The sequence below is a fragment of the Nicotiana sylvestris genome, chromosome 9 (assembly GCF_000393655.2).
Source record: "Nicotiana sylvestris chromosome 9, ASM39365v2, whole genome shotgun sequence".
Classification (NCBI taxonomy): domain Eukaryota; kingdom Viridiplantae; phylum Streptophyta; class Magnoliopsida; order Solanales; family Solanaceae; genus Nicotiana; species Nicotiana sylvestris.
Genome location: NC_091065.1, coordinates 38,731,926 through 38,804,014, shown reverse-complemented (window position 1 = coordinate 38,804,014; position 72,089 = coordinate 38,731,926). Strand labels below are relative to the sequence as shown.

General features: G+C 38.6%; 2 protein-coding genes and 1 pseudogene across 3 annotated transcripts; 1 reads left to right on the top strand and 2 right to left on the bottom strand.

The window, feature by feature from the left end:
- Positions 1-52,589: 52,589 nt before the first annotated feature.
- Positions 52,590-63,551, bottom strand: LOC104240577 (uncharacterized). 2 transcript variants are annotated; one of them, XM_009795441.2, is made up of 2 exons: positions 63,457-63,551; positions 52,590-53,716 (listed from the first exon to the last, which is right to left on the bottom strand). In XM_009795441.2, the coding sequence occupies exon 2, from the start codon at positions 53,703-53,705 to the stop codon at positions 52,959-52,961; it is 747 nt and encodes a 248-aa protein (XP_009793743.1). In that variant the 5' UTR covers positions 53,706-53,716; positions 63,457-63,551; the 3' UTR covers positions 52,590-52,958. The 2 variants fall into 2 exon arrangements, with proteins under 2 accessions (XP_009793743.1, XP_009793742.1); XM_009795440.2 differs by having other exon boundaries at positions 52,745-53,719.
- LOC138877470 (uncharacterized) lies at positions 55,156-57,056 on the top strand (annotated as a pseudogene).
- Positions 61,587-62,412, bottom strand: LOC104240576 (peptidyl-tRNA hydrolase, mitochondrial-like). The gene has a single exon (XM_070156687.1). The coding sequence runs from the start codon at positions 62,335-62,337 to the stop codon at positions 61,675-61,677; it is 663 nt and encodes a 220-aa protein (XP_070012788.1). The 5' UTR covers positions 62,338-62,412; the 3' UTR covers positions 61,587-61,674.
- Positions 63,552-72,089: the final 8,538 nt, after the last annotated feature.

The following is a 72,089-nucleotide window of genomic DNA, read 5'->3' as shown; positions in this document are numbered from 1 at the left end:
TCTAAACCATTTACATGCTGAAATTAACCAATAGTATTTAACTAAACAACATTCCTACAAGTTCCAAAATGGTCTATTCGCTTGATGAACTAACGTGCTTTTTGAGACATGGTAATCATCCAACAATAACGAATTAACTAGACGAAGTTACTACATCATTTATTTATTTTTAGGCAATATATAGATAGTTCGTCCGTTAAGCTATCGTCAGATGTTTCACTATATATATTAAACAGCTACATGATTCTGATTAGAGTAAGCTAAATAATTTATATATACAAATAAAATTCAGAATATAATTAAAATAAATTTAGAAACTTCAACTCTTCATTTTCGTATTCATGCTACATGTTTCAGTTTACAATAATCAACGTGTCAGTTGTGTACCTGATATTGGAAGCAAAAGAAAAGTGAAATCAACAGAAATTCAGTAGCATACAACAACAGCGACACCCAGCAACCAGCAATGAGAAACCAGTGAAGGATTTTAAAACTCAAGATAAAAATCCAGAAATACCAACAACAATCAACGGACAGAAGCCAAGGGAATCTTTTCAGATTTGAAAGACTAATTAATGTTCAACCCTTAATTTCTGAATCCGTATATCAGAATATTTAAATTGTATATCAGGTGTATACTATTCTTCTCTTGAATTTCCAGAATGTTTTTATTTTTATTTTTGGAGTCTTAGTATTTTCGGAATTTTTCTCAGGTGTCCCCCATGCTTAACATAAAAAATTACATTATTCCCCCACTAATTTATGTCTTGTCCCCCATTATATTAAACAATTGTTCAAATGTTTAATTCGAAAAATACCCCTCCGACCTTACTAAAATTACCAATTTACCCCTGAACGTACTGCAAATTACCAAACTACCCCCATCAGCTATAACCAATTCACCTAATCAATTTCAACCAAAATACAACAAATATGACCAATTTCTAAACAATTTTCAACAACAAATTCAAACTTAATGATGAACAACAAAGAAACAACTAAAATTATTTTGATTGAACAATATTTTTTAACAACAAACAAACCTACTTTCAGATTCAACAACAACAACAACAAACAAGTATATTCAGATTTCTAAATTCAATAATCATTTGAACTTAAAATTAAATCTAACAACATTACAACCAACAATTTCTATATTAAAACTAAACAAGATCATGAAACAAACTGAAGAAATAATCAAAAATGATAATCAACAAACAAGAAGATCAAACTTATACTAATTTCGGATTCAAGAACAATCAAACAAAGTATGGACATAAATGAAAAGATTCAACAACAATAACAAGCAAGTTTTATTCAAATTCGAATTAAACTCGAATTAAGCTTAAACAAAACAAATAAACATATTCAAATCACTAAACTTCAAATAATCAATTGATCTTTTTAAATTAAATCCAACAAAATTATAACAAAGATACATTGAATCAAAAAACTAAAAACCAAAACATAACTTCACATTAAATCACTGAATTAAAAACGAACTTCAAACAAAATGAACACGAATTAAATCTATATTAAACAACAAATAACGGATTCAAGCGATTTAAACTAACACTCTTCTATATATAATGTAAATCCTCTTAAATTAATAAAACAAACTGAAAAATAATTAATTGAATCTTCAACTTAAATCTAGCAACAATATAACTAAGCTAATCAATTTCTACCTAAAAATAAACAAGCAAAATGAATGAAAACAAACTGAAAAAAACAAAAAAAAACGATAAGCATGAAATTAATATCGAACATATCTAATTTTAGATCCAAAAATATCAAACAAAAATACGGAAGAAATAGAACTTAGAACAACTAACCGTAAATGACCAACGACGAACTCGAACGAATTTAAACGAAACCAACGAAACTTTGACATAAACGCACTTGAAGACGACGAAGCAACAAACAGCAGTCGAGGTAAAAGATGAAGAAGACGCAGCAGCAACGAGGAGAAGACGACGCAGTAGCAGGTTTTTTTTTTTTGTTGAGCAGCGGCAGCCATGATGACTCCTCCTGAGCTCGACATGAGGGCTTCCATGGATGGTGGTTTTGAGCTGGGGCTCGATGGTCGTTGGTGAAGCAGCAGCATGGCGAAGAAGATGCAGAAGGGCAGCCATGAGAGGGTGGTTGTTTGGAGCACAAATGAAGAAGAAGAAGATGAAGACGGGGCAGACATGGGAGCTCGACGAGCTCGTTAATGGCGGATAGGGGAGGAAGCTGTTGGACGAAGAAGAAAAAGCAGCAGAGGTAGTCGACGAATAGCTCTGCTGGCTGCGTCAATGGTGGACCACGGAGGAGGGGTCGTTTGGACGTGACGAAGAAGAAAAAGGCGAAAGGGTCGCCATTGACGGGCTCGAGCTGGACGAAGCAGCAACAGCCATGGACGAGCTTCGAGCTCGACATGGAGAAGAGAGCTTAGTGGTGGTGTGTGTGTGTGAGTGTGGCGGGGAAGGGAAATGGGTAGCAGCCATGGCTGCTAGGCTTGGAGATTTTGAGAAGATGAAGAGAAGGAAGGGGGGGGGGCGGATGGGGTAGTGATTTTTAGGGTTTTTTGGTTTTTTTGTTTTGTTTTGTGTAAGATAGGGGGGTGTTGGGTATTTGGGTTATGGACCGGGTCGACCCAGTTTGAAATGGACCGGGTCATGGGGAAGGTTAGATATTTTTTGGGCCTGTGGCTTGAATTTGAAAAAGAGTCCAATTCTGACTTTTTTTTTTACATTTTTGTTCTCTTTTCTTCTTTTATTTTTCTAAAACTAAATTCTAAAAATCCTTAAATTATTATTAAGTTATAAAAGCGCAAATTAATCCCAATAACAATTAACGCACAATTAAGCTATAATTAAGCATAAAATTGTACATTTGGACATTAAATGCTAAAAATGCAAAAGATGCCTATTTTTGTAATTTTCAATTTTTGTAAAACAAACTTAATTACTAAAAATTGTAGAATTAAATCATACATGCAAATGCGACGTATTTTATATTTTTTATTAATTTAACAAATAAACATGTGCAGACAAAAATACAAATAATTATACAAAAATACCACAAAAATTCAAAAATTGCACACCAAGAAAAAAAATCATTTTATTTTGAATTTTTTGGGAGTAATTCTTTCATAGGGCAAAAATCACGTGCTTACAGGGACATTTTTGAGCCAAAACATAGACGGCATGGATATTTTTGGCACCAAAAATAATTTGAGTTATTTCGAATAGTTCAAGGATATTTTTAGACCTTTTCCGTTTTTTTTTTCATGATATACTCCTATTAGATAAGAAGGATATTGTTTAATCCAAAAAAAATAGTTTTTGGACTCAAAGCAATTAAAAATAATACAAATTTTTAACAATCAGTTTATTTTACTTTCCCAAATATAAATGATATGGAAAAAGAATAAGGAATAAAGTAAAAGAGTAAAGGGAAAAAAAATCTTATTGATAATTGCAGCTTTTCTCCCGAAGGAAAGTAATAGAGAACAGTAAGAGACTTTCGTAATAGACAATATAAATTAGTAGAATTTTCAATGGGATACAAGATATGGGAAGAGGGTATATATAGTATTATCTCTTGTAACTGTGCCTTATTAAGCTCCTGCCCGTTACTGCCGTTTATTAAATTAATTGCCCGTTTACGTGATTGATTTATAACGGTTGAGACAACAATAGCAAATTACGTGTAATCAAAGATTTGACTGATCCTTTCTTTATTCGTAGCTATTAATGGCCTTAATCATCAATCATGTGGCTATTCTCTTATGTTCAACCTCGAGGTTAATAGGTACGGTATCTGTACAAGCGATCTGAGGGTGTTGCTCATATCTTCGTTACACAGTAATTCTTCTTTGTCATTTTAACTCCCATGACACATGTCATTGCGGTATTAGTCCACATGGTGGATTTATTTTTCACTAATACAGATAATCTCCTCACTTTTTGGATATTCTCAATTGAATATTCGGAAAATGGAGAGTTTGTGCTCCTTTTACAAGTGGAAAAGGCAGTAGCATGTCTTCGCTACATGTCAAGTTTAATTTGTGCTCCTTTTACTTTTCAGCATCTTCTTCATCTATATTCTCTCAAGCTCTTTTGTGCTAGTATTTTTACCCTTGCGGCAAGGGATTGTTGGAGTAGAAATTTACACGTTAGAGGTAAGCAACACTTCTAAACTTGGTTCTGAGGGTATGGATCACTGAAATTACGTGCCATGTGATTGGTGTTGAGGTTACGCGCATGGTAGGTGGCGAGCGTGCACCGTAGAAATTATGATTCAGTCGATTCCGTGAAATTGTATAGTTATCTTCCTGAATATTATTTCCATAATCTGTGTTAGAGCATTTATGTCACGACCCAAAAATCCCTCCAAAGAAGTCGTGATGACACATAGTCTCTAAACTAGGTAAGCCTAACATTTACTGTAATAATATAGGTATTTACTAACTTTAAATTAAATTACTCTGAATAAAATACAATTCCCAAAACCGGTAGTACAAGTCATAAGCCTTTTCTAGGAGTAGTCATACAACATAAATACATCACTGTTCCGAAACAAGGGAACATATGGAAATAAGATCAATTGAAGGTGACTCCGAGGACTGCGAACGCTGCAGCAGGTTTACCTTGAGTCTCCACCACAACGAACAGCTACTATCGATCAAATACCTGGATCTGTACACAAAAATGTACAGAAGTGTAGTATCAGCACAACCGACCCCATGTGTTGGTAAGTGCCTAGCTTAACCTCGGCGAAGTAGTGACGAGGCTAGGACCAGACTACCAAATAAACCTGTGTAATATAGCGTACAAAAATAATAGGAAGCAGATAACAATGGTGGCAACAATGATCAACCAATGATATAAATAGCAGGCAACAAGAACAACATAAATGTTTCTCAACAAATAATAAATACAAGTGCAATCAATTAATCAAGTCTTTCAAATATAACTATTTCGCCTATAAACTCTTCAAGTAATAATCTCTAAGATAATATGCTTTTCAATAAATATATTGCGAATATATTTTCTTCAATAAATATCTTTCCAATAAGCATCTTTCGAATATAATTCTTTCGAGTAAAGGTCACCTTGTGACGCCTCATTCACTTAACATAAAGTAGAGTACAACTTCCAACCCAATTAGGAAATCAACAAGAAAAGATGAAGTTTTCTTTGAAATCATTTGATAAAGAAAATACCATTTTCAATTAAATTACAATATCGAATGAGTCATCATTACCTTTAATACGAGAAATCAATAAATCAAAACATAGTAGAAATTCCTTTTTAAGTAAAGTACGACCTCAAACGATTTATGGAAACTTTAGTTGAGAAATTAATTGAGTTAAAAAAACTGTACAATTGTTGAAATTTGAAGTATTGAACATATAAAGAAAATAAGGTGAAATACTGTAAACACTATGGATTCCAACACATAGGATCACAACAGTAAAGGGATCTAAACAGTTAATACACTTGAATTGTTAATAACAGGTAACACAACAAATAGAAAGTTCACGGCATCACCCTTCGTGCTTTAACACTCTCTCAACAAAATAATACACGGCATCACCCTTCGTGCTTTAACACTCTCTCACCAAAATAATACACGACATCACCCTCCGTGCTTTACACTCTTCCTCACCCAAGCAACAAACACAAGGCAAATAGGGCAAGGGAATCTATAACATCGAAATAAAATCAAGTAACAACAAAAAATCAGTAAATAAACGTAAAGGACAACATAACTCAATTAGAATCAAGAAAAATCAAGGACAAGTGCACGACATCACCTTTCGTGCTTTTACTCTCGTCCTCACCATAAGGATCAATATAAACTGCATGACATCACCCTTCGTGCTTTTACTCTCATCCTCACTGTTAAATCAATGTAATTTGGCACGGAATTGTACTTCGTGCGGCACGGCATCACCCTTCGTGCTTTATCACTCTTTCCTCACCATATGAATAATATAAATGTGCACAGCATCACCCTTCGTGCTTTATCACTCTTCCTCACCCAAGCAACAATCACAAAGCAATTTGGGCAAGGGAAAATAAAAAATATCACAATAAAACCCCGGCAAGGGAAACAATATCATAAATAATAACGTCCCGACAAAGGAGAGAATATCAAAGCAACAATATCCCGACAAGGGAGATAATATCATCAACCTCTTCTCTTTTTCGCATTTACTTCACAACTCGATTCACAACTTGAACCAATGCTCTATAATGTTCAACAATTCTATTCTTAACTTGAGCAAATGCTCTATCATGTTCAACAATTCAATTCTTAACTTGAGCCAATGCTCTACCATGTTCAACAATTAACCATAATACTTCCACAAGTTATATTCCTCAATAGAAATTATCATATAGTGCATAAACAATACGAAACAGAATCATATTAATCATAGTATAAGACTCACGGGCATGCTTGACACCAACGTATAGATACTCGTCACCATGCCTATACGTCGTACTCAACAATTAACACACAGAAAATAGGACACAACTCCTAATCCTTCAAGCTAAGGTTAGACCAAACACTTACATCGCTTTGCAACCAATTAGAAATTCCAACAAGCCTTTGCCTCGCGAATTCGTGCCCGAATTCTCAAATCTAGTCATAAACAATTCGATTTAGTCAATAAAAATTATAGGAATTAATTCCATATGAAATTCTACATTTTTCCATTAAAAATCCGAAATTGCACTAAAATTCGCCCGTGGGGCCCACGTCTCGGAACCCGACAAAAATTACGGAATATGAAACCTCATCCAACCACGAGTCTAACCATACCAAACTTACTAAATTTCGATAATATTTCGACCCTCAAATCCTCAAATTTATCCGAGAGAGTTTTCAAACTCTTCCAACTAAATTCACAGATTTAATACCAAAACTAGTAATAGATTCGGGTAATTTAACCAAAATTAAGTTAAGAACACTTACCCCGTTGTTTTCTCTAAAAATCTCCCGAAAATCGCCTCTTCCCGAGCTCCAATTCGTTAAAAATGGCCCATTTTCATAACTTAATGTTCTGTCCAGAAAATCGTCGGTACTGTTCACGCGTTTTTACTGTTCACGCGATACAGTTCACGTGGTATTTTTTACGGGGTACTGTTCACGGGCACTGTTCATGGGTACTATACATGAGGCACTATTCACGGGGCACTGTTCATATTGCTGAAAAAAATGCAGCAGCTGCCCAAAGAGATTTCAGCAATTTTTTCTGCCCGTTAACCTTTCGAAATCCCCCCGAGGCCCTCGGGACCTCAACAAAATACATCAACCAGTCCTAAAACATCATACGAACTTAGTCAAAACCTCAAATCATATCAAATAATGCTAAAACCATGAATCACTCCCCAATTCAAGCCTAATGAAACTAAGAACATTCAACTTCTATATTCGATGCAAAAACCTATCAAATCAAGTCCGATTGACTTCAAATTTTGCACACAAGTCATAAATGACATAATGAAGCTCCAAAAATTTTCAGAACTGGATTCCGATCCCGATATCAAAAAGTCAACTCTCGGTCAAATTTTTCCAAAAATCTACTATTTTCCAACTTTCGCAAAAATGCGCTGAATTGTCCTACGGACTTCCAAATCCAAATCCGAACATCCTCATAAGTCCAAAATCACCATATGAAACTATTGGAATCATCAAAATTCCCTTCCGGGGTCTTTTTCTCAATAGTCAAATCTCCGGTTAAACTTAAGAAATCTTTAGCCTTAGATTCCTAGATTCCATTAAATGGCGATAATTTGATCTAGGGACCTCCAAATTCGCTCTCGAGCATATGAACAAGTCCCAATTCACGATACAGAACTACCGAAATGGTCAAAATTTTTATCCAGGTTCGTTTGCTCAAAATGTTGACCGAAGTTAACTCAATTGAGTTTTTTTAAAGCTCTAGTTCGCCATTTAATCCATTTTGTTCTACATAAGAACCTTCCGCAAAATTATACGGAATACGCACGCAAGTCGAGAAATTATTGATAGCGCTTTTCAAGGTCTTAAAATACCGAGATAATTATTTAAATTAAAGATGACATTTTGGGTCATCACAATTTAAGAGGTGATTTATATTAGAAATCATGTTTCGGCTATGTGATGGTGCTATTGTGACCCATAGTGGTTGTTCTTTACTGTTAAGTTATTTGCTTAATTACAGTTATGTGCTCAGTCACATTCATCATTGCATATCATATCTCAATTTCTGTTATCATACATTGTTACATCACATATCATTGATTTGGGTTGCTTAGCATGAGTGAGCCCGAGAGACTGGAGAAATTGATGATTGAGTTAGGCTGAGGTCCTGTTTGTGAGTGTTATTGATGGGATCGGGCTGTACGCTGCAACAGATATTATTTATTCACGATGGGATTGGGTTGTGCGCCGTGGGATAATTTATTAGTGTTTGGGCTAGATCTGTCACTCCGGAGACTAAACACCCACAGTGTGCGCAATTGCTATTGATTCATAATGTGATCGGGCTACACGCCGCAATGGGTACTGTACAGTGATGAGTGATTGAGCGTAATGAGTGGAAATTTAGACAATCAGGTTGAGTACTTTGACATTGTGAGTACGCGAGACTTTCATTGTGTTGCATCACATACGACATACATATTGGCATGTAGATATATAGATGTTATATTCCTCATATCATTCATACTTGGCATATTTTACCTATATCAAGTTTAACTGTTAAACCTGGAAGCATGTCTACTTTCCTGTACTGTTACCTACAGATTTTGAGTTCTCCGAGATATTATTGTCATATTTTCTCTAAATTTACGTACTGTTAATTCTGTATATGGACTGTATTATTCGAGCTCGTCACTACTTTCAGCCCAAAGGTTAGACTTGTTACTTATTGAGTTGGTTGTATTCAAGCTATACATTGCACTTCATGTGTAGATTCAGGTATTTTCGAGCACGGTGGTTGCTGATCTTGGAGTTTCAGCCGGTCGGAGATTATGATGGTAGCTACCTTGGCGTCCGCAGACCTTGACTCTCCTCCACTATCTCTCAATTTTACTTATTCTGTTCTACTTTCTTAGATAATGTATGAGACTATGTTATTGTAAAGATGCTCATATACTCAGTGACACCCAGATTTGAGAAATTTTGTATTGAGTTGCGGCGTTTTCATCCAGTTTTATGAGATTTTTACTTACTTAAACCTGTTTCAGTATATTTTGAATTTAAAAATGCTGGTATGTGTGAGTTGTCGGCTTGCCTAGTATTAGATAGGCGCCATCATGACATGTTGGATTTTGGGTCGTGACATATTTAATTAAGAGCGGTGATAACATTGTGGTAGTTGGGTAAAGAGGAAGGTGGTGGTAGAGGAAGAAGTGATATTGCCATATAACATCTATCTTAGGTGAAAAGTCAAGCCATGCGGAATACAGTTGGACATGGTAGAGGCTCTAATAGAGAAAAGATATTTTTTTTACCAATTTTATAATGTCGAGGTTGTTTTGGACGAACAGTATAAAATAGATGGTATATAAATTTTCCCCCGCATAATATAGGGGTATTTTTGACCTTTTGCATATTTGTTTTTAAAGATTTCGTATTCATGTATTTTTCTTATGCATGAAACTTGTTAGCGGACTGTTGGACACTTGGATAGTGTTCTTATGCATGAAACTTGTTAGCGGACTGTTGGATACTTGGATAGTGTGGGATTTGATGTACATGTTGAGTCTTTATATGCATTGATACTTAGACTCGTATTGGAGCATTCATATGATAATACTAGATGATTGCAGCTTTTCTCCAGAAGGAAAGAATAATTCTTCCAGTAATAGAGAACAGTAAAAGACTTTCGTAAGAGACAATATAAATTAGTAGAATTTTCGACGGAATACAAGATATAGGAAGGGGTTTAAATAGTACTATCTCTTGTAACCATTTGCCTTATTTAGCTCCTGCCTGTCATTGCTATTTATTGCATTAATTGCCTGTTACGTGATTGATTTATTGTACCCCAGTTCGCCCTCCGTGAACTGTCGTGATGGCACCTAGTCTCTATGACTAGGTAAGCCTAACAAATGCGGAACATAAACGAAACTTGTGGAAGAAATAATCAAAAGCCAAAATAAACGAATGAAAACAATAGTTAAAATGCCTCTCGGCATATACAACACAACATTCTCAGAACCAAGTGCACTATCCCAAAACCCAAAAACTCACGGAACCACAAGCCTTTGAATATCCAACAATGTCTAACTCCAGAATATCTAACAAGAAAAGAAATACAGAAGGGAAAATGTTTAAAAGCTAGAATGGAAAGGGACTCCTCGATCTGCAGACGCGACAGATGTACCTCGAAGTCTCCCTAGCAGTCGCCTTGCCTCACGGGTGGTAGGACTGAGTCAACGTACCTGGATCTGCACATGAAAAAAACATGCGCAGAAAGGTCATGAGTACACCACAGCGGTACTCAGTAAGTTCCAACCCTAACCTCGGTCGGGTAGTGACGAGGAAGGTCAGGGCCCTACTGATTTTAAATAAGATATAAGAATTGACAATGTGGAATAAAATAGTATAAATAAGTGCAACAGTAAGAAATAACATAGAATTGAAAGAACAAAAACAACTAGAACAAAGACAAAATAAATCATGGGAAAGAAATACAACTCAACACAGAGATAACAACCGGGGCATCTTCTAGGATACCATCCTATAGTCCCAATTACAAATCTAGTGGATCTCCCGAGATACCGTCCCGTAGTCTATCATTTATATCCGAAGGATCTCCCGGGATCCCGTCCCATAGTCCAACTATTAGTGCGCGGGGATCTACCGGAATCCCGATTCGTAGTCCCAAATATAAATACCCAGTACTGGGAAAATCTACCAGGTGCAGTCCCGTAGTTCCATATAACTGTGTAGGGGGATCTACCGAAATCCCACATTCGTAGTCCCAAATAACAGACAAGGGGGAGGAGGAGGGGGCGAGCTACTGGAATCCCATATCCATAGTCCCAATGTAAATACACAGCAGCAACAGGAAAATATTCAGAATTGGCAAATTTCATATTAAGGCAAACAAGTAATTCTAGCCTAACATGATGCACAGAATTCAGGTAAGACAGTTTGAGCAAATAAAGTAATTAAATTACTTAGAAATGCTTTCCTAAGCTAACAACATGCTTAATAGTGCAAGTAATAAAAATAGGAAAGGAAACATACTAATAATTACTTAATGAAAACAAAATTTCCAACAACTAGCACAAGTACGCACTCGTCACCTCACGTACAAGGTATTTCAATTACCAAATATACCAAATCCTAAGGGGAAAGTCCCCCACACAAGGTTAGGCAAGCCACTTACCTCGAACCGGCTCAATAATCAACCTGAGACTGTCACACTTCCTTTTTCGCCCGCGCCGCCGCGAAGGGACGCGGTAGGGAGTTTTTTCTACTTAAAGGACGATCGAAACGGGATTTATTTATTTATTCAGAGTCGCCACTTGGAAGATTTAGGGTGTCCCAAGTCACCAATTTGATCCCGAATCGAGGAAAATATTCGACTTTCCAAATGAAGTCTGCGAACCAGAAATTCTAAGTAAGGCATTCTGTTGACCCGAGGGAAGGTGTTAGGCACCCCCGAATCCCGTGGTTCTAACACGGTCGCTTAAACTGTTGTAATGGCTAAAATATCTGTTTTAATACATGTTCAAAAATTATAGTGCAATTTCAACTTTTAACCGCTTTATTGTTATTATTATTTTATAGAGAATTGCAACATCGTGAAAATATATCTCGAACCACGTCACATCAATGTACCCGTGGTTATCGACATATTTCGACTCTATTGAGATTTTGATTTGGGTCACATAAATGTGCACCCGAGTTTTAAGAAAATTAAATTATTAAAGGCGCGCCTAAAGCGACTAGCGTATCTCTTACTTTGGGTAGGGCCGTGAAAATTTGCTAAATGGCCCATTCCGAAGTCTAAACAATTTTTATAGTAAGTATTTACTGAGGGCCCCGCAATTTGTGATTTACTATGGCGAGGCACACCTTCATTTTATTTTAAAGGATCGTCCTATAGTAACTATGTTTTTCTATTTCCGTTCGTCTCTAAAATAAAATAAGAAAAAGTACCTAATTTATTTACATGCTTGCGAGTTATTAGTTAAGATCCGTATGCGATTTGTTAATTCTGAAAATGATGAAATAAGGGCGATTCGTTTGCCATTTATTGGGCCCAAGTCCAACGTATGTGAGGTAAAACTGGAACGGGGCCATTCTTAATCCAATAGGGCTAGTTAATGGTTTCTACGCATTCATAGCTTGTAAAAAATGGTATCATCTTCTTAACAAGTTTCTTCAAATTTAAAGTGGCGTTCTACTGGAATGTAAGAACTTGGAAATCTAATTAATTTTTTTTCTAAACCATTTACATGCATTAAATTAACTACTTGTATCTAATTAAACAATGTTCCTATCAGTTTCCGAAACAGGCCATTTGTTCAGTGAGATAACTATTGAAATAATCTAAATGGCCTAACATGCTTTTGATATATGCTATTTAACAAATAATACTAAAGTAACAGAACAAGAGTTACTATATCATCAATCCTTTTAACTAAACATACATGGGCAGTTTTCTTACTAAACTATTGCAAAAAGGCATGTCCAGTTATACATAAATAAACACTTACATGATTCTAATGAAAAAGGTATTCTAATACGACAAATAAATAAACAACTATAATGAATTTAAAATTTCAGCTCTTCACTTCTTTGTATTCATGCTTCAAGTTTTAACCTACAAGAACCAGTGTATCAATTTGTGTACCTGGTATTTGAAAAGCAAAGAGAAGAAGAGGAGGATCAGTGCAGAAAGCAGCAGTAGCATACACATCAACACAGCAGTACAGCAACAACCAGTAAATCCAGGAAATACTAAAACTGAAAACCAGCAGTACCAAAATGAAACACAGACAGATGCAAGGACACAGTCTTCTGATTTGTTAAACACTCAAGAAAATCAGCCTGAAACTCTTAATGTAAAAGTTCCGCCTTAACACTCTAACTCTTAGTGTAAAAGTTCTTATTTTTACTTTCTGAATTTTTTCCTCTCTTTTCCAGTATTTTTCCAGTATTTTTCCAGATCTTTTTTTTCTTTCCAGTCTGCTCCCCTCTTCTGTCCAGACCTTCCCCTCTCTTTACACAAGTATTCTTTTTTTTCCTAGGTGCTGCCCGACCCCTCTCTTCTTTGAAAAATCAGAATTTTTCCACTATCTGCCACTAAGACTGCCTTTTCCACTTAAACAACCCCCCATTACCTTTTGTTCCCCATTAATGTATTAGTTAATACCCCATTAATAAAGCACTAACATTAACATATAAACTTAACTGTTTCAATCTCAAATTGCCCCTGAAAACCCTTAATATTACTGCCCTCCTAACACAAACACTACTGCATTACAGCTTCTTAAATCTGAAATCTGTTTTCACCTTTAACAAAGATTTGAAAATTAAAACTGACTTTCAACTGTAACCAAACTTATTTCTGATTACTGAAGGATTAAGGTTAGAAATTAATTGGAACAAATGAACTTGGAATTAAATCAATCTAGACTTAATCACAACATAGAACTTATCAAAATCCTTAAAACTGAAACTAAACAATAAAAATCAGAATCAACATGAATGCACTATCATTGTCAGCCTATTGACAATTCTCAGAAACTGAGTATCCGTAGATCAACACACACACAACAACTGTCTGACGAACTTACTGGTCTATAAACAAGGACGAATTAATAGACGAAACTAATTAACTGACTGCTTGCCACAACTGATACTAAATAATCAGACCCAGAAAATAAGGCAATTCACAGGCAATTTCAGGGGTATTGACAGAAACATAGATTAACTGGACACTAATTAATCGACGCAATTCATTAATCGATTACACATAACAATTATATCGAACCTAAACAAATGATAACAATCAATCAAAAATAAATAAATAGGCTGTTTCAATCAGCATTAACAGGAATATGGATTTATAATAAAACAATTAATCGACGAACTTAATCGAATCGATTACACATATTGTAACTCATAGCAATCAAACAGAAGCAATGCTAGAATTTGACCAAATAAATGGGTCTAGTGGAGATGAGACAGAATTTAGTAAAAGAAAAATAGGAGAATTATATAGATTACTACAACAGGTAAGATGTGCATAGAATACAATAGAAAGGCATGAAAAATACCTCTAAATCTTCACCCCAAAATATGTCCTAATCTTGAACCAGTTTTGACCTTTTTTGAGGTCGAACGGACCTTAATCGAATGTTCTGACTGAGAACACTCGACTAAGGTCAGTCGAGACCTCAAGTTTTTCCCCCAATCTCGACGAACTCCAACTTCTTGGCATCTATGGTTCTTCTTTGTTCGATTTGGGATTCGAGCAATTCTCATGAGATTCGAACGGGATTAATGGTGGTTTAAGCATGAGGGAGGTCAGGTGGGTGGTTGGTGTGATTTTGGGACTTATTAGGTGATTTAGGGTTTTGGCTCGAATCTTCGATTGAAGATTCGAGAACACTGGGGATGATTCGAAGTTAAGTGACCAGGGATTCGTGTTCAGGGTGGTGTGGAGGTTCAGTGGTGTGAATTTCACGGCCATCGGAGCCGGCGCCGCCGGGTTTACGGCGAGGGAATGGGGTGGCGGCTATTAGGGTTCCTCGTCTCTGAAAGAGAGAGGTTTGATGAGAAAATGAGAGGAGGGGGTAATGGCTATGGGGGGGCGGGTAGTGATTTTAGGTTTATATAGTGGAGTGGCTGAGGAATCCTGGTCGTTGGATGATGGGATCCAACGGCTTTGATTAATTCATTTAATTAAAATGGGGTCATTTGGCTTCAGGTTGGGTTGGACCGATGTGGGCAAAACGGGTCGGGGCTTTTTACGGGTTAGGGTTGGTCGTTAGGGACCGTTGGATTGATTTGGGTGGACGGCTGTGATTTTTGATGATGAAACGATGCAATTTCGACATCACACTACGTCGTTTCGCCCGTCTTCAAGGCTGGCTGGTCTGGATCGGGTGAAGGTGAGACTTGGGCCTGATTTTGGCCCAAATTGAAATGGCCCAGTCAGGTTTTGCCTTATATTTTCAACCCTTTTCATTTTCTTCTTTGAATTAATAATTTAACAAAATTCTAAAATAAAAATGTAAAACCAAAATTAAACTACAAAAATGTTAACTCTTATCAACAATTATCACACAAGTAAAAATATTAAAAAATAAAATCACACGATGGCACACTTTAAAGGCATATTTTTATTTTTTTTAAAACCAAATTATGGTTTAATTAATTCCTAATTGCACAATCAAATCCTAAATATGAATGCAACATATATTTTTCTATTTTTATTTTAATTAATTAAAATAAGATAAACATTCACAGAAAAACACAAATAATTATCCAAAAATGCCACATAAATCCTAAAAATTGCACACCAAGAGAATTTTGTTTTATTTTTGATTTCTTTTGGAGTAATTTTCGTGAAGCAAAAATCACGTGCTCACAGCTGCCCCTCTTTGTCCGAAAACACGAAGAGTTTTCGTGCAAAGATAAAGTGAGCGGATACGAGCGATTTTTGCCCGTTGGAATACTCCGTGTGAAGCATTTTTTGAAAAAGATTTAACCGAACCTTTGCTTCAAAGGTTTCCTACATATCCCTGGCTAAAAAGGGAATCAGGCTAATGTAGTTCGGGAAGTTTTGGCAGTTGGGACTACCATGGAGCTATAACTTGGTTATTACTGTTGTTGCGTGTTGTTGCTACTGCTTACTGATCTCCTTATTACACCGTGCTAAAAGAAAATAAGAAGCTAGACTAAACTAAGAATTACAAAATCTTATCTGTCTTTCCCTTTCTCTGGTTGCCTTGCTTTCTTGTCGGCTTGTGTTCCCTCTGGTGCCTTTCTTTCGAAAACTGCTGGGGATGACACTGGTCTTTTGCCTTTTTTTGCATAAGTTTTATTATGCCGTTCTGTCTGCTGGGGACACTGCTTCTTACATTAAAGCTTGTTATGCTGGGGATCTTTGTTGTACTCCCCCTCATTACTGACTTCTGTTTGATCTTGAAATATACTCCTCTGTTCTGCAGGCGGGCTCCTGACTTCAACAACTTCCTCAGAATTTTAACACCTCCATTCTCCAAGCGGGCTCCTGACTTCTTCAACTTCTCAGATTTTAACACCTCCATTCTCCAGGCGGGCTCCTGACTTCTCTAACTTTAAAAATAATTCAGCCTCCATTCTCCAGGCGGGCTCCTGACTTCTCCAACTTTCTCAAAATAATTCAGCCTCCATTCTCCAGGCGGGCTCCTGACTTCTTCAACTTAAATATAACGACCTCCGTTCTACAGGCGGGCTCCTGACTTCAACAACTTCCTCAAAATTTTAACACCTCCATTCTCCAGGCGGGCTCCTGACTTCTTCAACTTCTCAGATTTTAACACCTCCATTCTCCAGGCGGGCTCCTGACTTCTTTAACTTCTCAGATTTTAACACCTCCATTCTCCAGGCGGGCTCCTGACTTCTTCAACTTCTCAGATTTTAACACCTCCATTCTCCAGGCGGGCTCCTGACTTCTCCAACTTTGAAAATAATTCAGCCTCCATTCTCCAGGCGGGCTCCTGACTTCTTCAACTTCCTTAAAATAATTCAGCCTCCATTCTCCAGGCGGGCTCCTGACTTCAATAACTTCTTAAATTCTAACACCTCCATTCTCCAGGCGAGCTCCTGACTTCTTTAACTTCTCAGATTTTAACACCTCTATTCTCTAGGCGGGCTCCTGACTTCTTCAACTTCTCAGATTTTAACACCTCCATTCTCCAGGCGGGCTCCTGACTTCTCCAACTTTGAAAATAATTCAGCCTCCATTCTCCAGGCGGGCTCCTGACTTCTTCAACTTCCTCAAAATAATTCAGCCTCCATTCTCCAGGCGGGCTCCTGAATTCTTCAACTGCTTCCTTCAAAATTGGTGTTTTATTCCTCTGAAAATTGCTGGGGATAACACCGATATTTTATTTCATCAATGTGTTATTTTCCTTCTTCAAAGACTATTTCCTTTAAAGCTGGTGCTTTCACTTCCCTGAAACCTGTCGGGAATAACACTGCTGGAGAATTATCTTTCTCCTTTTAACAATAGTGGGGATGATACTGATTATCTTGCTTCTTCCAAGATTGCTTTTCTCTTAAAATTTGTATCTCCCTTCTCGTATACTGCTAGGGATTTTTCTTCCTTCAAAACTTGTGTTATCTTCTCTCTTTCCCAAATGACTATCTGATTTTAAGAAAATTTTCGTAATGAGAGAAAATTTTCTGCCCCAGTTTGATAATCTTCTTTGTGACTCTATCTTCCTGCGGTCAATAATATTTCCTTTCCCTGATTCAAATCAAAGAAAAATTTGTTAGTTTAAAACGGGGCGAGTGGTCATGCCACTTCTGCTGAGGATGGTTTTTCCCTTTTCTTTTCCTTGCATTGTTGTAAAACTTGCTGGGGAGAATATTGATTGCTGGGGCTGATATTCCTGCTGAGGATGGTTGTCGTTTCTCTTCCTTCCCCGCTCCGTGTTGTCCGACCATTGTGGAGCTTGGTCGAGAATCTGTCGGAGTTATTCCTGTATCTCGCAAATCTGCTGGGTATCATCTTGGAATTTGATCCATAACTTCCCTTTGAAATTTGGGCCTCTTAGGATCTAAACCCATTCATCATTTGGTCTTGCGACAAACTTCTTTTTGCTTTGTCGCCTTATCTTTGGATTGTCCTATTCGCTTTTTGCTTTGCACCATTTTGGCAACTGGTAGTAAGCTCTGAAAATCCTCTTCAACAATAAAATGCTGGGGAAGTAAAGTCTTTTAAACCAGGAAATGAAAAAGTGATAATTTTAAAAGATAGAAAAAGAAGAAGGTATTCTGAACAAATGCCTGGAAAAAGGAAAGAAAAGAACTTATCTGAATGATATAACCAATCCCAACGATCATGTCGTGCATTCCGAATTGATCAACCCAGTCTATTTGTATCAATCAATCTATCGGATGGCCTCATCTCCCTGGGGATAAATAAATACTCAACTTTTGCCAAATGTGGACCTTTTCCGCCAATCTCGCCTTGTCGCCTCATAGTGCCCTTCGAGGGGTTTTCACTAATAAGACACTCTCTCATTTCTCTCAACTCTCGTCGCCTCATGGTGCCTGTGAAGGTTTTCACCGATAAGACTCTCTCATTTTATTTATTTTTCAGCTGGGGATTGGAGCGTTGTCGATATGACTCTCTTTGTTGGGGATTCTTTCGGCTATCAATTCATTTCCAGTTTATGATCCTCTTCTCTGCTGGGGATCAGAGTGTTGTTCCCGACTTCCACGTGCATGAACTTGGCACTTCTCGGATACTGATCGGGAGGTCTTTTTTGGACATCAATATGGTTTTTTGTGTATGGCTAAAAGGAAAAGGGGTATCAAAAGTTTAAAATAATTTGGAGGGGTGAAACAGTACAACTCTTGGAATCAAACTTTCTTTTCACAACTTCTGCCCTAGTTCTTCTTACTTGGGGATTTTTATTTTTTGGTTACACTATGACCGAGCCGTGAGGCGCCTACGTGTCCTTCTTTGAGGAATCAGGTCAAACGTAGTTCACACTTCCTTTGTTTTTCTTGTGATTTTTCTTTTGTCTTTATTATTGTTTTTCTCTCTTTTTATCTTTATTTTTAATTACTGGCTCCAAAAGAGGGATATGAAAGAATAAATAAGGCTCAAAAGGGTAAGCAAAGGTTAAAGTGTTTTGATAGAAGAAAGAATTGCCTCCGTCATTTCATTCTCTAATAAATGCCAACCACAAACAAATGACAATTACAATCAAAAGAGATCATACATAATATCTCTTAACTGCGTCGGAATTGATAGCCATGTCGACGCATTTCCCTTCGATATTTGTTAAACATAAAGCGCCATTGGACAACACTCTGGTTACAATGAATGGTCCTTGCTAATTCGGGGCGAACTTGCCCTTTGCTTCTGCTTGGTGTGGCAGGATTCGTTTCAACACTTGTTGCCCCACTTCAAATTTTTTGGGGCGCACCCTCTTGTTGTAGGCTCTTGCAATTCTCCTTTGATATAACTGGCCATGACACACAACTGCCTCTTTTCATCAATCAAGTTCAATTGCTCCAAACGGGTTTTGACCGAAGGGATGGAATTTCAATTTCCGCCGGTATTACTGCTTCAGTTCCATATACCAACAAATAAGGGGTTGCACCTACTGAAGTCCGGACGGTAATGCGATAACCCAACAATGCAAATGGTAATTTTTCATGCCATTGCCTGGATCCTTCTACAATCTTCCTCAGTATCTTTTTGATGTTCTTGTTGGCTGCTTCAATAGCTCCATTCGCCTTGGGACGATATGGTGTGGAGTTACGGTGTGTAATCTTAAACTGTTCACATACTTCTCTCATCAACTTTCTGTTAAGATTAGCACCATTGTCCGTGATTATCACTTTCGGGATCCCAATCTACAGATGATATGGGAATGGACAAAATCCACCACTTCCTTCTTGGTTACTGACTTGAAAGTTTTGGCTTCAACCCACTTGGTGAAATAATCAATGCTTACCAGAATGAACCTGTGACCGTTCGAAGCTGCCGGCTCAATAGGCCCAATGACATCCATGCCACAAATGGCCATGGTGCTGACATTGTGTGCAATTTCGTTGGCGGAGAATGAATCAAATCTCCGTGTATTTGACATTGATGGCATTTCCGCACGAAATTGATACAATCATGCTCCATAGTGAGCCAATAATACCATGCTCGAAGAATCTTCTTCGCCAATACATATCCGCTCATATGTGACCCACAAACTCCAGCATGTACCTCTGTCATAACTATCGTGGATTTACTGGCATCTATACATCTCAGCAATCCCAAATCTGGGGTTCTTTTGTACAACACTCCTCCACTGAGGAAGAAACCACTTGACAATCGCCGAATGGCTCTTTTTTGATCTCCGGTGGCCTGCTCCGGGTATATCCCCATCCTGAGGTACTCTTTGACGTCATAAAACCATGGCTCGCCATCCACTTCTTCCCCTATCATGTTGCAATAGGCATGCTGATCACGAACCTGGATGTGCAACGGGTCAACATGAATTTTGTCTGGGTGGTGCAACATTGATGCTAAAGTGGCCAATGCATCGGCAACCTCATTGTGAACTCTTGGGATGTGTCTGAACTCCACTGATCGAAATCGCTTGCTCAGATCGTGCAAACATTGTCGATATGGTATGAGCTTCAAATCCCGTGTTTCCCATTCACCCTGAATCTGATGCACCAAGAGGTCTGAATCTCCCAAGACCAAGACGTCCTGGACATCCATGTCTGCAGCTAATCGCAAACCCAAAATGCATGCCTCATATTCAGCCATGTTGTTAGTACAATAGAAACGTAGTTGAGTTGTAACAGGATAATGATGTCCTGTTTCAGAAATAAGCACTGCTCTTATTCCAATTCCCTTCGCATTTGCGGCTCCATCAAAGAAAAGCTTCCAACCTGGTTCCTCAGGTAAGTTCAACTCATCTATATTCATTACTTCCTCGTCAGGAAAATACGTCCTCAACAGCTCGTATTCTTCATCGACAGGATTCTCAGCCAAGTGATCTGCCAACGCTTGGGCCTTCATGGTTATCCTCGTTACATAGACGATGTCAAACTCCGTGAGTAATATTTGCCATTTTGCTAACCTTCCTGTGGGCATAGGCTTCTGGAAAATATACTTTAACGGATCCAAGCGGGAAATGAGATAAGTAGTATATGAGGATAAATAATGCTTCAATTTCTGGGCCACCCAAGTTATGGCGCAACATGTCTTCTCGAGTTGAGTGTACTTAACCTCATATACTGTAAACTTCTTGCTGAGATAATAGATGACTTGCTCTTTTCTTCCTGTAATGTCGTGTTTCCCCAACACGCAGCCAAATGAATTCTCTAAGACCGTTAGATAAAGAATTAATGGTCTCCCCGGCTCAGGGGGAACCAATACAGGTGGATTTGATAAATATTCTTTGATCTGGTCGAATGCCTCCAGGCATTCCGTCGTCCATCCTACTGCAGCATCCTTCTTCAACAGCCGAAAAATGGGTTCACAGGTTGCTGTGAGTTGAGCAATAAATCTGCTGATGTAATTCAACCTTCCCAACAGACTCATTACTTCTGTCTTATTTTTCGGCGGTGGCAAATCTTGGATAGATTTGATCTTTGACGGATCCAGTTCAATACCTCGCCGACTGACGATGAATCCCAAAAGCTTCCCAGATGGAATACCAAATGCACATTTGGCCGGGTTGAGCTTAATATCATACCTTCGAAATCTTTGAAAGAACTTCCTTAGGTCTGCTACGTGGTTTTCCTAATACTTGGACTTTATGATCACATCGTCTACGTACACCTCAATTTCTTTGTGGATCATGTCATGAAACACAGTGGTCATTGCTCTCATGTACGTCACCCCAGCATTCTTCAAACCAAATGGCATTACCCGGTAGCAATAAGTTCCCCACGGCGTAATGAAGACTGTCTTTTCCGCATCTTCCTCATCCATCAGAATCTGATGATACCCAGCATAGCAATCTACAAAAGATTCGATCTCACGTCCGGCTCAATTGTCGATCAAGATATGGATGTTGGGTAAAGGAAAGTTGTCCTTTGGGCTTGCCCTGTTCAGATTGCGGTAATCGACACACACCCTGATCTTTCCATCTTTCTTTGGTACCGGCACCACATTAGCCAACCAATCAGGATATCGAGTGACATGAATAACCTTTGCTTGCAGCTGCTTAGTTACTTCTTCTTTAATCTTCACACTCATATCCGTTTTGAACTTCCTCAATTTTTGCTTGACGGGAGGGCATGTCGGGTCAGTGGGCAATTTATGAACCACTAAATCTGTGCTTAACCCCGGCATGTCATCATACGACCATGCAAAAACATCTTTGAACTCAATAAGTGTTTTGATCAATTCCTCCCTGATATTTGGTGCAATGTGGATGCTTATTTTAGTTTCTCTGATATCGCCGTCATCCCCTAAATTGATGGCTTCTGTGTCATTTAAGTTGGGTTTGCATTTTTCTTCAAACTGGCTTAACTCCCTGTTTATCTCCTCGAATGCTTCATCCTCATCGTATTCCGATTCATTATCATAATCGACCTCTTTTAGGGTTAGCTCGGAGTCAGATTGACTTTTTAGACTAGGTTGAAGATCTGTTGTACATGCCATGTCATTAGAACCAGTATGAAAAGAACTGTTCAGAAAAAGAAATGAAGGAAACAAAATTAAAAATACGAAATAAAATAAGAAATAAAGAAGAAACTTTTCGTTTTATTGAATTATGGGATAACAAGGTTTCACACTTTATTGAACACAATAAAAAGAAATCTGGATTACAACCCTGGAATAATCCAGAAAACAGAAAAGGAAAATCAGAGCCAACTACCAGGACTCCCTCCAAGTAGGAAGAAGAGTAGCTATCCAATTATTGACCTTGACCTTAGGACCCACAAACTGTATGTCTGCCTTACTGGAACCCTCTCCAGCTTCTATCATATTGATATCGGCAAACACTCTTTCAAAGCTTTCATTCAAATCTCCATCTGGCCCCATCAGAGGTCCGAGAACTTCCGGGACCAGCAACTTTCTGCACCCTGCTTTGACAAATGACCTGGACAGGCATGGGACTGGCTTAGGAAGGACCCAGACTCTTTTCTTCAATTTGCGGTCCCGCTTCACATCCGCTGCGGTAGGCTTGAATCCCAACCCAAAAGTTTACAGGTTCTTAGGCAAAAAAACTGGCTGGATCATTCCTTGGAGATCAACCCCCAGTCCTTTCCCTGGTATAAACCCGTTGTTCAACATCTCTGAAGCTATCATGAAGGTTGCTGCTGTGATTCTGGGAAGTGGAAGGCCCTCACCCTCAGGAATTTTGTCTACTGAGACTGTGTCAGAAACCTGATAAACCCATGGGCCTTTATCATCGTCGGTCTCTATGAAGGGCACAATAGCATCACTGACGGCATGTGTGTCGTCATCCCTGTGTACCACAATCTCTTGTCTATCCCATTCAAACTTGACCATTTGATGTAGTGTAGAAGGCACTGCTTTAGCTGCATGGATCCAGGGTCGTCCCAACAAAAGATTGTACGACACCGCCATATCTATTACTTGAAATTCCATGGTGAACTCGACCGGACCAATGGTTAATTCCAATACGATATCACCTACTGTGTTAGTGCCGCCCCCATCAAAACCTCGGACACAGACAATGTTCTTGTGGATCCTATCATCAGCAACCTTTAGTTTGTTCAGAGTGGCCAAAGGACAGCTATTGGCACTTGACCCATTATCAATTAGTGCTCGAGTGACCACCGATTCTTCGCATTTTACCGTCAGGTAGAGTGCTCTGTTGTGTTCAGTACCCTCTACTGGTAACTCATCGTTAGAGAATGTCACTCGGTTTACTTCGAAGATCTTGTGCACTATTTTCTCCAAATGGTTCACTGAGAGCTTGTCCGGGACATGAGCTTCGTTCAGAATCTTCATTAAGTCTTGACAATGATCACTTGAATGGATCAACAAAGATAGCAACAAAATCTGGGTCGGGGTCCTCCTCAACTGTTCTATAATTGAGTAGTCTTGCGCCTTCATCTTCTTTAAAAATTCCTCTGCTTCTTCCTCCGTTACCGGCTTCTTTATTGTTTCAGGATTGACCCTTCTCAACTCTGCGGGAGCAAAACACCTTCCCGATCGAGTTAGCCCCTGTGCCTCGCATACGTCTTCCACAACCTCCTTCCCCTTATGCGTCACTGTCACTTGACTGTAGCTCCATGGCACAGCTTTCTCACTTGTTATCGGCAACTGTACGACTGGCTTGATAACACTGGTTCCACGTGGACCCCTTTTACTACCAACATTGGTTTTCTTGCTACTCCCTGCAACACTGCTCTGACTGACTCTGGCTTCTTCGTAGTAACAGACAATCCTTTCCCTGCTACTACAAATGGCTTGTCATATACCTTTCCCGACTGTACCACTGCCTTTCCACTGGTCGACTCTTCATTAGAACTGGCGCGAATCATCATTACCATTTGTGAGGGTGTTTTTGGTTTCCCTCCTTCGTGCACTAGTTCGATCATGTGGGCTTCATGGTGCACTGGTAACGGATTTTCATTGATGTTGGGTGCCTCTGGTGCCTGAACCTCGATCCTATTTGTGTCAATAAGATCTTGTATGGCAGTCTTCAACTTCCAACATTTCTCAGTATCATGCCCGGGAGCACCCGAACAATATTCGCAGCTTACTGAATGGTCCAGATTTCTGGGAAGGGGATTTGGCAATTTGGTTTCAACAGGACTTAGTAGGCCTATATGCCTCAACTTGTGAAATAGAGTAGTATAGGTCTCTCCCAACGGAGTGAATATTCTTGGCTTCTGCATCCTTTCGTTCCTGAAAGCCTGATTTCCGTGGAAGCTTGGCCCTGAAGGATTCCTGTAGGCCCTCTATGGTGGATATGTGTTTTGTAGAGGTGGATATGTGTTTTGTGGAGGTAGATATGTATGTTGGGGAGCCGGCGCACGCCATTGCGGACGAGCCGGAGGCTGGGTGTAAGTTTGGGCGTGATGGACGGAGAAGTGGGGCTCTTGTGGTGGATAATAGGGTTTTGGATAATGGGGTCTGGTTTGATAGCGAGGGGCTGGACCTCTTGATCTGGACCAAGTACCTGCTTCGACTGTTGCAACCTCCTCTCTCTTCTTTTTCCCGAGCGCACCTCTCGTGCCGCTTTGGATAGCCTGAGTTGTGGCCTTGATCGCCGAATAACTCATTATTTTGTTGGACCTGAGTCCCTCTTCAACCATGCCACCCATTTTTACTACTTCATTAAAAGATTTACCAACCGACGTCACCAAGTGACCAAAATAGGTTGGCTCCAACGTTTGTAAGAAGTAGTCCACCATTTCACGTTCCCTCATTGGCGGATCGACTCTTGCTGCTTGTTCTCTCCAGCGGAATCCGAATTCCCTGAAGCTTTCTCCGGGCTTTTTCTCAAGTTTTAATAGTGTGAGACGGTCGGGGACGATCTCAAGGTTATACTGGAAATGACCTGCAAATGCTTGTGCCAGATCATCCTAGGTATACCACCTGTTAGGATCCTGCCTCGTGTACCATTCTAATGTGGATCCGCTTAAACTTTGACCGAAATAGGCAATCAACAACTCATCCTTTCCACCTGCCCCTCTCATCTTACTGTAGAAACCTCGTAGATGTGCCATGGGATCACCATATCCCTCATATAAGTCGAACTTTGGCATCTTAAAACCTGCCGGCAATTGAACATCGGGGAAGGGACACAGATCTTTGTAGGCCACACTAACTTGGCTGCCCAATCCATACATATTCCTGAAGGATTGCTCCAGGCTTTTCACTTTACGGAGTACTTCATCCTGCTCCAGATTTTTAGCATGCCTTTCAGTTTCTGTAGGGAACTGAAGGTGAGGGGTGTATGTGTATGGCTCGGGAGGTTTGAAGGTGAGTTCAGGAGGATAGTATTGATTGTCTTGAGCCTGAAACACTGGTTCATCAGGGGATTTTTGCAACGTGGCGGGTAGAGGTGCCACGAAAATAGGAACTGTTGGTAGAGGAGGGTTTTGTTTAGGTGGTGAAGCTTGGGGATTATAGAAAGTTTCTCCCTAATAGTATTGAGCAATGGGGAAGCTCGCTGATGGACCAGTGGAAGGGTGTTCCGGAGTCTGAGCTGGTGAAAGGGTAGGAGCAGGGGGAAGTATTGGTGGTGTTTGTCCCTAGCCCAGGCTAAGTGCATCCCAACAATCTCTTGTCTCAACCTGTCCATTTCCTCCTTCATCATTTGCATCTCTGTCTTTTCCTCCTCAACACTTTTGTCCGATCCAGACATACTTTCCGGAATGGGCCCTTTTGATCTTGTGTGGTAACGGTAATCTGCCAGAACGTTCTAACGAGATAACTATTTTGAAATCTCTTTCTCTGGTATTGAACAACAAACTTGTTAGCGTTAGAGTTTAACACATAATGCAATTTCACATCAGGGAATGCAATGTTCCTAGGCAGTTTAACCATTTCTAACATGTTTTTGCTTCGATTGCATGCGTCATTCCGGCTTATGTCCTTTATTTATTCACTTTGCCCTTTCTTTTTATCTTTGTGGTGGTAGTCGAATCTTATGTAGATTGCCTACGTATCATGTCCCTGCATGAATCAGACCGGGCGTAGTTCTGCCATAAGTAAAATAAAGACCCAATTTTACCTTTTATTACCCAAATATACTATTACAAGCTATTATTTGAAAGAAAAGCAAACGAAATACAGACTCCATACTATTACCAATGTTTGAAGAGAACATAAGGGTAGACAACAAACTCTGAAAAACAAACAAGTGCAGGATTGAACTAGGGATACATTAAAGCCTTGAATTTTGGTGCCCGCGAGGCATCATTCGGCCTTTCCGCGGGCTTTGGTGTTAGGCCTCTTTGCAAGCTTTTTAATTCCTCCATGATCTGGTGGACATAATCCATGACTGAGGCAAAAAGGATATCATGGGGCATTTATTCACATGTTAGGCATTTCGTGGTGATGTAGCGCTCAATCTCATTGATCCTACCCCTGATTCTATCCCTTTCTATGCACAGTTGTTCTATTCGTTGATTCTTTTATCCCAATATTCGAGTATTGTCAATGAGCTGATCTTGGAACCTCTCCATTTGTTCTTCCATTCGGGCTAATGACTCATAGCAGCATTCCCTATCTGTTCTAGCATCCCGGGCTTGTTTAAGGAGCCGATCACTGAGAGTGGAATTTATTTCTCTCAATGTTGTAACACTCATTTCGTAATCCTTTTTCACTTGCCATAGGTGCTTTCTCCGTGCTGCTGTAACTTTTGCCCACCTGGTCCGTAATCTTGCTATGCTAGCCTTGGATCTTTCCAAGTCTTTCTGGACTTCAGCGACCTGATTCCTTAACCCTGCTATCAACCTTTTTTCAGCCCGACTTCTCAGTTGGTTGTCGGCATCCATTTTCATCTTCCGGATTTGAGCTTTGAGGGTCTTACTTTCTCTGGCTAATCTATTCTTTTCTCTCTTGTCGGCAGCAACCTGCACTCTGTTCTCAAATTTCAGATCCTGAATCTGTTGTTTCAGTTTGCCTATTTCGGCAAAATATTCCCGCTCTTTGGCCAACCAGTCCCAATGCTCTTGTGAGGACTTGGCAAATTCTTGAAGGTGAGATATTTTAGTCGGCCTTCCAGATGACATTTCCCCTTTGTACCAAGCCCGATATCCAGGTGAAACTTCCCCTCTTGCCTGATTCAGCACACAAGTATTTGCCTCTAAGTATTGACATTGGCTCCAAATCTGGCGGACTCTTGCTTCAGGAAACTGACCATCGGAACTGATCTCAATCACCTGGGTACTTAGATCCTCATCTTTGGGCACTATCTGACATCTCCCAAGTTGCCTCAAAACCCGATACGGTGCATAAGGTTGAATGCTCTTAAGTCCCATCAAGAGAAAATGGGGCCTAGCTGCTGGCATGTATATGACTTCGTCGACCGGTAACCATCCCAGTGTCCACTGTATTTGACTGGCGTTGAGGGTCTGAAAATATGAGGTCCATGCCGAGACTCCTTCAGGTAGGTGGGCCTCATTAATTCTGGTGTAGAACTCCTCTATGTAGGTCTTTTCAGAAGATCCATGGCTCAGGAACTGGGCTCGGTGACATAGGTGTTCGGTCATCCACATTTGCAACAACAAGTTACAACCTTCGAAAAAGTTTCCTCCGGCTTTGCAGGCCGTGAGAGCTCGGAACATATCAGATACAATCATGGGCGCCAGCGTGCTATCTTTTTGAGTGAGCAAAGTACTGACGACCCCAGCTATCTTTATGTCGATATTCCCGTCTTTTCTTGGGAACACTAAGAGCCCTAAGAAGGTTATCATGAAAGCAACCCGTCTATGTTCATCCCACTTTCGACGGTTAATTTTGCTGCAAAACTTGTTTTCTGGCTTGTCGAATCCTCCTATGTGACCATATCTTTGGTATATGAAATTCATAGTGCAAAAAGCTTTTGCCAAGTCAGGGTTATGGATTGTTCTGACTATCTTTAATGAGTCCAAAAAACCGGTGCACCGCTACGGCTCTTGGAGCAACCAGGTATTTATGCCTCAATGGAAACTCAGTACTGCCGATGTACCCTGCTATCTCCTCTAAAGTTGGGGTGAGTTAAAAGTCCGAAAAGTGGAAGACATTGTGCGCAGGGTCCCAGTGAGGAACCAATGCTCTTATAATATCTCCTCGAGGCTTGATATCCAACAAACTCGTGAGACCTTTCAGATGTTCCTTGATTTCGTCATGCCCTTCTTTGCCTAAATCATTCCACCATAGTCACAACTTGAGGGGAATTTTATTCATGATTGAAAAGGGTTCATTTTGAGTCGTGCTCATTCTGCACATTTATTAATAAGATTAAACAAGCGAAAATTTATTTAAAAAAAACAATTTGATCCTTTTTTTCAAAAAAAAAAACAGATCTTCCGGACACGACCTTTCAGCACTTCAGAGACGAAGATTTTAAGGTTGTGCGATTTAACCAACAAATAATAAAAAATAAAGAATGACAGAAGTGGCCGTTTATACAAAGTCAGCCTTCCGGCATTCCTTTTGGGAATATTCGGCTATTTTTGATAAAAACGGCATCACCTGACTCTATGATAGAAAAATTAAAATTTTGACATTTTTTTTTTACAAAATGGGAGGTTGGACCCGACGAGGGTTGCCTAGGTATCTCACGCCCTGTGAGAATCAAACCGGCGTAGTTCGCCCAACATAAACTAAACTTGTAAACAAGACTCCTTTTTTTTCAAACACATTAAACTAAAAAAAAAATATTTTCATTTTTTTTTCAAAATTTCGGCAGGGTTTTGATACTACTTGGACATTGGTTTTATTTTTCTAAAAAGTAGTTATCTCCCTACACTGCTATTTTTCTCTCTTTTTTTCACAAAATTTTTTTTTTTTCAAAAATTCTTGATTTCAGAAGCCGGTCAGCATGCAGATCTGAAGCAAATAAATGCGCACAACACACAGGATGCAGCAGGATGGTCTTTTTCCATTTCAGGTTGCTAGTCCTAGACAGACCCAACTCCTGTGTTGAGTCCCCTAAGTCAAATGCAACATGATGAAAATAAGCGTTCCTACTAGGGATCCGGCATGAAGTCACATTATTCTATGTTCAAAACCTGGGTCTTTGTTCTAGACAGTGCACCCGAGCGGACAACTCGAGTTGAGGAAGGAGCTCCTTTCCGGGAACCAAAAGGCTAGCCGGCTTAGAAACTTTCCGAGCCTCTTTTATTTAGGGTACGACACTAACAGATTAGGGAGTCTTAACCAGTAAGCACATCCCCGGAGGTAAGAAGAGAAGGTTTTGGCACAGTTTATATGTACAGTTCAAATAATATCAAAGCAGTAAAAAGCATCATTTTGCATATTAAGCTCAAACATGTAAAAATCAGATAAAGCCAAATATAACAATTTATCTAAGCTCGAATTTTGAACCCTGAACCAGAGATTCTGGGTACTTTCCCAGCAGAGTCGCCAGAGCTGTCACACCTCCTTTTTCGCCCGCGCCGCCGCGAAGGGATGCGGTAAGGAGTTTTTTTCACTTAAAGGACGATCGAAACAGGATTTATTTATTTATTCAGAGTCGCCACTTGGAAGATTTAGGGTGTCCCAAGTCACCAATTTGATCCCGAATCGAGGAAAATATTCTACTTTCCAAATGAAGTTTGCGAACCAGAAATTCTAAGTAAGGCATTCTGTTGACCCGAGGGATGGTGTTAGGCACCCCCGAATCCCGTGGTTCTAACACGGTTGCTTAAACTGTTATAATGGCTAAAATATCTGATTTTAATACATGTTCAAAAATTATAGTGCAATTTCAACTTTTAACCGCTTTATTGTTATTATTATTTTATAGAGAATTGCAACATCGTGAAAATATATCTCGAACCACGTCACATCAATGTACCCGTGGTTATCGACATATTTCGACTCTGTTGAGATTTTGATTTGGGTCACATAAATGTACACCCGAGTTTTAAGAAAATTAAATTATTAAAGGCGCGCCTAAAGCGACTAGCGTATCTCTTACTTTGGGTAGGGCCGTGGAGTTTGCTAAATGGTCCATTCCGAAGTCTAAGAAATTTTTATAGTAAGTATTTACTGAGGGCCCCGCAATTTGTGATTTACTATGGCGAGGCACACCTCCATTTTATTTTAAAGGATCGTCCTATAGTGACTATGTTTTTCTATTTCCGTTCGTCTCTAAAATAAAATAAGAAAAAGTACCTAATTTATTTACATGCTTGCGAGTTATTAGTTAAGATCCGTATGCGATTTGTTAATTCTGAAAATGATGCAATAAGGGCGATTCGTTTGCCATTTATTGGGCCCAAGTCCAACGTATGTGAGGTAAAACTGGACCCGGGCCATCCTTAATCCAATAGGGCTAGTTAATGGTTTCTACACATTCATAGCTTGTAAAAAATGGTATCATCTTATTAACAAGTTTCTTCAAATTTAAAGTGGCGTTCTACTGGAATGTAAGAACTTGGAAATCTAATTAATTTTTTTTCTAAACCATTTACATGCATTAAATTAACTACTTGTATCTAATTAAACAATGTTCCTATCAGTTTCCGAAACAGGCCATTTGTTCAGTGAGATAGCTATTGAAATAATCTAAATGGCCTAACATGCTTTTGATATATGCTATTTAACAAATAATACTAAAGTAACAGAACAAGAGTTACTATATCATCAATCCTTTTAACTAAACATACATGGGCAGTTTTCTTACTAAACTATTGCAAAAAGGCATGTCCAGTTATACATAAATAAACACTTACATGATTCTAATGAAAAAGGTATTCTAATACGACAAATAAATAAACAACTATAATGAATTTAAAATTTCAGCTCTTCACTTCTTTGTATTCATGCTTCAAGTTTTAACCTACAAGAACCAGTGTATCAATTTGTGTACCTGGTATTTGAAAAGCGAAGAGAAGAAGAGGAGGATCAGTGCAGAAAGCAGCAGTAGCATACACAGCAACACAGCAGTACAGCAACAACCAGTAAATCCAGGAAATACTAAAACTGAAAACCAGCAGTACCAAAATGAAACACAGACAGATGCAAGGACACAGTCTTCTGATTTGTAAAACACTCACGAAAAGCAGCCTGAAACTCTTAATGTAAAAGTTCAGCCTTAACACTCTAACTCTTAGTGTAAAAGTTCTGATTTTTACTTTCTGAATTTTTTCCTCTCTTTTCCAGTATTTTTCCAGATCTTTTTTTTCTTTCCAGTCTGCTCCCCTCTTCTGTCCAGACCTTCCCCTCTCTTTATACAAGTATCCTTTTTTTCCTAGGTGTTGCCCGACCCCTCTCTTCTTTGAAAAATCAGAATTTTTCCACTATCTGCCACTAAGACTGCCTTTTCCACTTAAACAGCCCCCCATTACCTTTTGTTCCCCATTAATGTATTAGTTAATACCCCCATTAACAAAGCACTAACATTAACATATAAACTTAACTGTTTCAATCCCAAATTGCCCTTGAAAACCCTTAATATTACTGCCCTCCTAACACAAACACTACTGCATTACAGCTTCTTAAATCTGAAATCTGTTTACACCTTTAACAAAGATTTGAAAATTAAAACTGACTTTCAACTGTAACCAAACTTATTTCTGATTACTGAAGGATTAAGGTTAGAAATTAATTGGAACAAATGAACTTGGAATTAAATCAATCTAGACTTACTCACAACATAGAACTTATCAAAATCCTTAAAACTAAAACTGAACAATAAAAATCAGAATCAACATGAATGCACTATCATTGTCAGCCTATTGACAATTCTCTGAAACTGAGTATCCGCAGATCAACACACACAACAACTGTCTGACGAACTTACTGGTCTATAAACAAGGACGAAATAATAGATGAAACTAATTAACTGACTGCTTGCCACAACTGATACTAAATAATCAGAGCCAGACAATTAGGCAATTCACAGGCAATTTCAGGGGTATTGACAGAAACATAGATTAACTGGACACTAATTAATCGACGCAATTCATTAATCGATTACACATAACAATTATATCGAACCTAAACAAATGATAACAATCAATCAAAAATAAATAAACAGGCAGTTTCAATCAGCATTAACAGGAATATGGATTTATAATAAAACAACTAATCGACGAACTTAATCGAATCGATTACACACATTGTAACTCATAGCAATCAAACAGAAGCAATGCTAGAATTTGACCAAATAAACGGGTCTAGTGGAGATGAGACAGAATTTAATAAAAGAAAAATAGGAGAATTATATAGATTACTACAACAGGTAAGATGTGCATAGAATACAATAGAAAGGCAGGAAAAATACCTCTAAATCTTCACCCTAAAATATGTCCTAATCTTGAACCGGTTTTGACCTTTTTTGAGGTCGAACGGACCTTAATCGAATGTTCTGACCGAGAACACTCGACTAAGGTCAGTCAAGACCTCAAGTTTTTCCCCCAATCTCGACGAACTCCGACTTCTTGGCATCTAGGGTTCTTCTTTGTTCGATTTGGGATTCGAGCAGTTCTCATGAGATTCGAACGGGATTAATGGTGGTTTAAGCATGAGGGAGGTCAGGTGGGTGGTTGGTGTGATTTTGGGACTTATTAGGTGATTTAGGGTTTTGGCTCGAATCTTCGATTGAAGATTCGAGAACACTGGGGATGATTCGAAGTTAAGTGATCAGGGATTCGTGTTCAGGGTGGTGTGGAGGTTCAGTGGTGTGAATTTCACGGCCATCGGAGCCGGCGCTGCCGGGTTTACGGCGAGGGAACGGGGTGGCGGCTATTAGGGTTCCTCGTCTCTGAAAGAGACGAGGTTTGATGAGAAAATGAGAGGAGGGGGTAATGGCTATGGGGGGCGGGTAGTGATTTTAGGTTTATATAGTGGAGTGGCTGAGGAATCCTGGCCGTTGGATGATGGGATCCAACGGCTTTGATTAATTCATTTAATTAAAATGGGGTCGTTTGGCTTCAGGTTGGGTTGGACCGGTGTGGGCAAAACGGGTCGGGGTTATTTACGGGTTAGGGTTGGTCGTTAGGGACCGTTGGATTGATTTGGGTGGACGGCTGTGATTTTTGATGACGAAACGACGCAGTTTCGACATCACACTACGTCGTTTCGCCCGTCTTCATGGCTGGCTGGTCTGGATCGGGTGAAGGTGAGACTTGGGCCTGATTTTGGCCCAAATTGAAATGGCCCAGTCAGGTTTTGCCTTATATTTTCTACCCTTTTCATTTTCTTCTTTTAATTAATAATTTAACAAAATTCTAAAATAAAAATGTAAAACCAAAATTAAACTACAAAAATGTTAACTCTTATCAACAATTATCACACAAGTAAAAATATTAAAAAATAAAATCACACGATGGCACACTTTAAAGGCATATTTTTATTTTTATTTTAAAACCAAATTATGGTTTAATTAATTCCTAATTGCACAATCAAATCCTAAATATGAATGCAACATATATTTTTCTATTTTTATTTTAATTAATTAAAATAAGATAAACATTCACAGAAAAACACAAATAATTATACAAAAATACCCCGTAAATCCTAAAAATTGCACACCAAGAGAATTTTGTTTTATTTTTGATTTCTTTTGGAGTAATTTTCGTGAAGCAAAAATCACGTGCTCACAGAGACCACGTTCTTGCCATGAGTACTCGACTCCAAATGGTCCAAATCTATTCAATTCAATTGCATAATGTAAATAATACTTCAAGTAACTGATTCTACAAAGAAATTCTAAGCTAATACGCAAAATTAGGTAAAATAACCAAAACACTCCTCGCGCCCACGCTTCGGAATTGGGTAAAATTTATATTTTCAGAAACCTCGTACTCTCACGAGTCTATTTATAATAAGAACACTGAAATCGGAGTTCAATTGTCCCCTCAAATACCCATGTTAAGGTCTCTTAATCTCAAGCTCTAATTACCCATTTTTCCCAAATTGTTCACCACCAATTAGGTCTTTAATCACATATAAACAAGTTATGAAGTTAAAAATGTTACCTCCAAGTGATTTCCCTTGAATCACTCTTCAATCCTCTTCAAAGAGATCCAAAATCGCTTAAAATGGTGGAAGATAACCCCAAAATCGCGGACCAAATGACTATTTAAACATTCTGCCCAGGCATCCAATCCTTCTTCGCGAACGCGGTCAAAGCCTCGCGTTCGCGAAGCACAAATTTACTTTGACTAAAATTCCTTCATCGCAATCGTGACACACAGCTCGCGAACGCGAAGGCTTAGCTCTCATACTCAACGCGAATGCGACGTCCCCTCCGCGAACGCGAAAGACAATTTGACCTTAACCCAACCGCCCAACTTTCCTCTTGGCGAATGCGACATCACCTCGTGAATGCGATGCACAAGACCCCAGCCCCTTCGCGAACATAGAGACTCCCTCGCGAATGCGAAGGCTAAATCCTCAGCCTCACCTGCTAACCCTTAGCGAACGCGAGGGCCTACTCGTGAACGCGAAGGTCATTTTTCTGCAACACCCAACAGCAGTTTTCTGCAGTTTCTCACAACTTGAAATGGTCCGATTGACCACTCGAAACACACCCGAGGTGCCCGGGACCTCAACCAAACATACCAACATATCCTCAAACATCATCCAAACTTGTTCAAATCTTCGGAACGCTCAAAACAACATCAAAACACCAATTTAGCATCGAATTCAAGCCTAAGAACATCAAAAACTCTCAATATATGCTTTCAATCAAAAAGTCTATCAAACCTCGTCTGAATGACCTGAAGTTTTGCATACCCATAACATTAAACACTACGGAGATACTCCAACTTCCGGAATTCCATTCTGACTCTCGGATCAAAATCTCACTATCGAATCAGAAACTTCAAAAAAATTCAACTTCCGGCATTTCAAGCCTAAATTAGCTACGGACCTCCAAAATACAATCTGAACACGCCCCTAAGCCCGAAATCACCCAACGGAGCTAACAGAAGATTCAGATTCTATTCCGAGGTCTTCTTCACATTATTCTGACTACGGTCGTCTTTTCAACACTTAAACTCTCGTTTAGGGACTAAGTGTCCCAAAACTCTCCGAAACTCAAAACCAAACATCCTGGCAAATCAAAATATCAGAAATAAACTCGGGGAAAGCAATTAATAAGGGATTTCAGGCTTTAATTCTTAAGACGACCGGCCGGGTCATCACATCCTCCTACATTTAAACATTCGTTCATCCTCGAACGAGCATAGAGACATACCTGAAGTAGTGAAAAGATGAGGGTAACGACTGCCCCAACACTGAACTTTTACTGATGCAATGTTCTTTGACCTCAGCTTTCTAACCTGCCTGTCCAATATTGCCCCTGGCTCCTCAACATAGGATAGATCCTTGTCCAACTGGACTGAACTGAAATCCAACATGTGCGACGGATCATCGTGATACCTCTGGAGCATCGAAACATGAAATATCGGATGAACTCCTGCCAAGCTGGGAGGTAAGACAAGCTCATAAGCAACCTCCCCAACACACCTTAATATCTCAAAAGGGCCAATAAACCTCGGACTCAACTTCCCTTTCTTCCCAAGTCTCATAACGCCCTTCATAGGCGAAACTCGAAGCAGAAACCGCTCTCCAACCATATAAGAAACATCACAAACCTTTCAATCTGCGCAACTCTTCTGTCTTACGGAGTCTATCCTAAATCACCTTGACCTTCTCCAAAGCATCCTGAACTAAGTCTGTGCCCAATAATCTAGCCTCACCCAGCTCAACCAGCCCACCGAGAATCTACACCGCCTACCATATAAAGCCTCATACGGTGCCATCTGAATGCTGGACTGATAGCTGTTGTTGTAAGCAAACTCCGCCAATGGAAAGAACTGATCCCAAGACCCTCCAAACTCAATCACACATGCACAGAGCATATCCTCAAGAATTTGAATAGTGCGCTCGGACTGTCCGTCCATTTAAGGGTGAAATGTTGTACTCAACTCCACCCGAGTACCCAACTCATGCTGAACGGCCCTCCAGAACCGTGAAGTGAACTAAGTACCTCTATCTGAAATGATGGACACTGGAATACCATGCAGACAAACAATCTCCCTGATATAAATCTCTGCCAACCGCTCCAAAGAATAAGTAGTACACACAGGAATGAAATGAGCGGACTTGGTCAGCCGATCCATAATCACCCAAATAGCATCGAACTTCCTCAAAGTTCGTGGGAGCCCAACTACAAAGTCCATGGTGATCCGCTTCCACTTCCACTCCGGAATCTCTATCTGCTGAAGCAACCCACCCGGTCTCTAGTACTCATACTTCACCTGCTGATAGTTGAGGTACCGAGCTACAAATCCAACTATATCTTTCTTCATCCGCCTCCACCAGTAGTGCTTCCTCAAATCCTGATACATCTTTGCGGTACCCGGATGGATGGAATACTGCGAACTATGAGCCTCCTCTAAAATCAACTCTCGAAGCCCATCAATATTGGGTACACAAATCCGACCCTGCATCCTCAATACGCCATCATCACCAATAGTCACATCTCTGGCATCACCGTGCTGAACCTTATCCTTGAGGATAGGCAAATGAGGATCATCATACTGCCGCTCCCTGATATGATCAAATAAGGAAGACCGAGAAACCACGCAAGCTAGAACCCGACTAGGCTCCGAAAGAACCAATCTCACAAACTGGCTGGCTAAGGACTGAACATCCATCGCCATAGGCCACTCCGATGCTAGTAAATAAGCCAAGCTCCCAAACTCTCTGCTCGGCGATTCAAAGCATCGTCTACCACATTGTACTTGCCCAGGTGATACAAAATAGTGATGTCATAGTCCTTCAGCAACTCTAACCACCTCCTCAGGCACAAATTTAGATCCTTTTGCTTGAATAGGTACTACAAGCTCCGATGGTCAGTATAAATCTCACAGGGAACCCCGTATAAATAATGGCGCCAAATCTTTAGGGCATGAATAATGGCAGCTAACTCAAGGTCGTGAACAGGGTAGTTCTTCTCATGTATCTTCAACTATCTGGACGCGTAGGCAATCACCCTACCGTCCTGAATTAACACCGCTCCGAGACCAATCTTTGAGGCATCACAATAGACCGTATAAGACCTCAAACCTGTAGGCAATATCAAAACTAGGGTTGTAGTCAAACCTGTCTTGAGCTTTTGAAAGCTCACCTCACACTCCTTCGTCCACTGAAACGGAGCACCCGTCTGGGTTAAAATGGTCATAGGGGCTGCAATCGATGAAAACCCCTCCACAAAACAACGGTAGTAACTCCCTAGGCTAAGGAAACTGCGGATCTCGGTAGCTGAGGATGGTCTGGTCCAACCCTACACGGCCTCTATCTTCTTTGGATCCACCTGAATACCCTCACTCGATACCACTTAGCCTAAGAATGCCACTGAATCCAACCAAAACTCACATTTCGAGAACTTAGCATATAACTTCTTCTCTCTCAAAGTTTGAAGCACAATCCTCAGGTGTTGCTCATGATCTTCCCAACTCCGGGAATACACCAAAATATCATCAATAAAGACAATGACGAACGAGTCAAGATACGGCTGAATCACACTGTGCATCAAATGCATAAAGGTTGTTGGGGCATTGGTCAGCCCAAATGACATAACAAGGAACTCGTAATGACCATACCAAGTCCTGAAAGCAGTTTTCAGGATATCTGGCTCCCGAATCTTCAACTGATGGTAACCTGAGTGTAAATCGATCTTAGAAAACACCAGTATGCCCTGAAGCTGGTCAAACAGATCATCAATATGAGGCAAAGGATAATGGTTATTCATTATAACCTTGTTCAACTGGCGATAATCAATACACATACGCATAGAACCATTCTTTTTCTTCACAAATAAAACAGGAGCACCCCAAGGTGATACACTAGGCCGAATAAAACCCTTATCAAGAAATTCTTGTAACTGATCCTTCAACTCCTTCAACTCAAGAGGAGCCATACGATACGGAGGAATATAAATGGGCTGAGTGCCCGGCAATAGATCAATGCCAAAATCAATGTCTCTATCAGGAGGCATGCCTGAAAGATCAGCTGGAAACATATCAGGAAAATCTCGTACTACTGAGACTGAATCAATTGAAGGGGTATCAATACTGACATCTATCACATAAGCTAAATACGTGTCACACCCCTTCTCAACCATACACTGAGCTTTAAGAAAAGAAATAACTCTACTGGGAGTGTGACCTAAAGTACCCCTCCACTAAACACGCGGTATACCTAGCATAGCCAGCGTCACAGTTTTGGCATGACAATCAAGAATATCATAATGGGGCGATAACCAGTCCATGGCCAAGATAATATCAAAGTCAACCATGCTGAGCAACAATAAATCGGCTCTGGTCTCAAAACTACTAAGAGCAACCAAACACGACCGATGAACGCGGTCCACAACAAGAGAATCTCCCACAGGAGTAGAAACATAAATAGGGGAACTCAAAGAATCCCAAGGTACACCCAAATACATAGCAAAATAAGAAGACACATAAGAGTAAGTGGAGCCTGGATTGAATAGAACCAATGCATATCTGTGACAAACCAGTATAATACCTGTGATGATAGAATTGGAGGCAACAACCTCAGTACGGGCAGGAAGGGCATAGTATCTGTCCTGGCCTCCCCCTCTAAGGCGACCTCTACCTCCCCTACCTCCACCTCTACCTGGCTGAGCAGGTGGGGTAGCAACTGGAGCTGTAACTATAGCTTGGGAATCTCTGCGGGGCACGCTGTGGCTGAGAAGTCTGTGGAGGTGCACCCCTCCCAAGTCTGGGGAAATCCCTCACCATATGGTGTGTGTCACCACACTCAAAACAAGCTCTGGGAGGACATGGTAGTGAGAATTGTGCGGTACGGGTATTCCAAGGCCCCTGAACACCTAAAATACTATGTGAATCTGAGATGCAAACTGAGCTGGCTGACCCACAAAACCTCTACCATGCCGTACTCTTCCTCCAAAATAAGGACCAATGGATCTCTCCAGTCTACGAGGTCTCCTTACTTCCCAATACTCTCTCTGTTGACCTCGTCTGTCCTCTTTCTCCTGGACCTACCTGTCCTCTACTCGGCGAGGTCCTCACCACCCGCTGAACTGGTACCACAAGTTGTGCCGCCATGACACCTGGAACCTAAACAATAAGAACTCGCTGCTCTGGAGAGCGGGCGGCGGGAGTCTGTGCTCCTCCCCTGCCCTGAGATGTAGTTGCAACAAGGGGAAGCAACCCTGTCTGAGCCAAAGTGGTGTACATGCTCATAAACTGTGCCAGAGCCTCCTGAAGTGCTGGAATAGTAGTAGCAGTAGGCGTATCAGGTGCCTGGACTCCGCTTGGAACTGCTGGCGGCACTTCGGTGGCAGCTCACATAAGTGCTCTGGCTGCACCACGTGCGCGTCCTCGGCCTCTACTCCGGCCCCGACTTCTAGCAACTCTCGCAAGGGCACGGATGCCTGATAATCTCTGGTAGTGCGTGTCCTCACCATCAGTGAGAGAATAGAAGATAGAAGTTTAGAATTGTGATATCAAAAAGCTCGCACGACAAGGAATTCAAATGAAGTGGAAATTTTTCTAACAGTTACATAGCCTCTCATAGATAAGTACAGACGTCTCTGTACCGACCAGCGAGACTCTAACAAACCGTCTTGTGATCCATGACTCCTATGAACCTAGAGCTCTGATACCAACTTGTCACGACCTCAGTTCGCCCTCCGTGAACTGTCGTGACAGCACCTAGTCTCTACGACTAGGTAAGCCTAACAAATGCGGAACATAAACGAAATTTTCGAAAGAAATAATCAAAAGCCAAAATAACCGAATGAAAACAATAGTTAAAATGTCGCTCGGCATATACAACATAACATTCTCAGAATAAAGTACACTATCCCAAAACCCGGAAACTCACGCAACCACAAGCCTTTGAATATCCAACAATGTCTAATTCTAGAATATCTAACAAGAAAAGAAATACAGAAGGGCAAATGTTTAAATGCTAGAATGGAAAGGGACTCTTCAATCTGCGGACGCGACAGATGTACCTCGAAGTCTCTAGAGCAGTTGCCTCGCCTCACGGGTGGTAGGACTGAGTCGATGTACCTGTATATGCACATGAAAAAAACATGCGCAGAAAGGGCATGAGTACACCACAGCGGTACTCAGTAAGTGCCAACCCTAACTTGGTCGGGTAGTGTCGAGGAAGGTCAGGGCCTTACTGAGTTTAAATAAGATATAAGGATTGACAGTGTGGAATAAAATAGTATAAATAAGTGCAACAGTAAGAAATAACATAGAATTGAAAGAACAACAACAACTAGAGCAGAGACAAAATAAATCACGGGAAAGAAATACAGCTCAACAGAGAGATAACAACAGGGGCATCTTCTAGGATAACGTCATGTAGTCCCAATTACAAATCTACTGGATCTCCCGAGATACCGTCCCGTAGTTCATCATATATATCCGAAGGATCTCCCGGGATCACGTCCCGTAGTCCAACTATTGGTGCGCGAGGATCTACCGGAATCCCGATTCGTAGTCCCAAATATAAATACCCAGTACTGGGAAAATCTACCAGGTGCAGTCCCGTAGTTCCATATAAATGTGCAGGGGGATCTACCGAAATCCCACATCCGTAGTCCCAAATAAATAGACAAGGGGGATTTACCGGAATCCCACATCCATAGTCCCAAATAAACAGACAAGGGGGCGGGGGAGGGGGGAGCTACCGGAATCCCACATCCGTGGTCCCAATTTAAATACACAGTAGCAACAGGAAAATATTCAGAAATGGCAAATTTCGTATTAAGGCAAACAAGTAATTCTAGCCTAACATGCTGCACAGAATTCAGGTAAGACAGTTTGAGCAAATAAAGTAATTAAATCACTTAGACATGTTTTCCTAAGCTAACAACATGCTTAATAGTGCAAGTAATAAAAGTAGGAAAGGAAACATACTAATAATTACTTAATGAAAACCGAATTTCCAACAACTAGCACAAGTACACACTCGTCACCTCACGTACAAGGCATTTCAATTACCAAATATACCAAATCCTAAGGGGAAGGTCCCCCACACAAGGTTAGGCAAACCACTTACCTCGAACCGACTCAATAATCAACCTGAGACCACGTTCTTGCAATGTTAAATACCCATGTTAAGGTCTCTTAATCTCAAGCCCTAATTACCTATTTTTCCCAAATTGTTCACCACCAATTAGGTCTTCAATCACATATAAACGAGTTATAAAGTCAAAAATGTTACCTCCAAGTGATTCCCCTTGAATCCCTCTTCAATCCTCTTCAAAGAGCTCCAAAATTGCTCAAAATTGGTGGAAGATAACACCAAAATCGCGGACCAAATGACTATTTAAACATTCTGCCCAGGCATCCAATCCTTCTTCGCGAACGCGGTCAAAGCCTCGCGTTCGCGAAGCACAAATTTACTTTGACTAAAATTCCTTCATCGCAATCGTGACACACAACTCGCGAACGCGAAGGCTTAGCTCTCATACTCAACGCGAATGCGACGTCCCCTCCGCGAACGCGAAAGACAAATTGACCTCAACCCAGCCGTCCAACTTTCCTCTTGGCAAATGCGACATCACCTCGTGAATGCGATGCACAAGACCCCAGCCCCTTCGCGAACATAGAGACTCCCTCGCGAATACGAAGGCTAAATCCTCAGCCTCACCTGCTAACCCTTCGCGAACGCGAGGGCCTACTCGTGAACGCGAAGGTCATTTTTCTGTAACACCCAACAGCAGTTTTCTGCAGTTTCTCACAACTTGAAATGGTCCGATTGACCACTCGAAACACACCCGAGGCGCCCGGGACCTCAACCAAACATACCAACATATCCTCAAACATCATCCAAACTTGTTCAAATCTTCGGAACACTCAAAACAACATCAAAACACCAATTTAGCATCGGATCCAAGCCTAAGAACATCAAAAACTCTCAAAATACGCTTTCGATCAAAAAATCTATCAAACCTCGTCCGAATGACCTGAAGTTTTGCACACATATCACATTAAATACTACGGAGCTACTCCAACTTCTGTAATTCCATTCCGACCCTCGGATCAAAATCTCACTATCGAACCGGAAACTTCAAAAAAATTCAACTTTCGGCATTTCAAGCCTAAATTAGCTACGGACCTCCAAAATATAATCCGAACATGCACCTAACCCCAAAATCACCCAACGGAGCTAACGGTACCATCAGATTTCCATTCCGAGGCCGTCTTCATACTATTCCGACTACGGTCAATTTTCCAACACTTAAGCTCTCATTTAGGGACTAAGTGTCCCAAAACCCTCCGAAACTCAAAACCGAACATCCCGACAAATCAAAATATCAGAAATAAACTCAGGAAAAACAGTTAATAGGGGATCAGAGCGTTAATTCTTAAGACGACTGGTCGGGTCGTCACATCTATAACGATTGAGGCAATAATAGCAAATCATGTGTAATAAAAGATTTGACTGATCTTTTCCATATTCGTAGCTATTAATGACCTTAATTTTCAATCAAGTGGTTATTCTGTTATGTTCAACCTCGAGATTAATAGGTACGGTATCTGCACAAGCGATCTAAGGGTGTTGCTCACATCTTTGTTACACGTTATTCTTCACTGTCATTTTAACTCCCATGACACTAGTCATTGCGGTATTAGTCCATGTGGTGGATTTATTTTCCACTAATACAAATAGTCCTCTCACTTTTTGGATATTCTCAATTGAATATTCGAAAAGTGGAGAGTAACTAGCACTAATCCTGCAAGTAATTTTGTCAACTAGTATTCCATTTTGCTCCACTTATTTGAAGATAATAGAAGCCCAAGGTACCTGATTGGACATTTCCTATAGAGAAACCAGTCCTAGTTAGTAGAGGTTCCTTTGTAAGATCATCCACTCTAACTAGAAATATACTTGATTTATCAAGGTTTGCTACCATTCTTGTAACGTCACTGAAATCACTCAATATTTTCATTACTCTGTTTATAAAATCAACAGTACATTTACAGAATATCATTAGGTCATTAGCAAATATAAGATGAGCAAGCTTATTAGTTTTATACATGGGATGGAATTTGAAGTCCAGGCACACATTCATTTTAGGAATCTGGATAAGTATTCTATCACAAGAACAAGTAGCAGAGGTGAGATATGATTTTCTTATCTGAGCGCTCTTACCTACAAAGTAACCATAGCCTACTCCATTGACTTTCACTGAGAATTTAGGAGTAGAGATGCGGGTAGTTACCAAATGTCTAGATTTTCCAAGAAAACCAAAGCATGTCGGAGCTTTCCTTAAAATATCATAAGCTTTCCTTAAAATATCATAAATTTTCCAACAAATTGGCTGACATTTGTTGGAACATCTACCTTAGGAATCAGAGATGTTATTATGGAATGGAGTTATGTTAGTAGTTTTCCATTACTAAAGAAATCCAGGATTAATTTAGCTATATCATTTCCTGCATTAGCTCAGATTGCTCTAAAAAAATCCACTCTCATATTCATTTGTCCCTGGACTCCTGTTACTGCTAATATTGTTGCTTTGACATCTTTAACAGTATAAAATTGCAATAAATCTATTTGTAGTTTAACTAAAACGATAGTACCATTATTGAGAAAACCTTCATGAGCCTTCACCCTTGATCCTCCCCTATTACCCAGCAAGTCTACATAGTACCCATAAATATGTCTGCTATAGTTGCAGGGTCAATCTGCTACACATTATGTTTATCATGTAACTGAGTAATAGCCTACTTTAGTTTTCTGTGTTTGATTACTGAAAATATATATTTGGTATTGTCATCCCCAAGTGTGATCTATATTGCCTTACTCCTCTGCTGCAAAAATATTTCGGCTAAGCATGAAGACTGTTTAAACTTGTGATATTTCACCTTCTCGACCTGTTCATGTATTGGATCCAAAGTATTGCCTCTCTGTGCATGAAACAAAGTCTCTCTGTCTTCATCGGCTTCTGTGACTATGTTTCTGAAATGCTGACCATTTAGTTTCCTCAAGCTATTCATTAGTAATTTCAGCTTCTTTACCACTTGTAGCATCTGACATCGTACAATTTGAGTTCCCAAACCTGGTAAAAGTCTTGCCTCCAAGTGACCCATATCCTCACATTATAGTAATGCTCCAAATTTGTGGTATATTGCCAATCCCCAAACACAGCTTAAGCTATAGATTCTATCTTATTTACTTTAGTCTTAGTTTTCAACAGTCCTATCAAATCAACATTCTGAAGTGCAAAGGAGCTTAACCTCTTTTGCTTATTAGGGCCATTAAGGCCCCTAACATTCCATCTAATGAGACTAACTATTTATCGAGAAAGGCATAGGTTGTCCTCCCTCATTCCTGACTGAACTTTTTTGATTCTGCATAATTGTCCCTGCTTTGTCCAACACTTGAAAAGAATTTTGAGCTATCACTTGCTGTTGTTGTTTAATTTGGTTTCTTGCTAGCGTTTAACGGAGTGACCCATCCTATACTCAATGTAATTGACTTCCATCTTGTGTAACTGCATCCTATTGCTTGCTGAAGACTACATTAGTATCCCTTTGGCTTTGTCCGTGAGTCGGTCCTTCTGTACATCTATGATTTATGGTTTTCCCTAGACTATTAGTTGGTTTACTAGTACCTTCCTGTTTTCTTTTCTGTGTTGCCTCAGGCTGAGTATCTTGATTTTTTGGTGATTTGAGTTTTTGGCAGAGGTGGACCGAGGATTTGAGCACGACAGAGGCAACATTATATACTAATTACTAGTGATAAAATTTGACGGGCAACTCTTTAAAAACTCAATGATTATGATTCTTATCATCCAAGTACAAATAAAGAGAAGTTCTAAAGAAATAGAAATCATAGAACAAAGAGAGAGATTTTTTCGCAAAATAGGTGTTACGGAAGGGGAAGGTATTTGATTTAAGACTGTTTCAAACTTTAAAATTTCTAGCTTTTTGTCAATTAAAAAGGGGGTCTATGATCAAAAGGGTGTTCAAACTTCAAAAATTATTAACAAAAAACTTACTAAACAAATCAAGATTAGCGGTGTGTTAATAGTTAAAAAACTGAAGAAAAGCCTCAAACTCTTAATTAGTTGTCATTGCCGAGTTAGAGTTGACGAATATCCGCTACTTTGTCAAAGTGATTGTTGAAGAAAATTGTGGAAGAAGGATTTACATTTTTCTACTTCTGAAGCGTGATAAATTGGATTTGAGGCTTTTAATTTTAAGGGAGGGATTTGAAAAAGAATAAAATTAAGTAAGTTGACTATTATGTATTAAAACTAAACTAGGATTTGCATTTTTCTACTTCTGAAGCGCGATAAATTGCAATTTGAGGCTTTCAATTTTAAGGGAGGGATTTGAAAAGAATAAAATTAAGTAAGATGACTATTATATATTAAAGCTAAATTAGGAGTTGCATTTTTCTACTTTTGAAGCGTGATAAATTGCAATTTGAGGCTTTTAATTTTAAGAGAGGGATTTGAAAAAGAACAAAATTAAGTAAGTTGACTATTATATATTAAAACTAAACTATAATTGAATTCAAAAAAAGATAAAAGTAAAAAAGTGAAGCAGGAGAAAGTGGTGAAATTGGGTTTTGAACCCACGACCTCCAGCAGCTGGAAACTTAAACGCCTCCTCAAAACCACCCTTCAAGTTCGCCTGTTTTTGTTTGGAGACACACGAAAAATATTTAAGGGGTCCCAGATATATGCAGAGATATATATAAATACATATACAGGGGTTTTTCCAAGGCTAACGGGGTCCCGTGGCCCCTCAACCACCAACGTAAGTCCGCCTCTGGTTTTTGGGGTCTCTTCTTCCTACCGTCCTCAAAATGACCTTACCTTTGGCAAAATTTTCATAAAGTAGGCATCCAATCATATTGTACCTTCTGCTCTATCAGTGCTCCCTTTTCATTCATGAACAAAACTGTATCAGGTAGCCTTATTTCACTATGTGTCAATTCAAATCAAAAGATATTCACACTTAAGTACATGTTTCTTCTTTTGCCCAAAATTGTTCTTATTCTAATTTTGTTTTTGCATTAGTGGGGGATTGTTGATATTATAATATTTAAATGCAAACTCAAAGATTTTTTTTGTAGTCCCTTTTTCTTCTTTATTTCTTTGTCTTTTGTGAAAGACAAAGTGTCCCTCATTGGTTGTGGAAAGTCTTTTTCTTCACTTTATAATGAATTACTCTTTGTTGGACTTGTAAAGAGCTAGTAAAAGGGAGTGGTCTCGCGCATATGAGAAGTTAGTCCTGAAGGAAAAACGGGTCGATTTTGTCCGGTCAATTTGCCCCCCCCGCGCGCGAGATATACGTGAGGCCTAATCCAAATTTGGTTTTGCTAAAATTATTTCATTTTGTAACGTCTAATACAGCCATGATTTAACTCTTGTAACAGCTGTAGTTAATTGGGTAACGATTCCATTTTAATTTTTATAAGAACTACAGATTACTTTCTCCATCTGTAATTGTTCAACAGTTTTGCCTACAAAAGGCAGTCTTTTTTGTGAATAATCTCACATAGAAAAAAAACACCTTCATTCTCTTTTCTACTTCATCCGAATTCTGGGCAATAGTTTTGTGCAAATTCCAAACTTCCAGCCACGAGTGCACGTATTTGGAGGTACTGTGGAACCTTGGGGAACGATCGGTCTTAACGATTTGCACACAGTCGGGCCGAAAATTGCTTTTAAGGTTGTGACTTGCCATGACACAATATTTTTGATAAGTTGTTCTTGTTTCCTTCTTGTTCTTAGTCAATATTATCTACTCACACCCACCTCAACCTCTACCAGCAATCTTACAAAATTAAGCCCCGCTTTCTTCTCTGTATCATGATCAACTATTAGTGATTTTCTCACCAAACTACCAATTTTACTTAGCCCTTTGGGACTCCAATATTTGAAGTCGAGACCTGGAAGTTTGATCCAAATACACAGTATACAATTCCTCCCTTGTGAATTTCATGTTAGGAGACCAAGCAAGGACTATGAATCACTTGTTGTCAAAGTGATATATCCCCTCTTGTGTGACTTCATTCTGCACTACCGCAGAGTCAAAAGCGCTAGAATAATTTCATGATCGTTTCTACCTATATAACCATGATGATGCTCAAAATATTGTGGATCTTAGGTTTTATTTTTATTAAGCATGCTCCTAATAACATATAGCCATCCAATCACAGCAATTTTGGGCATTTATGTCAAATATTGACGTAATATATGCGATAAGATATTAACTTGAATTAGATACAGGGTCGGCTCAATGGTAAAGTCACTCAAGCAATTGCTTGAGGCCCCATATCTAGGGGGCCCAAAATTTTCTGATATTAATAAATTTTCTTATCTATATTATATTAAAAGTGAGAAGCTCATAGTTAAAAAGTTAGATTACCAAAATACCCCTCTAAATAATTTAAATATCCTATAAATGGCTATAAACAGCTACAAAAACTCACGCCTACGATGAAGTCATTTAATGAAACGGTGGCAACTTTTTGTTTTGAAGAAAGCAACTCTTTAACCTACATCAGAGGGGCATGAGGGATCGAGACCTAGATGAGTATCATCCGTCTAACAGAACAAAGTAACAAGTATGATTTTTACCTTCTTTATGTTATTATTTGCAAAAACAAAAAAAAAATGTCCTCATACTAGATATGTAATTTCATGTATCTTGCATTGGAAATCAAAGAGATAATTTAATCCGCGCAAGAAGAGTTATCATAATTCCATTTCTCTATGACCAAACAGTATTGATGGGTATAAGTTCGCGTACTTACAAATTTGAAATATATCAAGTCATGAGGAGCATAAATATTAGATCAAATTTCAAGTTTCTTCATTCACATTTAATTATTTATTGTTATTTTTCTCTCTTCCAATCCACCATGAATTACGTGTCACAATTCCCTTTTGCATTCCTTCCATATAATCGTGTTAGAAATTTATAGAATAAAGATATAATATTACTACATAAAAGAAAAAATAATTAAACAATTAATGTGTTTGCCTGAATAAATTTATACAGGCGATTCTATTCATATGATATGAACTACATATTCCACGGACTAACTTCCTTCATTTTTTTCCTTAAAGTAATTGATGTTAACAACCATTGTTGATAATGTTATATGGATATCTTGTCAATCTTGTGAAACATAAATTTAAAGGACATGCATATTCTTCTAAATATCGAATTATCCTCATTGCTTCTCTTTCTCCTTCTTTTTATAGTATAAGCATATACTTTTATGGTAACACATACTGATATAATTTTAGTATTAATTTTAAATAACTTATTTGAAAAGTGTCTTTTTAGTTGTGTCCTTAATTTCATAAATTAGCAAATTTTTGGAATATATAAATATAGATTTACTATTAATTTTAAATAACTTATTTGAAAAATGTATTGTTAGATAAGTTGATGAATTTGTCTTATTATGTTTTATTTTCTAAATTGATTGATTAGTTATTCAGTATTGGATGCCTTTTTGTTGAATTGTAGTTGTTGCAGTTTAGTTTAGTTAATCATGTATGCGATATGTCTTAATGCTTGTAAATATTTCGGGAATAACTATTAGCGAAGCTTTTGCACAGATGGAGAAACAATCTAATATTTATGATGTCGTACATGTTAAGTCTTATGACAAGGTATTTTTCAGCAAATCTATTCTAAGATAATATTGAATTGGCAACTGAAACATCATGTGTTTGGTTCATTGAATTAATGGATAAGAGGGTAGAGGCGAGCAACTGATAGTGTTTATAAATGCACTAGGTGGTGGGTGCTATGTTCTTCCTGAGTCTTTATCCATTAGGACAATCTATCAAAATGGATGAAAGAAACATATATCAGGTATATCATCTATTTGTGAGATACGCAAACACAACTTTTAGGTTCTAAATTTTTTCAATTTAAAATTGAAGTTGAAGTAATAGATAAAATTACCAATAAATACTTGAATTGCAAATAATGTGTGCTCAAATACCCTTAAAAATTCTTAAAGCATGTATATGATAATTATTCAATAATTTGCAATACAAACTTTATAATAATGATACAAGATAACGTGCAACGCACGTTGAGAGAGACTAGTCTTAATAAATACCTGTATTTGTATTTGATGAATTTTTAAAAAAATATTTAGTATATAAAAAAGTATATCTTTCATAAATAAGGAAACTATGGAACCGATAAATATAATTTGGGAATAGGAATAGTAACTTACTTGCCTTTATATATTATCATTATTATCATAGGGCCCATATTACTTTTATTAATTTCTTTTTAAACTAATTTTTACTTAATCTTTTATATTCCTTTTAGCCTTTCCAGACTTATAAGTCCACTGTCTCATAAAATATTCTGTCAAATATGATAGCAGAAAGCAATTGCGAACTCTTTTTTTGTCAATCTTTCCCGATATTGCACCAAAAATATTGAAACAACAAAAGTAATATCAAGTTATCTATGACAATATGTTAAACCAGGTTCAATTGTTCTATACTTTTCTTATTACTTTACTTTGTTTGTAAGTATATGTATTATCTTTTTTTAATTTATTAGAATTTTAATATGTCAACAAGAAAATATGAATCCGCATATTAAAAATGCCAAAAAAGAGAGAGAAGAATTGGAACTTTAATACAATCCCCAAAAATAGGAAGAATTTATGGTAGATAAACAAACCACTAATATAATTGAGCTAGAAGAGAATGGAATCCAAGAAGAAGAAGAAGAAAGTTTGTGAGAATTTAACATAGATCTTTTAGAAAATCAGAAAATCCTACAAAAATTGAATAATAATCCTAAAAAGTAAAAATATATATAATCCTAGTTAAGAAATCGATTATAAATAAATTATTAAAAAATTTACATCTCAAAAGGCTAGAAAAATAAATTTCAAAATAAAATTTTATTAAATGAGTTTTTAAATATGAAAAAACTTAGGGCCCCTCGTTGAAGTTTGGTTTTAGGCCCCGGATACCGTTGAGCCGCCCTGATTAGATAGTCGGTTTCACATAACACTACGGGGAAAAAAGTTCTTCTTAGTATGTGCAAAATCTTGTTCAAATAATCGTGGTCAAATTTCAATATAATGTACTCTGGAAAAGGGGGGAAAATGGTGGGGGTACGATGAGGATATTCATTTTCTTGAAATGCTTGAAAGCATAAAATTTCTTCCCTTCTTCTCCCCTTACCAAAAATTAGCTTCAGCCTGGTTAATCCTTATAAAGTAGCAGATCTTTTCAATGTTCCTGAAATCACTTGCATTAAAGTAGGTTCTAGGATTTCTAGAACATGGTGCACCATTAAAGAAAGCAGAAAAAAGAAAGAAAGTATAAAGTAGGAAGTGATTCATGTTCGTCTAGTTAAATAACTAAACCTTCAACCAGTTACACCATTCAACATTTTGAGAGCATGGATGCCAGAAGATAATATTAGATCAATTTTAGAAAATATTTACATAAAATAACCTAATTTGACGGAGATACCATGGGTTCACATACACCATAAACTAAAAAATAAATCAGCCCCTGCATTAAAGTATTGTGCTTCACCTTGAAACACCTCATTGCGACATGTGGTATTAACAGTAATGTTGCATAATGGGACAAAATAACATTCTAGTGTACACCTGAGTTTCATAGGGAGAGCATAGAAGAAAACACAATTATGTTCAACTTTTCTGGTACTACAGTGTATGGTGAATAATGAATTGTGGAATACCAGTATTCCACGTTCTTTAGCAGCCTCACAGTTTGATAAATTCTACCTAGGGATGGCAATGAGGCGAGGAGGGGCGGGGCGGGTTGACTGCTTTTTGTAAAAATTTCAAGTGGGCCAGTGCGGGTTGCAGGTTGAAACCATTAAAGCAATCTACTCCCTTTCTTGCCCTTCTACAGTTTTGACATTAAGCTTAAACACTTCACCCAGTTTTTTTTCTCTATTAAACTCTTTTTTGTATCTCTATTTTTTATGTTACTTGGTGAGATTATCAACTCAATTTCTGCATGACCCAATTGCACTAGTTTAGTTTATGACAATTCTTTTTTCAGTTTGTGACAATTGAATTGATAAATTCTTGGCCTAACAGAATCGTCTTTTTATTTTCCTTTTAATTAAAAATGACCAAAAAAACAACTGAAAAGGTGTATTATCGAAAAGAATTTGAAAAGGTAACAAGAAGAGAGTTATTGACTTTGTAAATACAACTGGGTCAATAAAAACGACAAGGAGGATTGAGTACATTTGATAATATTTGAACATTCTTCTTTCGAATTCAAGTAGGGTCTTTTCTCGAGTCCCCAACACAAAGGGAAAAAAAAAGTACTAAGTTGCTCGAGTAACATAATTGATAAGCTCTTCATTTAAAAGAACAATGAAATGTTTAACCGAATTGTTTTAGTTAAATAAAAAAAATGGAAGAAGAAAAAAACTTATGCGGGTGCGGGGCGGGGCTTTGCTGGTGCTGGGGGTGGGGATTTCAAATTTTTGTGGGTTCAATCCAAACCCGCTCTACCCCGCCCCACTGCCATCCCTAATTCTAATATTTAGAAACATTCAGAAGGTTCGACAATATTTTATTATCATTCATAATAGTACTCGCGATCCGTAAAAATAGCACGGTATAGCCAGTTTTCGGACCGGTCATTCAAAAATAGCCAGCGTTTACGAAGTCAATGAAAAATAGCCATTATTTTGCTGCAACAGAGACCGGTCCAGCATAATATACTGGAGTTCGGTGCACCTGTGTATGAACTCCAGCATATTATGCTGGACCAGTATACTTTGCTGACTCCAGTATAATATACTTGAGATTGGAGCACCGGTGCTCCAAATTCTAGTATATTATACTGGACAATTATACCTGCTGGAACTCCAGTATATTATGCTGGAGTTCCAGCATAGTTATCCTGGAACTCCAGTATAATATGCTGGAGTTCAAGCATATTTATGCTGGAACTCCAATATAATTTACTGGCATATTTTCCGGGTTTTGAATAGTGTTTTCGCTCAGATTTATCTTTACATGAAAAGCGGCTAAATTTCGATTACTTTTGAAAACGGGGCTATTTTTGAACGACCAATTGAAAATCTGGCTATTTTTGAATTTCACCATTGCGATCCCGATCAAGATTCACGGGCCTGCCTTGTTGAGGGTCAACACTTAGGGTTCAAAATGCAAGAGGAGTTCATGAAAATGTTCAAGTAGAATAGCCATCAAATGCGAATTGATGTTGAGATGAAGTCTTTATAAATACTACTTCATTATCCAATATTTCATCAATTTGCCCAAAATAGAGAATGGGCGTTGGGATGGAGTCCTTATAAAGGTACTTCATTATCCAAAATTTTATCCATTTGCCTAATGTTCAACAACATTCTATTTTCTTTTTTGTTAATCTTTCTGTTAAGTGGTTCAATAGCATTCTGTTCCGTTATACTTCTACAGGCAAGAGGCACCAAAAAAGATCTGAGAATTTACAAAAGATATCGACAACTTCTGTTACACATGCCTGATCAGTTTGGAACTAACTTTTAGGGTTGAAGCAATCCATGTAGTAGCATCTCACTGACAATGGTCATCGCATCTCATGAGATCACATATGCTCAAAACAGAATGGATGACAAAGGCAGTCAATAGCATGTATCAGCTTTCTCCGAGGACCAACAGCATGTGAACCCATCTCCTTGAGCTTTTCCATGGTCAGATTTGCCAACTGATACTTGTTGATGCTCTTGCTCTGAAAGATGCTCACAAAATGATCAAGGCCCCTCGAAACCAACCAACTTCTCAATCCTCCAGCACTTTGAAGCTTGCGCTCAAGATTAATTGCTCTCATTCTTTTATTTATCATCGCACTCCTATCAGCAGTGATAATTGATCGCTTGGCAATCTTTGAGGCAGAGCAAACACCAGCCGTTCTATTAGTTCTGAAACTAGGCATTGGCCGGGTTTCTACGCGCTCTCTTTCAATTAGCCTAGATGGTCTTGGCAACTGAGAAATTGATTGAGGAACTACTTTGGCAACTGTTGGTATAGCAAGTTTAGGTGCCAAAGACATTGGCTCCTCCATTTTACAAACTACGTCTCCTTCAGTATGCATCTCAACTTGATATGTTTGAGTATCAGTAGGTTTAATTGTTGGTACATGTAGCAGGGTTTCTCCAGCGTCATGCACCACGGACTGCTTAAGTACAGGTAGGGGAGGGATCAAAATGGTGACTTTCTGCTTCTTGACTATTATCCAGCTATCTTCACTCAGCTGGTCCACCAATGAGGTACCCGAACTACCTTTCTTAGTTTTCGGAACAGGCACAGCTTGTTGATGTTTTTGCCTTGCCATTAGTTGCTGACCTGCTGAATGAATATGGAATGAATAAAAAATAATTCTGGACACTGAAAATGAGCATGTATTGACTTGTTGTACCAAGAGCAACCAAATAGAAAACTATGGAGGGGCAGAAATATGTCAACGACCTCAATTCCAAATACAATCCCCCTTCCCCACCCTGTTAACAAAAAGGAAGGTAGAGAGAACAGGCAAACCTAAGAAATTACTTGAAACAGGATCTGGAACAAGGCTGTCTGAGAAAACTAGCACAAATCAAAGACGTGTAGGACCTAGTACTACGTCTAAACCCACCAAAAGCACATTATAAACTACATTGCTTCGACACGGCAGTTTAGGCGCCGCACCTGTGTCGAGACGACACTAGTATGGGTGTGGGTATGTAATCCGTATCGGATATGGTCAAACAATTTTGAGTACTTTGACCACGATAGACGGAAAAATTCTAGATGAGATACAATTTGATTCCCGAAATCAGAACGAAAACTAGGGTAAATTTGAAAAAAATATCATACCTTATCTAGGAAGTCAATCATTTACTTATCTATAACTTGAGAATAAAAAAAAATTCACACTTTACAATCTATACGCAAGTAATCCAAAATATTTCTCCTAATTTAGAGATATTTTTATATTTTTGAATTATTTTTAACCGGATCACTGCACTGTAACCGTACTAGGATCCATATCCCGAATTTTAGAATTTACATCTCGAAGGATCCAACCTCTAGATCCGCACCCTTGTCCGAGCAACTTAGATTATAAATATATCGGAAAAGGGCCAAAACTATCCCTGATCTATTGGACAAGGTATACAAATGTCTTTCATTCACCTATTGAGCCCTAAATTCCCTCACTGTTATCTTCTGGTTCAAATATAACTTTGAACAATTAAAAAGGTCCAAATATGCCCCTCGTACTAACGAATGAAGCCACATGAGGGTATAGTTGGACCTTTCTAATTGCATAGGGAAATATTTGGACCATTTTAATTGTTCAGGGGTATGCTTCAAATTATTACATATATTGCTAAATATATATATACTTTATTCAATTGGCATAAGACACAAAGAAATATCAAGAAGTATATGTTAAGAAAATAATAATAGCATATCATATCTCTCTAAAAGATTGTCTCCGATAAAACTAAAGTAAAAAGTGGAATGTATTAGTTGTATGCTCTTAGGATTAATTGACCTAACTCCAACGATTAGAAGCTAATGAAGAATAATGAATGAAGTAATTAATAAGAACACTATAATTGAAAAAATTAGTTTATAAAAAGAGCTAAACACAGTCCAAGTTATCACATGTTGGTAAGTTTTGTTGTCTTCTAATTAAATTTATCGCTTTTCCTTATTTATTAGAAAAACTTTATATCTCTCGAATGAGTATTTGTAGTACTAGTCATTTGCTTATACAACGAGTGAATTGTCAAAAATAATTTTTTTTCAATCTTCTAATAAAATTAATTTTTGTTTTATAGAGCGGTGGTCAATTGGGTCAATTGGGGCATCGTGTTAGGGCAATTGGGGCACTCCGAGAGTCACCGCAACTTTAGGTATTGTAGGCGCATCAAGGTTGAGGAGGTCGTGGGTGCGATGGGTAAGATGAATCAGGGCAAAGCGACCGAACCAGACGAGATTCCAATAGAATTTTGGAGATATGCGGGTAGAGCAGGTTTGGAGTGGTTGACTGGGTTGTATAATATTATCTTCAGAACGAAGAGGATGCATGATGAGTGGCGGTGGAGTACAATGGTTTCGGTGTACAAGAACAAAGGTGATATCCAGAATTGTAACAACTATAAGGGTATCAAGTTACTAAGTCATACTATGAAAGTTTGGGACAGGGTGGTGGAAGGGAGGATAAGGAGGGCGGTGTCTATATCGGAAAACCAGTTCGGGTTCATGCCGGGTCGTTCTACTACGGAAGCTATCCACCTTATCAGGAGGTTGGTGGAACAATACAGGGATAGGAAGGGATTTGCATATAGGCGTATGACAAGGTCCCCAGGGACGTCCTTTGGAGATGTCTGGAGGTGAAAGGTGTGCCGGTGGCTTACATTAGGGCGATAAAGGATATGTATGATGGAGCTATGACTCCGTTAGAACTGTGGGAGGTGACTCAGAACCTTTCCCTGTGGTTATGGGGTTACACCAAGGATCTGCGCTCAGCCCGTTCTTATTTGCCCTGGCGACGGACGCACTGACAAACCATATCCAAGGAGAGGTGTCATGGTGTATGTTGTTCGCTGATGATATAGTCCTGATTGATGAGACACGAGGCGGTGTTAATGGGAGACTGGAGGTATGGAGGCAGGCCCTGGAGTCTAAAGGTTTCAAGTTGAGTAGGACTAAGACGGAATATATGGAATGTAAGTTCAGCGACGTGACAGGGGAAGAAGATGTGGAAGTCACGCTTGACTCACAGGTTATCCTCAAGAGAGAAAGTTTTAAGTACTTAGGGTCAATTATCCAGGGAGATGGAGAGATCGACAGAGATGTAATGCACCGTATTGGGGTGGGGTGGATGAAATGGAGGTTAGCGTCTGGAGTCCTGTGTGACAAGAATGTCCACCGAAACTCAAAGGTAAGCTCTATAGAGTGGTGATCAGACCGGCCATGTTGTATGGGGCTGAGTGTTGGCCAGTCAAGAATTCACATATCCAGAAGATGAAAGTAGCAGAAATGAGGATGTTGAGATGGATGTATGGGTAGACTAGGATGGATAAGATTAGGAATTAAGATATTCGGGAGAGGGTGGGCGTGGCTCTGATGGATGACAAGATGCAGGAAACGCGGCTTAGATGGTTCGAACACGTGCAGAGGAGAAGCCTAGATGTCCCGGTTAGGAGGTGTGAGCGGTTGGCTTTGGCAGGTACGAGAAGAGGTAGAGGGCGGCCTAAGAAGTATTGGGGCGACGTAATCAGACAGGACATGGCGCCACTCTAGATTTCTGAGGACATGGCTCTTGATAGGAAGGTGTGGAGGTCGAGCATTAGGGTTGTAGGTTAAAGGGTAGTCGAGCGATTTTCCTCTTTGACCCGGTTTCCCCTCTTTGTACCGACGAGTATGATAGTATTTTGTCTAGCACTGCTAGTGATTTATATTGTGTTTCATACTTTTGTATAATATTTGTGTTACTGCTTTTTCATTTATTCGCCGTCTCTCATGTTGCTGATATTATTTTTCAGGTTTTGTTGTCATAGATCGATTGTCTCTGAGCCGAGGGTCTCCCGGAAACAGCCTTTCTACCCTCTCTGGGGTAGGGGTAAGGTCTGCGTACACTCTACCCTCCCCAGACCCCACTGGTGGGATTCTATTGGGTTGTGTTGCGTGTTGATAGAGCGGTGGTCAGACCGGCTATGTTGCATGGGCCTGAGTGTTGGCCAGTCAAGAGCTCTCACGTCCAGAAGATGAAGGCAGCAGAGATGGATGTGCCGGCACACCAGATTAGATAGGATTCGAAATGAAGTTATTCCGGACAAGGTGGGTGTGGCCCCTATTGAGGACAAGATGCAGGAAGTACCGCTTAGATGATTTGGACATGTTAAGAGGAGAAGCACAGACGCTCCGGTAAGGAGGTGTGAGAGGTTAACATTGGAGGGCCTTAGGAGAGGTAGAGGTAGATCGAAGAAGAGTTGGGTGAGGTGATTAGGCATGACATGGCGCAACTACAGCTGACCGAGGACATGACCCGTGATAGGAAGGTGTGGAGGTCAAAGATTAGGATAGTAGGTTAGGTAGTCTAGATTATTCATAGGTAGTGTCAGTACGTACTCTCGCATTTGGTTGGTAGTAGGCTTATTTGAATACCTATCTTTTTTTTTTTTCTTTTTTTTTTACATTTCGGTCATATCTTGTTGTGTATGTTGCTTTTACATGATTTTTCGGTGTTGTCCTGTCTTGTTTTCTTGTTATTATTATGGTATCTATGCTTGCCTAAGCCGAGGGTTTATTGGAAACAGCCTCTCTACCTCCACAAAGGTAGGGGTAAGGTCTGTGTACACACTACCCTCCCAGACCCCATTATGTGGGATTATACTAGGTATGTTGTTGTTGTTGTTGTTAGCTTCATGTGTTATATTTTCTTGAATAATAATTTTAATTTTGTGGTCTCTGTTTTCTCGTCAAAGGAGATATCTAAGCTCTATATATATACATATGCATCTTTGCTGAAAAATAAAATGTACATATTCAGTAGCACATGAAACAATTTGAAACATATCCCTAAACAATTAAAAATGGTCCAAATATACCCCTAAGAAACTAAAAAGGTCTAGATATACCCCCACATGGCTTCCGCTGTTAGTGCGAGGAGCATATTTAGACCTTTTTAATTGTTCAGGGCTATATTTGAAGGTATTTAAGGCTAAATAGGTAAAAACGAAGAGCAATTTTAGATCTTGTCCAATAGATTATGGGCAGTTTTGGCCCTGTCAGTGAATATAATTTAAAGCAACAATCAACAAAATGTATTCTAAAGCACAAGCTTCATAGTGTCTCTAGGTTAAGAACTTCTACGGGTCGTGGTCAATCAAAAGGATGCTCATATCAAACTAAAAAATAAAAATTATGCATGGGTAGTAGGATGATTCCTGATTCTGGATGCCTGGACCTAATGAAAAAGGGCTGTCCCCTCACATTTCCAAGAGTACTGTCAAATAAAATTATGGATCCTTTCTATTACTTTTGCACCACTAGAGATATAGAAAACATTGAAAGAATTTATTGATGGGATTTTACTACTATACTAATGCTTAGAGGTTTGGAACGTATTTCCAACATTTCGCTTGAATTGTTGAAGAAGACAGCATCACAATGATGATTGATGTTGTGTAAATACTGAAACAGCAGACAAACCATATCTGCAGCTATTGCTACTATTAGTCTAATTCACTTTATTTTACCATAATCACAGGCTGCACCACTCAAATTATGAAGTTTGACCGTATGGCTCCTCAGAGCTGCCGAGCCTACCTCAGAAAATTAGTGTACTCCATCATGTACCAACACATTTTAAATGTTTTCTGATACTAAAGCATCAAAAGACTACAGTGCAAGAGGTAATTGCATTGAGCATTCTCCCAGTAGTCAGTACTCTGCGGAATGACAGTCAAAAATCTTCCTCAGAAGCAAAAAGTAGGAAGATCAAACTTATAATGCCAGATCCTTCCTCAAACATTTAAAATGCCAAACCACAGGAAGTTGATGGCTGCATTATAGGCTAGATACATCAGGTACAGGATGTTGGTATCCACAATTCATATATTCCAAATAGCAACTCCGGCACCACAATCTACGAAACCAACAATGCACAGACTCCATCCACAACTTCAACACTTAATTTGTTTAGTAGCTCGTACGAAAGGAAACCAAAATCATACAACAATCATGTCTCTTGTGGCTCTATCCATAGAGGCCATGATTAACAGAAGAAAACCCTTGGTACATATTCAATAAACAACTTGTAGTCAGATTTCCAATTCATCAAGCATTGCACCAAACTGGGATAGATAGTTGCATCTGTGCCACTTGGCCTCTTGTTCTTAAAATGAATCAGAATTTACCTTCAGCAGATGTAATGTTTTAGTTTGGGTGCTTGCTTTTTTCTTCAGTCTTGACATAATTTTCCTTTGACAATTGACATAATGTTCAGTGTAGCTTCAAAAAAACAGACGGTTAGTCCACTGATAAGATGTGTTTGTCTTCTACTTATCCTAAACCTTTACTCTGTAGAGCACTTTTTCATAGTTCCAACTTTTTAGTTGACTACCTCATTTAATTTCTTCAATTAATACATAAGTAGCAAGTACCATGGAACATCAGTGTATACTATTGGTTTGTTCATCCAAAGGTAAGCATGTCCAGACTCTAAGACCTATTCCTGTATAACTACTGCTGTGAGAACTCCCATTATATCTCCTCCAACCATTCTCACACTTGTGATCGCTCCTTCAAATATATCATTTATGTCATTTATATATGAATTTATGTCTTCTTAATTACACCCCTTGGGATGTGACCTTGCCCCGGACCCTGCATGAACGCGGGATGCGTTGTGCACTGAGCTGCCCTTTTAATTACCCACTAAAAGACTTCTCTTGCTACACTTATCATCTACCCTTTATTAGTCCATGAATATCATAAGGAGATCCTTCATCCCTAGTAAGAGCCTGTTTGGATTGGCTTATTATAAGTGCTTTTAAGCCAAAATAGCTTTAAGTTATTTTGTAGTGTTTGGATAAAGTAAAACAAGTGCTTTTAAGCACTTGTTTTTTAGTTAAAATAACAAAAATAAGCCAAAAGCTAGAATTCCTAACTTATTGGCTTATGCTTAAAAGTCACTTAAAAAAAAAGCCCATCCAAATGGGCTCTAATTTCCATCAACCTTCATTATAAAATATAACCTCTATAATAAACCTGCCTGCGATCCAATCCAAGTTGGCTCTCTACCCTTATAATATCCCTACATCAAATGTATATCACTCTTTCCAAGAGCTTTGATGTATACCATCTAAGTTTAATACCACGATTTTGCAATATCTCCTTTGGTTTATGAATTGGAATCAACTCTTTATCCACTTATTTAGCATCTTTGCACACCATAATAGAGCATTGAGTAGTTTGGTAAGACATACGTCTCCAAGCTTTACAAGGGAATCCTGAACCTCGCTATAGATTCCATCTCGACGACATGCTTTTCTACCTCCAATGTTGTTCATGGCATGATTTACTTCACTCTATCTAATTCTACAAGTTTGGTCAAGGTTTCTATTTGTACCGAATGTACGAATATTTGTAAAGTTATCCTCGTAACTTGTATTGAATAATTGCTCAAAATAGCATTTTCATCTTTCTTTGAACTTTTTGTCTCCTGTCAAAACTTGTTGAAATCATCTTTACTATACTTAACTTGGTCCATGTCTTTACCCCTTTTCTGTGTCATCGTGTTAGCTTATACATTTCTTTCCTACCTTCGTACATCCGTTACTTTTGGTTTAACTCATCTAAGGATTTACCTAACTTCGTTAATCACCTCTTTAGACTCTTTCTTTATTCTTTTATACTCTTCCAGGCTTCTCCATTTTTTTTTAATCTCTCTTTTTACCTCCTCACTCTGCCACATGATTCTTGCAGTCAATGCCCTAAGCCTTTAAACCCACCTTGAACTCACTTGTTACCGTTTTAGTACATATGTATTGTTTCTTCACTTGCTATATTTGTTTTTTGATAGGGTTGTATTAGCTATAACATTTCCTTTATTTTCCTTCATTACCTTCAATTCGCCTGGTTACCTTGGTTACCTTCATTGGGTAGGAGAGTAGGGGTAAGGCCTGCGTACACACTATCCAGACCCCACATGTGGGAATATACAGGGTATGTTGTTGTTGTTGTACCTTCAATTTGCCTGGAGGAATCTTTTTTTAAGTCAATAATATATCCTTTTTGCTTACTTCTAATCCACGTATGAGAGTAGGCAAGGGGAGATATCAATAAACCAGATATAGGTACAGACATCTTCTCTAATAAAGAGACACAACGGTTTCTTCTAGGAGCGTCAGGGGATGCAGGAGGGAAGTATTTGGTACTAGGGAGAATAAGCTTGCAATTTCAATTTTACAAAAGGAAAACATCCAGACCATATTCGAGAATCAGGGAATTAAAAGAGTGGGTATTCATGCATCCTAGCAATCACTATGGACTAGGTCAACTTTGAACTTCCAGCTTGACCAAAATCATCTTCCATCTGTTTCAAACCCAAAACAGTTGCCTAAACAAGGGTAGTAACATTCACAAATAGATTTTCAGCCAGTGGTGCTTAGGCAAAAAGATCTGGCCATGGATTTTGGTATGTGATTACACCTGACTTCTCGTTTGATGTGGTAAAGAGGAAACGCTGGCCAGTCCAAGTAAAGAGATGCATGGAGGCTATTGAACACCTAGCTTGAAGCATGATGTCATCTTGGCAGTGACTGCAATCTTATGTGCTTGTACTTCTGCTCTATATTGAAGCATTTAGAACTTTCGGAGAAGCCTTTGGATAAGACCTGCTTCAATGCATGTACTCCTTCAAGTAATGCAGCATCAATTCGTTCTCTAGCAGTTGCGTTAAATTTTTGAAGCATGAATGCTTTGGTGTCCATTTGACCAGGAGGTCTTCCAACACCTATCCTTAACCGAGGAAATTCTCGATTTCCACAAAAATGATAAATCATGCTCTTCAATCCATTATGGCTGTGATGACCTCCCTTAGGGTGAAGACAAAGAACTCCACATGGTAAATCCATATCATCATGAAACACAACCACACGAGTGAGAAGGATGTTGTAATATGCTGCAAGTGGGCCTGCAGATTCACCACTCAAATTCATGCAAGTTTCTGGCTTTGCTAGGAGAACTAGAACGCCACTGACAAAACCTTTTCCAAACATAGCTTTACAATGTGCTGTCTCCATATGAATCCCCAGCGACTCTGCAAATGAATCAAGCATTTCAAAACAAACATTGTGTCTCGTTCCCCTGTATTTATCACCAGGATCGCCCAACCCAAAAAAGAGCCATGGCCGAGGAGAACAAGTGCAGAAGTTGCGCCTACAAATCCTTCTAAGCATTTCATTCATCGGAAGTTCACAAGAAGTTACTGTTGTCGGCAACTATTGTAGAGTTCGCGGTGGATCTCTGAGCCTCTATTTCACCTGGAGGAATCTAACCTTAGGTCTCGTACACCACTAATGAATATTCATGCCAGAATTTTTTCAATCTCCTTGGCTCGAGAATATAGAAACATTTCCACGAAATTCTTGAATATTCATGATTAAAATATTCTTGCTTCGCATTTGATCACTTTTTTCTGATCAAAACATTTCTTGTGCTATTAAGTACTTCCTATCTCCCAATAAATCTCTCTTTCCTTTCTGCACTATCAGAAAAAAAAAAAAGCATACTTGACCATACTGGGCTTGTCTAACATGGTTTGTGGAATGGGGGTTTAGTCTCTTTATATGGTTTTGGGCAATTCTCACCACATGAGTTAGCTTTTAGGGTTGAATTAGCCCTAAGGTCCATCCCTTTACATGGTATCACAGACATCAGACAGATCATAATTTTTGGTTTATCTGATATTGGGGCCACCTTATTATTTGTCTATGCTCTAGTTGGTGCGGGGGCTGAGTTTGTCCCACATCTATCGTGGAACGGGAAATTGGTCTCCTTAGGTAATTCTCACCTCATGTGCTAGCCTTTGGAATGAGTTAGCCCCAAGGTCCACTTTCCTTTAATGAAAAAAATTCTACCTCTAATAATTTGTTAGGACAAACAAATACGACTTTACATCAACATGAATTTGGCATTATACCAACTAACTATTCCACTTTTTACATTTCAAATCATTATTTAAAACAGTACTACTAAATCCATTAGAATGATATATTCAAAAGTTTAACTCTTTAATAAGTGTTAAAGTTTTTAGTGCTTGGCATTGTTTAAACTACCACAAGCATGGGGCATCACTTTTCACCCTAAGTCTGCATTTGATTCAAGAAAGTTCATACACCTCCACAGATCAACAAATTAGAAATAATAACAATAACTAATGAGAAGTGCTCTAATCTTTTCAAAGCTCAATCTGGATAAACCCATTTTAATGGGACTATTTCAGATTTGCCAAAAGTCAGAGCAATGTTCTAAAAGCAATCTACGACTAAAAGGAAAAAGAAAAAGGAGATTTTAATGGGACTGACCTTACGAAGAGGTCGGCGATTAGTGCTGGTAGAGAAGGAGGGAAGTGTCACCGGAACTCTATTTGGTACGCACAAAAGAATTTTGATATCAAAACAAAAAATCTCAATATGTTTGGGTTAGGTTTTAAATAGTATCTTAAGAATACCGCGGAGATTTACAAATGGTCATTCAAAAATAGCCACGGCTTTTTAAAAAAAAGACAGTTCGGTGTATTAAGCTCCCGCTATGCGCGGGGTCCGAGGAAGGGCGGGAGAAATTCAAAAATAGCCAGATTTACAACTGGTCATTCAAAAATAGTCCAGTTTCAAAAGTAATCGAAATTTAGCCACTTTTCATGTAAAGATAAATCTGAGCGAAAACACTGTTCAAAACCCGGTACGCCAGTATATTATACTGGAGTTTCAGCATAAGTATGCTTGAACTTCAGCATATTATACTGGAATTCCAGGATAAGTATGTTGGAACTCTAGCATAATATGATGGAGTTCCAGCATAAGTACACTAGAACTCCAGCATAATATACTGGAGTTCCAGCAAGTATAATTGTCCAGTATAATATACTGGAGTCAACAAAGTATACCGATCTAGCATAATATGCTGGAGTTCATACACAAGTGCACGAACTCCAGTATATTATGCTGGATCGGTTTCTGTTGCAGCAAAATAGTGGTTATTTTTCATTGACTTTGTAAACGCTGGCTATTTTTGAATGACCAGTCCAAAAACTGCCTATACCTTGCTATTTTTACAGAAGGGCCGGACCACAAGGGCCTATCGTACGCAGTCTTACCCTACATTTCTGCAAGAAGTTGTTTCCACGGTTTTAAAAGTAATTGAAATTTAGCCACTGTTCATGTAAAGATAAATCTGAACGAAAACACTGTTCAAAATCTGAAAAATACTCCAGTATAATATATTGGAGTTCCAGTATAATAGACCAGTCCAACATAATATATTAGAGATTGGAGCACCGATGCTCCAATCTCTAGTATATTATACTGGAACTTTCCGCATGTTGGAGTTCCAGCATAATATGCTGGAAATTCATACACAGTTGCACGAATCCCTAGTACATTATGCTGAAACTTTCCATATTGCAGCAAAATAGTGACTATTTTTAATGACTTTGCAAATGGTAGCTATTTTTGAATGACCAGTCCGAAAACTGGCTAGCCCGTGCTATTTTTACAAATATTCCCATCAATTTTGGAGCCCATTTAGATGGGCTTAAAAAAGTGATTTTTCATAATAAGTTGGGGTTGTTCAACTTATTGCTTTTGACTTTGTTTTAAGTAGTTTAAAACTTATTTTAAGCATTTTTTGACTTTAACAAATACTGAAAGAAGCTAAAAAAGCTTATAAGCTGATTTGAACAGCTTAAAAGTCAATCCAAACACCCTCTTGGTCAGTTAAGTTTGTCAAAATTGAGTATTTTTTATATTTGTCAAATATTTAATAAACTTTATCAGTTAAATTTAAGAAAAATTATAAATAAAAAAAGAATTCGACGAGAATTTGCATTTGGATATAATTTTATCTATTATTTCAACCTTAACCTGAAATATAAATTTTGAAGGGAAAAAACTAGTTAGAGATGCATTTCAAGTGAAATATTTTTCTCCCAAAATAACAATTATTTTCTTTGTAAAATTCAAATCTCAACATAATTTTCACTTCCAAATATCCTTTTAAATTGCCCCAAATACTTTATTTTTTTATTTCAACCAAATGTTATCCAAACGACGTAATATATAGTAGATGAAATAGTAATGTTTGGTTTTCTTAATTTCCTTTCCATTCCAATCTACCAAATTGACTCCAATTTTTTTGAAAAGGGTAAATACATATAAGTTAAAAAATAAACTATTTGAAGTTTGAAGTCTTACTACTAAAGACTTTTGGTTTAACTAGTTTAGCTAATTATAAATAGAGTTTTTTTTGAAAAAATATGTAATGGAGGAAGAATTTTTTGGAATAAGAAAGATAGCTTTAGTAACGACCCGACTGGTCGTTTTGAGCATTTATACTCCGCTCGATTGTTTGAGGGCATGAGTAGCTCCATATTATGTATTGTGACTTATATGAATCGTCGGCTTTGATTTTCAGAATTGATTTGAAAAAATGATTATTAGCTAGAAGCTTTAAATTTGAAAGGGTTGACCAAGTTTGACTTTTTAGTATTTGACCTCGGATTGAATTTTTGATGGTTTCGTTAACTCCTTTGAGTGATTTTGGACTTAGGAGCGCGTCTGGATTGTGATTTGGAGGTCCATAGTAGAAATAGGCTTGAATGGAGAAAGTTGAAATTTTAGAAAGTGTGACCGGGAGTGAACATTTTGATATCGAGGTTAGATTCTGATTTTGAAAGTTGAAATAGGTCCGTAATGTCAAATGTGACTTGCGTGCAAAATTTGAGGTCAATCAGACGTGGTTTGATAGGTTTCGGCATCGGTTGTGGAAGTTTAAAGTTTCAAAGTTCATTGATTTCGAAGTGAGGTGTGATTCATCGTTTCGATGTTGTTATGTATGTTTTGAGGCTTCGAGTAGGTCTCTGTTATGTTATGGGACTTGTCGGTATGGTTGAACGGGGTCCCGAGGGGCTCAGGTATATTTTAGTATGATTTCAGAGTATTTTTCCTTCATTTTTCACTGTTGTATTCTGCTAATATCTGGTGTCGCATTTCTTCATCACGATCGCGAGACTTAGTAGTGCGATTGTGTATGGGAAAAATGGAGTAGACTAATTCTCCCTCAACGCGTTCACAAGTGTTGGTTCGCGTTCTTATATGTTATGGCAGTCAAGCATCGCGTTTGCGATGTTGAGAACGCGTTCGCATTATGTTTGGGTCCAAGCTAAGGCAGTGTTGGTTATCTCTTCGCGTTCGCGAGGTTTCTTCCGCGAACGCATAGTTCTGTCAGTTGTGTATACCGCGATCGCGAGCTGACTTATGCGATCGCATAGGGCAATTTACAGGAGCATTGTTTTTCTTCTTCGCGATCGCGATGCATTAAGTTGACCAGTGGTTATAAAGTACTCTATTTCGAGGTTTTTGGCCATTTTTACATTTTTAGAGCTTTGAAGCTCGGATTGAGGCGATTCTTAAAGCAATTTTCACCATATGAATGGGGGCAAGTGTTCTCTACTCGGTTTTAGTTATATTTCATGAATCTATCTTCGATTTTAGCTTTTGGTTGATGAATTTTAAAGAGAAAATTAGGGGTTTTGGCCTAAAGTTTCATAATATGAATTTTTGAGTTTTGAACATTTATTTGGAGTCGGAATTGAGTGAAACTAGTATGGTTGGACTCGTAATTGAATGGGTTATCGGAATTTTGTGAGTTTTGTCGAGTTTCGAGGCGCAGGCCCCGGTGTGATTTTGGCTAGTTTTGGGTTTTGATTTAAGGATTCGATCTTTATCATGGTAAATTGTTTCCTTGGACTTTATTTGATGTATTTGAGTTGCTTTTGGCTAGTTCTGAGCCGTTCAGACGTCGTTACGTGCGAGATGGTATTTTTGGAGCATCACTTGGCTTGCTCGGTATTTGAATTATCTTGTTCGAGGTAAGTAACTCTTCTAAACTTAGTGCTGAGGGTATGAAACCCCGAATTACATGCTATGTGACTGGTATTGAGGTGATGCACATGCTAGGTGATAGGTGTGTAAGCGTGCACCATGTAAGTTGTGACTCTGTTATTTCTGTGGTACTGCGTAGTTACCTGATCTTACTTGTAACCATGAAATTCCTACGTACTTGAGCTATTGAGCTGTGATACATGTTAGAAATCATGCCTAGGCTACATGCTTATCCTATTGGGGCCCACTGAGGTCATTTTTGCTGTTGAGATATCTGCTTTCATTACTTTACATACTCAGTCATACTCATTCATATGCATATCATATCTCAGTCTCTGTTATCATTTATTGATACATCACATTATCATTTTGGGCTAGTTTTATGGCATTGTGAGCCCGAGAGACTGAAGAGTCTGATGACTGAGTGAGGCTGAGGCCTGAGTGAGAGTGATATTATGGGATCGGGCTACACGCCGCAGCATATTATATTGATTACATTTTATGGGATCGAGCTGCATGCCACATCGAAACGGTGCTTGGGCTGAAGGAGCCCCTCCGGAGTCTGCACACACCCAAGTGAGCGCAATTGATTATCATGTTATATTGATTATATTTTATGGGATCGAGCTGCACGCCGCAACGATATGGCGCTTGGGCTGAAGGAGCCCCTCCGGAGTCTGCACACACCCCAGTGAGCTGTGTGTGTGTGTGTGTGTGTGTGTGTGTATATATATATATATATATATATATATATATATATATATATATATATATATATATCGGGTTGCACACCGCAACGAGTATTGTACAGTGCTGAGTGATTGAGTGTGCTGAGTATTAAGCACGGTAAGAGAGAAATGCGAGACATTGAGATTGAGTACTCTGAGAGTGTGAGTACATGAGTCATCACTGAGAGGCATTGCATTTGACATGCGTACTTGAGATACATGCATAGAGATGCATCTCCTTCTGCTGCCCAGTTTTGATGACATTCATGATTTTACTTGTATCTTGACATGTAGGCATAGAGATGTACTTTCCTCATGCTATCTGAAAAATGAAACATTTACCTATTGAAAGGTTTTTGGAAAAAACTACAATTTTCAAACTTACTCATATTTTCGACAATTTCGGTAAAGGATTTGGGTTTTCACTGATATACTTGAAAAACGGAACTATTTTCGGGAATTATGAATAAGCTGCGCAATTTGAATTCCGAGTTACTTCTTTTATTGTTTGCTTTACATTGTTATGAACTGTTGTTGGTTATTGGTGTTGGACCCGACCTATGTTCCAACTCGTCACTACTTTCAACCCAATGTTATGTTTATTACTTATTGAGTACATGAGATCGGTTGCACTCATACTACGCTTTTGCACCTTGCGTGCAGGTGTTGACTGATGATGTTGCTATGTTTGACGGGAGCTGGACTTGAAGACATACCTGCGTTCCAGTTGTAGCTGCCTCTTGTTCATGGTAGCCTTAGATTCATAGAACTTTGTTTATGTACTTTTCAAACAAATGTTGTATTTACTTCATACCAGCTTTGTAAACGCTATTCTTAGAAGCTCAGGATTTGTACTACCAGTCCTTAGGGAATGTATCAGATTCAGATATTTCTTTAGTTAATTGCTTCATTAATATTATTGAAATTGGATAATTATTAGTTGGCTTACTTAGCAGGTTGGGTCAGGTGCCATCACGACTAGTGGATTTTGGGTCGTGACAGATTCGTATCAGAGCTCTAGGTTCATAGGTTCTACAAGTCATGAGCAAGTGTCTAGTAAAGTTTTGCGGATCGGTATGATGACGTCCATACCTATCTTTGAGAGGCAATAGGATATATTTCCCATCTTTCTTTCCTTATCGTGTGACATTGATTCAGCTTGAAGCGTAACTCTTTGAATTCTTTCCACGCATTCGTAAGCGCACATGAGCGCTTGGTATCTGTTGTGCATCGACGGCTTATGATTCTATAGATGAGGTGTGAGATGTGATTTCAGTATGGTGATGATGGGTCAGTTTGGAGGACTTGAGGTCGGGTTTTGGCTGTAGCTTGAGCACAAAGATGTTGATTGTGTGAGCATATGCTTTTGGATTTATATGTCCGGTAGTGTCCCTATTAGTGGAATTTGTGGCAGGATGGCTACGTGATGAGTATGATGTGACTGCAAGATGTGTTCATATGGTTTGAATGTGACGAGAAGTGTTTTCTTGAGGTGTAGAAAGGACTATTGGGTGCTTGATATCCATCTTGATTTGATGTATAACCACGAGTTACAAGTATATTGGAGGATCTTTCATGTTGTTTAGCTGTGAAATGAATTAGGTTCTCATGCCTTGTTGGTGAGTTTAGACTCAAGAAGATTAAGTAATTGCGTAGTAGTTGTGCGGTGAAAGGGTATAAAGAGATATTAGTTTGAGGCGAAGTAGGTAGGTTATAACCTGCAAGGTAATCTACGGATGTGTGATTTTATGATGTTGGGTGGAGGCTTTCTTTTCTACCGGTGGGTTATATTTGTGGAATTTGAAGTATTATATAGTCTGTGTTACACAAGCTTATGAAGGATTTAGTTGAATTTCAATGCGGGATTTTGGCAGCAATAGAGTTTGGGTATTGTAAGTTATCAAATGCTTTATTCCTTGGCTTTGAGCCAAGTGGGGGAGTCTGTTATCGACGGGTTGATTGCACGGTTATATTTTGTATTGGTTTCAGTTTGAGGTATATTGGTGAATCAGTTATGACTTGCAGAGGTTCAGTTCGAGAATGACTCGAGTAAGGAAATTTTTGGATATAGGATGTATTACACTCAATGGGTATATGGGAATCATGGAATGAATCGAGTTTGTTATTTGTGACGGATGTAGTGTGCTGGGAGTAGGGGTCTACTCAGTTGCTTAGGGGTGTGAATTACTTCTTAGGGTGTTGGTGTGTAAATGGGGTACAGGTTGTTCGGTCCGTTTGGGCGGTGCAATTGAGATTTGAGTAGAGTGGACGACTCTCAATAATGGTTCTAATGAATTCAAGATTTATATGTGACAATTGAGAATTTTACGGATTTGTATATGGCTAGAATCAGAGAGTTATATTGGATGGTGTCGGGGAATTGTGGCATTTCTGTATCCTTATGGATTCTACATTTCAGGATCAGGAAGGTAAAAGGAACAACTTTAAATTCACGGAAGGTCTCTTCAGAGTGGGTATCTCGATTGTGGTACTTTTGGGTGCTTAAGAGAGCATTCAACGGCTTATAGGCTTTAAGGCATGTGGTTTTATGCTAGGGTCTCGTGTGGTGAGTGTCACACCTCCTCTTTCCGGCCCCGCGAGGGTGCGAAAGGAGTTTTCTCCAATTAAAGGACAGTCGAAACGGGATTTGTTTTTCAGAGTCGCCACCTGGGAATTTTAAGGCGTCCCAAGTCACCAGTTTTAATCCCTGAATCGAGGAGAATATGACTCCATTTGTTATTCTGCGAACCAGAAATCTGAGTAAGGAATTCTGTTAATCCGGGAGAGGGTGTTAGGCATTCCCGAATTCCGTGGTTCTAGCACGGTCGCTTAACCATTTTTATATTTTGGCTTAATTATCTTGATTTGTTAAATACATTTTTATTTGTTGCCCAATTTTATTACCGCTTTTGTTTAGATTGTTTACAATTATGTAAACGAATCACGCATACGTATATTCGTATTATATACCCTTTGTAGAGAATCGTGTCACGCATACGTGTACACAGAAAAGTTGATAATATTATTTCTTGTTTATTTTTATTATAAAAATAGACTTATGTTCGAAATTGTGCTTAAAATTAAGAACGTTCGTCGCTCTTGTATGATTAAATAATGGACTGCACATCTCGGGTTATATGAAATTAATATTGATATTCTCCGAAGAACCCCCTTTTTATTAAATGTTCGTTCGAAGTTGCGCGAACGCATAATCTGAAACGCTTTTAGAAATATAATTAGGTTACGCGAACGCATCCCTAATCACGCAAAATATTCTTAATAGTAGTATAGATTTTTCACAAATTGTTTATTACTTCCATGCATTTTATGTGAAAGTCATGAGAAATCCCTATTTGAAATGCCTCTAAATTTCTTGAAAAGAATTCTCAATTTATTAAGTGTTAACCACAAATTCTATTTTTTTTTTGCGTGTGAATTATATTCCTCCAAACCATTCGAATTTAACGAGTAGAACAAGAATAAACAACGTGTGGCTAGTACTACCATTTTTTATTGTGAATACAACGTTAGTATATCCAAAAATCGAATCACATATAAAACAAGAATTAATTTGATAAACGAATTAATAATTTCCGAAGAATTTTCAATATTTATATTTAGTGCAAACACTATTTCTACATATCCTTGACATAAAATGTTGCAATTCATGCTTATACATCCCATCTCATTCTCATATACTTGTTTTTAGTCCAAAGTTATAATTATTTGGTTAATTTGTTTACAATGGTAGATAAGAATCAAATTGATAAGAAAGAGAATTATTATACAAATTAATTCAATAAAATTGCATTACATGCAACATAGTTGTATGTCTGAACTATTCATAATATTCTAACATCGCAGCGAACTATATCAACTCACCTTTCACTGATGGTTATACACATAACCGCTCTTACGCCATATGCGAATAAAATGCAGCCAACATCATCTAACCTTAAACAATAAATGAAATTTTTACAAAATAGGCTAATAATATATTTTCTTGATATTTCCATACTACTCTATACCTTACGAACATTATCGCAAGAGTTAATTAATGGCCAACCTTCTGCCATGTTCCACATCTCGGCCATTCAAATAATAAATGTCATCTTTAAACTTCAAAATAAAATTATTGTAGAAGCTATTACCACACGAATTCAATTGGCTAATGGTTTATCCTATCAAGTATAATACTATGTTAACCAACTAAAAAAAAACTGAAACTTAAAATAGTACACTTAATGAATAAGAAATATAATTGTAATTCCAAAACTTCATTTTTCTTCTAATGTTGAAGCTTTTCACAATAAGAGTCTCAAAAATATG

Excerpts from the sequence above, each read along its gene's own strand:
- LOC104240577 (XM_009795441.2), bottom strand. The coding sequence starts at position 53,705 with ATGGCAAGGCAAAAACATCAACAAGCTGTGCCTGTTCCGAAAACTAAG.
- LOC104240576 (XM_070156687.1), bottom strand. The coding sequence starts at position 62,337 with ATGAATGAAATGCTTAGAAGGATTTGTAGGCGCAACTTCTGCACTTGT.